Source organism: Narcine bancroftii, unplaced genomic scaffold, assembly GCF_036971445.1.
Source record: "Narcine bancroftii isolate sNarBan1 unplaced genomic scaffold, sNarBan1.hap1 Scaffold_248, whole genome shotgun sequence".
Taxonomy (NCBI): Eukaryota; Metazoa; Chordata; class Chondrichthyes; order Torpediniformes; family Narcinidae; genus Narcine; species Narcine bancroftii.
The window spans coordinates 291,699-352,980 of NW_027211983.1; the positions used below are offsets into that span (position 1 = coordinate 291,699).

The 61,282-nt window shown below is 49.9% G+C and overlaps 2 protein-coding genes and 1 pseudogene across 2 annotated transcripts; 2 read left to right on the plus strand and 1 right to left on the minus strand.

Annotated features, from left to right (window-relative positions):
- Positions 1-947: 947 nt before the first annotated feature.
- Positions 948-7,911, plus strand: LOC138750740 (apoptosis-associated speck-like protein containing a CARD). Its single transcript, XM_069912850.1, has 2 exons — positions 948-1,319; positions 7,091-7,911. The coding sequence occupies exons 1-2, from the start codon at positions 1,007-1,009 to the stop codon at positions 7,345-7,347; spliced, it is 570 nt and encodes a 189-aa protein (XP_069768951.1). The 5' UTR covers positions 948-1,006; the 3' UTR covers positions 7,348-7,911.
- A 778-nt stretch (positions 7,912-8,689) lies between these two features.
- Positions 8,690-31,158, minus strand: LOC138750746 (uncharacterized). Its single transcript, XM_069912865.1, has 4 exons — positions 30,645-31,158; positions 30,441-30,561; positions 28,168-28,460; positions 8,690-11,888 (listed from the first exon to the last, which is right to left on the minus strand). The coding sequence occupies exons 1-4, from the start codon at positions 31,156-31,158 to the stop codon at positions 8,941-8,943; spliced, it is 3,876 nt and encodes a 1,291-aa protein (XP_069768966.1). The 3' UTR covers positions 8,690-8,940.
- Positions 31,159-50,794: 19,636 nt separating this feature from the next.
- Positions 50,795-60,454, plus strand: LOC138750747 (perforin-1-like; annotated as a pseudogene).
- Positions 60,455-61,282: the final 828 nt, after the last annotated feature.

Genomic DNA, 61,282 nt, shown 5'->3' on the forward strand with positions numbered 1-61,282 from the left:
TTCCCCTCACTCCCTCCCCTCCTTCTCCTCTCAACCTCTCCCCTTCCTCTCCTCTCGTCTCCCCCTTCCTCTCCCTCACCCCTCCCCTCCCCCACTCCCCTTCCTCCCCTCCCCTCTCACCTTTCTCTCCTTCCTCTCCTCTCACCCTCTCCTCTCCCCTTCTTTTCCTCTCATACTCTCCCCTTCCTCTCCCTCTCCCCTCACTCTTCCCCTCACCGTCCCACCTTCCTCTCCCTCTCTACCCTCCCCTCTTCCTCTCCTCTCAATCTCTCCCCTTCCTCTCCCCTCACCCCTTCCTCCCCCTCTCCTTCTCCCCTTCATCTCCCCTCACCCTTCTCCCCTTCCTCCTCTCCCCTGCCCTCTCTCCTTCTCCCCTCACCTTTCTTCCCTTCCTCTCCCGTTCCCTCTCTTCTCTCACATCCCTTCCCCTACCCCTTCTTCAGCCCTCTCACCATCGTCATCCCTCCCCTCTCCCTCCTCCCATTCCTCTCCCCCTCCCCTCACCTCTCTCCCTCCCCTCACCTCTCTCCCTCTCTATTCCTCCCTCTCCCTCAGCCCTCCCCTCACTTCCCTCCCTCCTCTCCCCTGTCCCCTCACTTCCCTCCCTCCTCTCCCCTGTCCCCTCACTTCCCTCCCTCCTCTCCCCTGTCCCCTCACTTCCCTCCCTCCTCTCCCCTCCCTTCCTTTCTCTCCACCCTCTTTCCTCCCCCTCCCCTCCCCCTTCCTTGTTCCCCTTCTCACCCTTCACTTCCCTCCATCCTTTCTCCCCACCCTCTCCTCACCACTCCCCTTCCTTGATCCCCTTCTCTCCCCTCCTTTCTCCCCACCCTCTTTCCTCCCCTCCCCTCAACCCCTCCCCTTCCTTGTTCCCATTCTCTCCCCTCACTTTTCCCTCTTTTCTCATCTTTTCTCCCTCCCCTCTTCCCTCCTTTCACCCCTCCCCTCTTCCCTCCTTCTCCCCTCCCCTCTCCCCTCCCCTCCCTTCTCCCGCCCTCTTCCCTCCACGATGTCCCGCTCCGTCCGCCGCTGCCTCTCCGACGCCCTGAGCCGCCTGGATGCCGCGCAGCTGCGGCGGTTGAAGGAGGATCTGTCCGACGGGCCGCCCGGTTCCGGGTCGACTATCCCACGGGCCCAGCTCGAGGGAGCCGACACGCTCGACCTGGCCCGCCTGCTGGTGGGGACGTACGGGGAAGCGGAGGCCGCTCAGGTCGCGGTCCGGGCGCTGGAGGAGCTGCCGGAGAGGCCGGTCGCCGAGTTCCTGCGGCGCTGCCTCGGCTCCGACGCTCCCGCGGAGGGTGCGAGGGGCCGGGACGGTGCAGGTGGGTAAAAGAGAGGGGGAGAGAGTGTGTGGGGCGTTGTGTGAAAGTCTCTGTGTAAGCATGTGTATATTATGTGTGAGGGTGGGGGGGGGGGTGGGTGTGTGAGAGTGAGTGTATGGGGCGTTGTGTGAGAGTCTCTGTAAGCATGTGTATATTATGTGTGAGGGTGTGTGTATGTGAGAGGGTGATTTGTGTGTGTGTGTGTGAGGGGGTGAGTGTGTGTGTGAGTGAAACAGGGCAGTGTTGAGGTGTGCAGGCAGCTGGGTCCCCCTGATCAGACAGGCCCTGTGCACTCCCTGGGCAAAGTTCACAGACTCCACTTCCTACAGCCCAGCAGGGCTTGGCGTCGGCGAACATCAACCACAGTGGCTCTCCTGTCTCCAGTCAACCCCCCTCATCTTTCCCCGTCTCCCCCCTTACCCTCCATCTCCTTTCACAGAGCCAAAAACACCCCCGCCCCGCCAACGTATTCTCGCCTTTCCTCTCTCGTCCTCTCCACCTCGTGTCCACCTTTTGGGTGTTCTTCTGTCCTCCTCCCTCCCATTCTTCCCCCTCCACTCCACACTCTCTTTATTCAGCCTCAAGCCCGAAGCATCCGTCATACCTCCCTCCAGACCTCGTCTGGACGCTGCGAGGCCGGCGAAGTTCCAATGTTTTTCCCAGTCACAGCATCGGCAAGCATTTGTGTTTCACAATCGTGGTGAAATCAGAGAGAGAGAGAGACAGTGGTAGTAAAGTCAGAGATAGATAGAGAGAGAGGGAGAGGGGGTGGAGAGAGGGGGTAGAGGAAAGGGAGAAGAGGGAGAGAGGAGGGGGAGAGAGGAGAGGGTAGAGAGAGGAGGGATTGGAGAGGGAGGGGAATAGAGAGAGGAGAGGGAGATGAGGTAGAGAGAGGGAGAGTAGAGAGAGGAGGGGGTAGAGAGGAGGGATTGGAGAAGGAGGGGGATTGAGAGAGGAAGGGAGGGGGTGGAGAGGTAGAGGGGTGGAGAGGTAGGGGAGGAGAGGGGAGTAAAGAGAGGGAGAGGGGATAGAGCAGAGAGGGAGAGGGGGTAGAGAGAGGAGGGGGTAGCAGAGAGAGGAGGGGGTAGCAGAGAGGGCAAAAGGGAGGGAGAGAGGAGGGAGAGGGGATAGAGAGAGGAGAGGGAATGAGGGTAGAGGGAGAGGGGGTAGAGAGAGGAGAGGTACAGTGGGTAGAGAGTGGAGTGGGAAAGGGTGGTAGAGAGGGAGAGGGTGTAAAGGAGAGGGCGGGAGAGGGCTAAAGGAGGGAGAGATGGGGTGAGGGAGGTAGAGAGAGGAAAAGGATGGGGAGAGGGGGTAGAGAGGGAAGAGGAGAGGGAGGAAGAGTGAGAGACAGAGAAATATGATTGTAAACTAATCTTTTTGTATTACAGGTGACATTAAATAAATCAGATAGAGGATAAGTGTGTATGAGAAAGAGAGTGTGTCTAAGACCAACAGGCAAAGGAGCAGAAATAGGCCAGTCAGCCATCAAGTCTGCCCCACCACTCGATTATAAGTGGATCCATTTCCCCACTCAGCCCCAATTTCCTCCCCCCCCCCCCCCCTTTCTTGCCATAACCTGTGATGCCCTAGCTAATCTATCAATCTTTGCCTTAAATACACTCACTGGCCCGGCCTCCACAATCACCTGTCGTAACAAATTCCACAGATTCACCACCATCCCGCTGAAGAAATTCCTCCGCGTCTCTGTTCTAAGCGGACGCCCTTCAACCTTGAAATTGTGCCCTCTTGTCCCAGACTCTCCCACCATGGGGAAACAGCCTTTCAATGTTCAAAATGTTTCAATGAGATCATCCCTCATTCTCCTAAATTCCAACAAATACAGGCGGAGAGGCATCAGCCCCTCCCCTCTGCATCTGGATCCCTGACTTTCTCATTGGACAACCACAGTCAGTTCGAATTGAAAACGTCTCCTCCTCACGGATCATCGTCACAGGCGCACCCCAAGGATGTGCGCTTAGCCCACTGCTCTACTCACTCTAAACCCATGACTGTGTGGCCAGGCACAATTCCAACCCTGTCTACAAATTTGCCGATGACGCCACAGTTGTCGGCAGAATCACAAACGGCAATGAGAGAGCGTCCAGGAGGGAGACGGATCAGCTCATTGAATGGGGTCACGACAACAACCTTGTGCTAAATGTCAGCAAAACTGAGATGATTGTGGACTTCAAGAAGGAGTCAGGGGAACATGATCCAGTCCTCATCAAGGGCTCAGTCACAGAGGGGGTCAAGAACTTCAAATTCCTGGGGGTCAACATCTCCGAGGATATGTCCTGGAGCCTCCAGGTTGATGTAATCACAGAGAAGGCTCGCCAGCAGCTATACTTTGTGAGGTGTCTGAGGAGACTTGTTCCATCACCGAAGACTCTCGTAAACCTCTACAGGTGGACCGTGGAGAACATTCTAGCTGGTTGCACCACTGCCTGGTACAGAGACACCAAATCTCAGGACAATAAACACCAGATGGTTGTTAACTCGGCTGCGACATCATAGGCACCTGACCTCACTCCATCGAGGACATTGACATGAGGCAGGATCTTAAAAAAGCGGCCTCTGTCCTCAAAGACCCCACCACCCCAGCCAGGCCCACTTCACTCTGCTACTATTGGGAAAAAGGTCCAGGAGCCTGAAGATGAGCTTCTCAGTGGCACAAGGACGGCTTCTTCCCCTCTGCCACCAGATTCCTGGATGGACAGTGAACCAAAGACACTGCCTGACTTTTCGTGCAGTTTTTATTTATGGTTGTAAGGTGGTTTATATGAACGCTTTCTCTATGATGCTGCCACAGAACAAATTTCCTGACTTGTTTCCGACAATAAATTTTGATTCTGTCACATACCTCTGAACACCTGCCACCTCTCTCCCCCACCCCCTCCCTCAGTATAGACATCTGGTGCAATGCCTTTCAGCTACTGTCCCACACAATGACACAACTGGACAGGATGCTCTCGATTGTGTTCCTGTCAGAAGTTCGTCAAGCTGGTTGATAATGTGGTAAATTGGATCAGCAAGTTTGCCTGATGAGATATTCCCTCTGACCTTGAGGGAGGCTGGTGTAGAAATTGCAGAGGCTCTGGCAGAAATATTTAAAATGTCCTGAGCCCTAGGTGAAGTCCCGGAGGATGGGAAGGAGCTCACGTTGTTTAAAATAGGCTCCAAAAGTAACCCTGGAAAGGATAGGCTGGTGAACCTGATGTCAGTCGTAGGTAAATTATTGGAAGGTGTGCTAAGAAATCAAATATACAATTACTTGGATACCAGGGACAGATTGGGGATATTCAACGTGGCTTTGTGCATGGTCGGTCATGTTGAACCAGTCTGATAGAGCTCTTCAAGGTTACCAGGAAAGTTGTCAAAGGAAAGGCTGTGGATATTGTCAACATGGACTTTAGTAAGACCTTTAACAAGTTCCCACATGGGAGGTTCGTCAGGAAGGTTCAGATGCCAGGTTTTCATAGTGAAGTACTGAACTAGATTTGAAAATGGCTGGACAGAAGTGTGAGGTGTTGCATTTTGGAAGGACAGACCAAGAAAGGACATCCACGGTGAACGGTCGGGCACTGAGAAGTGCGGTAGAACAGAGGGATCTGGGAATACAGATACATAATTCCCTGAAAGTGACGTCACAGGTGGACAGGATTGTAAAGAGAACTTTTGGCACATTGGCCTTCATAAATCAAAGTATTGAGTATAAGTGTGGGGATGTGATGGTAAAGACACTGGTGAGAACACATTTGGAGCATTGTGTGCAGTTTTGGTCACTGAACTACAGGAAAAATCTCAATAAGATAGAAAGATGCAGAGATTTACAAGGATGTGGCCCAGACTTCAGGGACTGAGTTACAAGGTTAAACAGGTTGGGACTTTATTCCCTGGAGCGTAGAAGAATGAGGGGAGATTTGATCGAGGGGGACAAAGTAAATGTAGGTTGGCTTTTTCCACTGAGGGTGGTTGAGATCCAAACCAGAGGATACGGGCTAAGGGTGTGTATGCACATATGTCTGTCTGTGTGTGCACATGCATTTGAGTGAATTGTGTCTGTTGGAATTACAAGTTACACAGAGACAGAAGGCCATTCAGCCCTTCTCTATGTCTTCTACCCCAGGGATATGAGAGGATGTAGAGGTAGGGGAGGGGAGATTGAGGAGGGGTTCAGAATGGGGGGATTGAACTTGATATTAATGATGCTCTCCCACTCTCAGTCGCTCCAAGACAGGGAATGGATCCCAGCAGGAACAGTGAGTCTGAAGGGGTGAGAGGGGGAATAAGAGTGGGGGAGAGAAGGGGGTGAGAGGAGGGGAGACAGAGTGAGAGAAATATGGTTGTAAGGGGAGTTTTGGGGACAGGTAGGGAGAGGTGTGATAGGGCCTGGCCGGCGGGTTCACTGCCTCCCGTGTTCCTGAGTCACTCGAAGTTCCCAAAATGGAGGTGAGACTGGCCCAGTGAAGGTTCCTCAGTGGAGAGATAGATTGCGCGCGTGTGTGTGTTGGCATTACAAGTTACACAGAGTCAGAAAGCCATTCAGTTCTTCTCTAAGACTCTACCCCAGGGGATATCAGAGGATGTGGAGGTGGGGAATGGGATTGAGGAGGGGACTGAGGTTGGGAGGGGGGGAATTGAGGAAAGTTCAAAGTGGGGGGGAATCAAACTGAATATTAATGACTTGCTCTCCCTCCCGCAGTAGCTCCGAGACAGGGAATGGATCCCAGCGGGAAAGGTATGGAGGTGGGGGGAGGAGGAGGAGAGCGGAAGAGGGAGAGAGAGTAAAAGGAGGTAGAGAGGGGGAGGGCGGAGTTGGGGAGAGAAAAGGGGAGAGATTAAGAAGGGGAGGGAGAGAGATGAGGGGGAAGAGAGGGGAGGAGGGGGGTAAAGGGGGTGAGAGAGGGGAACAATGCCCAGGGGACAGTAAGGGTTTCTTATCCACTCCTCCCGACACCTCCATCAAACTCAACCCCACCCACAAACTCGCCTTTCCCCATCTCTCCGCACAGACCACCAGGATTCCCCCCCCCCCCCACCCTGCCCTGTCTCTCTGCCCAGACCATCCAGTTCTCCATCTGTCCCCATTCACCATCCAGTTCTCCCTCCTCACCTGGCCCCATCTCTCCCACAGACCACCCAGATCACCCCTCTCACCCTGCCCCATCTCTCCCCACAGACCATTCAGATCTACACCTTCACCATGCTCCATCTCTCCCCACAAACCAGGCAGATCTGCCCCATCTCTCCACACAGACCACCCAGATCTTCCACCTCACCCTACCCCATCTCTCCACACAGACCTCCCTTCTCACTCTGCCCCATCTCTACCCAGACCACCCAGATCTCCCCCTGCCCCATCTCTACCCACAGACCACCCAGATCTCCCCCTCATGCTGTCCCATCTCTCCATATAGACCACCCAGTTTTCCTCTCACCTCCCCCATCTCTCCACACAGACCACCCAGTTCTCCCCTCTCACTTGCCCTGTCTCTACCCACGTAACATCTAGTTCTCCCCTCTAACATCCTGGCCTGTCTCTCCCCACAGACCACCAAGATCTCCCCCCTCACCCTGCCTCTCTCCAGAGTCCACCCAGTTCTCCCCCTTCAACTGGCCCATTTCTCCCCACAGAGCACACGGTTTCCACCCTCCTCCCAGCCCTACTTTCTCTGCCAACCACTCGGTTTTTCCTTCCTCACCTTGCCCCATCTCTCCCCAAAGACCATCCAATTCTCCCCCCCCCTCACTGTCGTCTCTCTCCGCAGACCACCCGGTTCTCCGCTACCACCGGGACATCGTGCAGCGCCTGCACTCTGCCAATTGCCTCCTGGATGAGCTGCTAAGCTCGCACGTAGTGTCAGTGGAGCAGTATGAGGAGGTGAGGGCAAAGCCGACGCGGATGGAAAAGAACCGGGCGTTGCTGCGCATCGTGGCAGACAAGGGCAGCGAGGCAATGGACCGGCTATGGTTGGAGATGGTGAAGGCAGACCCGATGTTTGTCCACAGTCTGACCAGGGAGTGAGGCCCTTTCCTCCCTGGGTCTCCTTTCCCCAGGCCCTCTCCCTGGGAACCCCTCTTCTCTCTCAGACCAGCCAATTCCCTCTAACCCCCCAACTCTCCCCTGAACCTCCCTTCTCCTGTGTTTTAAATTGTGTAGTTTTTGCACTGCCATTTCGTGGTAATTCTGCCATGCCCACAATTAAAAGAATCTCAGGGTTGTTTGTGATGGTATGTATATAAACTGCCAATAAATCTGAAATCTGATCCCTCTTCTTGCCAGAACCCTTCCTCTCCCTGGGACACCCACCTCTCCCCTGAACACCTCCTCTCCCCGTGACTTACCCACTCCCCAGGACTCACTCCTCTCCCTGGGACCCCCTCTCTCCCTGGGACCCCCTCTCTCCCTGGGACCCCCTCTCTCCCTGGGACCCCCTCTCTCCCTGGGTCACCCCCCCTCACAGGATCCCCATCTCTTCCCATGACCCCCTCCTCTCCCTGGGACGCCCCTCATTCGGGATCCCCATCTCTCCCAGGACCCCCTGTTGGCCTCGGATTTATTCTTTTAATACAATTTTTAAAAAAATGACTGGTGTATGGATTATTTGAGGGAGAATGAATGGTGCGTCTGAGCCCCCGGGGGGGGGGGTTGGAACAGTGCGTCTGAGCCCCTGGGGAGAGAGGAAGGAAATGTCTGAGCCCCCTAGGGGGAAGGAGTGTCTGACCTTCTGCAGGGGCGGGGAGACCGAGGTAGAGGGGACAGAGTGGGAGGGAAACATAGCAGGGTATGGTACAGAGGAGACAGAGAAGGGAGAGAAAGTGAGAAGGAAGGAGGGGGGGGAGAGGAAGAATGGGAGAGAGGGAGAGGAAGAGAAGAAGATGGAGAATGGGGAGAGGGAGGAGAAGGGGAGAGGGAGGAGAAGGGGAGAGGGAGGAGAAGGGGAGAGGGAGGAGGGGGGAAGGGGAGAGAAGTAGAATGAGGGAGGAAAGAGAGAGAGGGGAAGAGGAGAGTGGGGAGAGGGAGGAGAAGGGGAGAGTGAGGAGAGGGAGAAAGGGGTAGAAGGAGAAAGGGGGAGAGGGAACAGTTTGACCGCATTTGGGGAGAGGAGGGGAGGGGGGTAAGGGTGGAGGGGAGAGGGGCAGTCTGACTCCTCTCAGAGTGGGAGGAGGGGGGAAAGGGGGAGAAGGAGGAGGGGAGAGGGGACAATTTGACCCCACTTGGAGAGGGGGGAAAGGAAGGAGGGGAGAGGGGACAATTTGACCCCATTCGGAGGAGAGTGTGTGAGCCCCTCGGAGTGGGGGAGGGGAGGTTCTGTGCAACCTCTCCCCTGACAACATTCGAGCAGTAAACACGCAGGCACACAGAGTGAGTTGGGAACTCATCGTGTTCAATGTTGACGGGACCGTTCCGTTAACGTACAGAGCGCAGGAACAATACAAACACATCCCCCTCCACATCAAACCCACTGCCACACCCCAATGCCCCGCACTGTAAACCCACACTCTCTGGGATCCAACCGAGCAGAGAGAGGGAGCGGGAATGAGGGGATGGCAGGAGAAGGCAACAGAGGGTAAGAGAGAGGGTGGGAGAGGAAAAGCATGGAAAAGCTCCCCACCATCATTCCCCAGCCCCCAGAGAGTCCGTTTCCACTGACAGGACCCCAGCCTCAGGCCTGGCTCTAGCAGGGTCCTGTCGCACAGTGAGAGTCCACGACTCAGCAGGGTCCTGTCCTGTGGAGAGGGCCCCAGCCTCAAATCGAGCCCTTGGAGGGCCCTGTTCCGCAGAGAGGGTCCCGGAAGGGACCTTCCCTAGAGAGAGGGCCACAGCAGGGTCCTGTCCCACAGAGAGGACCCTGGAAGGGACCTTCACTACAGAGATGGCCTCAGAGGAAACCTTCCCCTCAGAGAGGGCCACAGCAGTGTCTTGCCCCACAGAGAGGGCCACAGAAGGGTCCTTCCCCACAGAGAAGGCTCCAGTAGGGAGCTTCCCCACAGATAGGGCCCCAGCAGGGTCCTGTTTCGTAGAGAGGGCCACAGAAGAGTCCCCCACAGAGAGGGCCCCAGCAGAGAGGGCCACAGAAGGGTCCTGTTCTGCAGAGAAGGCCACAGAAGAGACCCCCACAGAGAGTGCCCCAGAAGCATCCTGACCCGCAGAGAGGGCCACAGAAGGGTCCTGTCCTGTAGAGAAGGCCCCAGCAGGGTCCTGTCCTACTGTCAGCTCCCTATCCCTGGCTCCTACTGCCCCCTGCCCCACCAGGAAGCCCCCAGCGTCAGAGCCATGCAGCCGGTGGTGCCTGCGCAGGTTTGCCTGCCGGGTGAAGTCCTTGCCGCACAGCAGGCAGGGGTAACGCCAGGCCTGGGGTGGTGAGGAGGTGGAGGGGCTAGAATAGGGCAGGGGGAAGGTTGGGTGGAGGCGAAGGTGGCGTCTCAGGGCGGCCCGCCCCTCCAGCACAGCTGGGCACAGGCCACAGCGCTCCTGGGCATGGGAGCGCTCATGCTTGCGCAGGCCGGAGCTGAGAGCAAAGGCCTTACCGCAGCGCTGGCAGCGGTAGGGCCTCTCGCCAGTGTGCGTCCGCCGGTGCTTGGTGAGGCTGGCTCGCTCGGTGAAGGCCTTGCCACAGTCAGGACAAGGGTGGGGCCGCTCACCGCTGTGCGTCAGCCGGTGGCGCTTGAGGTCCCAGGAGGCGGCAAAGGCCTTGCCACAGTCCGGACATGGGTGGGGCCGCTCACCGGTGTGAGTGCGCCGGTGGAGGGCCAGATCAGCTGGCTGCCGAAAGCGCTTTGCACACTGGTCACAGGGGTACGGCCGAAGGCCGGCGTGGCCACGCTGGTGCCGGCTGAAGGAGGAGGGATCAGCGAAGAGGAGGCCACAGGCAGCACACAGGAAGGGGCGCTCACCCGAGTGAGTGCGCCGGTGACTGCGCCAGGATGAGCGCTGGGTGAAGGCCTTGCCACACTCTGGGCAGCGGTAGGGCTTGGCAGCCGCGTGGATGCGCTGGTGGCAGGTGAGGGAGGACAGGCGGGAGTAGGCCTTACCGCAGGATGGGCAGAGGTAGGGGCGCTCGCCAGTGTGCTGCCGCACGTGGTTGCGCAGATCTTTCAGCTCCACATAAGTCTTGCCACAGGTTGGGCAGGCATGTGGCCGGCGGCCAGAGTGCACCCGCCGGTGCTTGCGGCAGACGGATGGATCAGCGAAGGTCTTATCGCAGTCGGTGCAGATGTATGGCCGCTCGCCAGTGTGGCTGCGTTCATGGACCCGCAGCCGGGCAGCGCTGGAGCAGGCCTTGCCGCAACGGGGGCAGGCGAAGGGGCGGCCGGCGCCATGGGCCCGCAGGGCATGGGCGCGTAAGCAGACGGGTCGGGCAAACGCACGGCCGCACTCAGGACAGACATAGGGCTTCTCACCAGTGTGCGAGCGGTGGTGGGCCCGCAGCTCACCCGCTGTGCGGTAAGCCTTGGGACAGAGGGGGCATGGGAAGCGGCGGGGGGCGCGGGAGCGACGGGATGGAGCAGAATCGGCTAGTAGGCTGTCCGTCATATTGCCGCCCACTTCTTCCCCTGTGGTGGCCATTTTGAGTTCGCCCTCAGCGGCCATTTTGAGGGCACCAACAGCCATCTTGAATTCATCCTCTGCGGCCATCTTGAGGGCACCCTCAACAGCCATTTTGAATTCATCTTCTGCAGCCATCTTGAGTTTACCGTCAACAGCCTCCTTGACTTCATCCTTTACAGCCATCTTGAATTTATCATTATCAGCCATCTTTAATTCATCATCAACGGCCATCTTGAATTCATCCTCTGCAGCCATCTTGACGGCACCCGCATCAGCCATTTTATTGCTCCCAGTCACCACCGCATACCCCTCATCAGTTGACTTGAGCTCATCTTCGACCACTACCACCTCGACGTCCCCCCAACCCATATTTTCAAGCTCACTGGCCGTCTCACAGAATCCATCAGCTGTGCTCACCCTGGGAGCCATGTCATTGGTCCCATCAGCCACTGTGCCACTTCCAGCCATCGTGTCAGCCCCGGAAGCCGCCTGGATATTGCCACCAGAGGCCACTTTGTTGATCCGGGTGGGATTCTTGCATTCACCCCTGGCACCCCTCTTGGGTGCACCCCGAAAGGCCATCTTCTTGGCCTCAGTGGCCATCTTTTCATCCCTGGTGGCCATCTTGATTTCACCCCCTGCCCTCTTGAGTGAACCACGGGTAGCCATTTTGTTGGTCCTGGTGGCCATCTTGAGCTCACTCCCAGAAGCCATCTTTCTGGCCCCCGCTACATCCTCCCCACTCACTGTCCTTCCGGGTCCTGCGGCCCCACTGCTGCCACTGTCAGCCTCCGCCGGGGTCCCTGAACTGCCCCCAGCGACCGGCCTGCCCTGGGTCTGGGTCGAGTGCCGAACCGGCCACCTGCCTCCTCCTCTGCTGCTGTGCCCAGGGGGGTGGGTCCCCCAGGCATGTCGGCGGTGGGGGCTGGAGGTGCATCGGGCTCGATTGGGTGGGTCGGTTGCCTCTCTTCCCCGCAAGGCCATGGGCGCCGGGTGGAGAGTCCTCCGCAATCCTGTGGGCGAAAGACGGAGGGTTAGCAATGGGGAGAGAGGGAGAGGGGTCACATCCTGAGTCAAAGGGTCAAGTCTTGGGTTGTAGGGTCACATCCTGGGTCAAAGGATCTCACAGGTCACATCCTTGGTGATAGGGTGACAATGGGGGTCACATCTTGGATCACCGGGTCACATCTAGGTCATAGGGGTTCACCAGGTCACATCTCGGGTCACAGGATCACATTGGGGACTCCAGGTCACTTTATGGATCAAAGGGTCACATCCTGGGTCATAGGGTCACATTGAGGTTACCAGGTCACATCTAGAGTCACAGCCCATGACAAAGTGTCACATTTACAAGTAGATGAAGTGTATAAGGAGCAAAATTGGTTCCTGAGAGGATCAGAGTGGTCAACGATGTGTGGAGCTTCACGAAATGAGGGGAAGATCTTACACAATTTTATGCATCAGTATTTACTCAGGAATCTGGCCTCATGGATAAGGAAGGAAGGGAAACAAACAGAAGGGCCATGGAGCAGATGGAGATTAAGGAGGAAGAGACGAAGCTGCCTTACAGTGAATAAAGGTAGAAAAATCCCTGGGCCGGATACACTGGACCTTGAGGGAGACGAGTGTAGAAATTCTCGGGGCCCTGGATGATCTATTAGCCATGGGTGAGGTTCCAGAGGATTGGAGGGCAGCTTGTGTTGTTCCGTTGTTTAAGAAAGGCTCCACAAATAAACCAGGAAATTATAGGCCAGTTAGCCTGATGCCAGTGGTGGGTAAATTATTAGGAGTTCTGAGAGATTGGATATAGAGATGGTTGGACAGCCAAGGGCTGATTAAGGACAGTCAGCATGGCTTTGTACTTGATAGGTTGTGTTTAACAAATCTTGTAGAGTTTTTCGAGGAGGTTACCAAGAAGGTAGATGATGGAAAGGCCTTGGATGATGTCTACATGTACTTTAGTAAAACCTTCGACAAGGTCCCACATGGGAGGCTAGTTCAGAGATTCAGACACTGGGTATCCGCGGAGAGGTTATAAACTGGATTTGAAATTGGCTGTGTGGGAGAAGCCAGAGAACAGTAGTGGATGATGCTTCTCAGACTCCTTCAGGGATCGGTGCTGGGACCATCGTTGTTTGTCATCGATATCAATGATCTGGATGATCATGTGATGAATCGGATCAGCAAGTTTGCAGATGACACTGAGAATGGAGGTGTTGTGGACAGAGAGGAAAGTTTTCAAACGTGCAGGGGGATCTGGACCAGCTGGGAGAATGGGCCAGTAAATGACAGATGGAGTTTAGTGCAGACAAGAGGTGATGCATTTTGGAAGGACAGACCAAGGTAGGAGATACACAGTAAATGGTTGGGCACTGAGGAGTGCGGAGGAGCAGAGGGATCTGGGAATATAGGTACATAATTCCCTGAAAGTGGCATCACAGATGGACAGGGTTGTAAAAAGAGCTTTTGGAACATTGGCCTTCATAAATCAAAGTATTGAGTACAGGAGCTGGGATGTGATGGTAAAGTTGTATAAAACACTGGTGAGGCCAAATTTGGAGTATTGAGTGCAGTTCTGGGTGCCTAACTACATGAAAGATATTAATAAGATGGAAAGAGTGCAGAGATTTACTCGGATGTTGCCTGGATTTCAGGGACTGAGTTACAGGGGAAGGTTAAACAGTTTCAGGACTTTATTCCCTGGAGCATAGAAGCATGAGGGAAGATTTGATCGAGGTTTACAAGATTATGAGGGGTGTACACAGAGTGGATGCGAGTAGGGTTTTCCCACTTAGATTGGGAAGATAAATACGAGATGTCATAGTTTTAAGATGAAGGGGAAAAGGTTTGGGGGAACATGAGGGGGGAAATTCTTCACTCAGAGTGTTGGTGGGAGGGTATCTGACATGGTGTACATGGGCTCGATCATGTGTTTTAAGAATAAATTAGATCGAAACATGGATGGGAGAGGCCTGGAGGGTTATGGAATGGGAGCAGGTCAGTGGGACTAGCGAGATGATGGTCGGCACAGACTAGAAGGGCCAAATGACCTGCTTTCTATGCTGTCTCATTCTATGGTTCTATCTGGGGCCACATCCAGTTCACCAAGTCAAACATTTACCCAGGGTCTCATTTGAGGTCACCAGGTCACATTCCGGGGCACAGGGTCACATCCTTAGTCATAAGGTCAAGTTCCGGGTCACAGATGAACTCCAGACCATTCAGGAGGCCTAGAAGGCAATAGACAGGGATGCTATCACACCGAGAAGGCAGGTGGAAGGTCACTGGGCATCAGGAGATTGGTACAGGCACGCAGCGCCAGGTACCCCTGTGGCCATTCCCCTCAACAACACGTATACCATACCCCCTCCCCCCCACGCCCTGCCATGCATACTGGTAAGGGGGATGTCCCTGACAGCAGCAAGACCAATAGCGCTGTGGTCAGCCCGGAACCTCAGAAGAGAAGGGTTAAGTCTGGTGGAGGAATATTCACAGGGGATTTGATAGTCTGGAGAATATACAGCTGCAAGAGACTCCAGGATAATGTGTTACCTCCTGTGATCTCTCAGATTCAATAGAGAATAGGTGCAGGAGTAGGCCATTCGGCCCTTCGAATTAGCACAGCCATTCACTGTGATTGTGGCTGATCGTCCATGGTCAGTACCCCGTCCAGCCTTCTCCCCCGATCCCTGGACTCTGTTCTCTTTAAGAGCTCTATCTAACTCTTTCTTGAAAGCCTCCCCTGCCTTCTGAGGCAGAACATTCCACAGATCCACTGCTCTCTGAGTGAAAAATTTCTCCCTCCACCCCATTCCCAATGGCCTATCCCTTGTTCTTAATCTGTGGCCTCTGGTTCTGGACTCCCCCCACATCAGGAACATGTTTCCTTTCTCTAGCACAGTGGTTCTCAACCTTTTTCTTTTCACCCACATCCCACTTTAAGTATTCCCTAAACCATCAGTGCTCTGTGATTAGCAAGGGATTGCGTAAGATGGTCTGTAGGTGGAAAGAAAATGTTTGAAACCCACTGTTTTAATTGTACTTCATTGACTCGTTATGTGCACAGTTTCATAACTCCAAAGGAAATGGGCCAATTACATTTTTTCTCAAACAAAATATTTCAGTAACAATTGGGTCAAGAGCAGTGATTCTCAACCTTCCCTTCCCACTCACAGACCACCTTAAGCGATCCTTTACTAATCACAGAGCACGATGGCATAGTGGTCTGTGAGTGGAAAGCAAAAGGTTGAGAACCACTGCTCCAGTGTGTCCAATCCTTTCATAATCTGATATGTTTCAATCAGATCCCCTCTCATCCTTTTAAATTTTAATGTATACAAGGCCAGTCATTCCAATCTTTCAACATCGGAAAGTCCCGCCATCCCGGGAATTAACCTCGTGAACTCCCTCAACAGCAAGAAAGTCCTTTCTCAGAGCTGGAGACCAGAATTGCATGCAATACTCCAGGTGCGGTCTCCCCAGGGTCCTGTCCAACTGCAGGAGGACCTTGCTGCTCCTATACACCATTCCCCTTGTTATGAAGGCCAATGTGCCATTAGCTTTCTCCACTGCCTGCTGTCCCTGCATGCTTACTTTCAGTGACTGAAGAATAAGGAACCCAGATCTTGTCGTCTTTCCCCCTTTCCTGTTGACACTCTTCAGATCGTAATCTACCTTCCTGTTCTTGCCACCAAAGTGGATCTCCTCACCTTCATGCCCATTAAACTGGATCAGCCCACTCACCCAATCCCTGCATTCTCATAGCGACCTCCTCGCATTTCACACTGCCACCCAGCTTTGTGTCATTTGCAAATTTGTTAAAATGTTACCTTTAATCCCTTCATCTAAATCATTACTGGATATTGTAAATAGCCGAGGCCCAGCTCTGAGCCTGCCATTCGGAAAGGGACCCGTTAATCCCTACTCTTTGCTTCCTGTCTGCCAACCAATTTTCTCTCTATGTCAATACCCTGCCCCCAAAACCATGTGCTCTCAATTTGCCCACTAATCTCCTATGTGGGACCTTATCAAAGGCTTTCTGAAAGTCCAGGTTCTCTACATCCACTGGCTCTCCCTTGTCCATTTTCATAGTTACATCCTCAAAATATTTCAGAAGATTTCCCCTTCGTAAATCCATGCTGACTCCAGCATATTTCCCACCACTGACGTCAGGATAACTGGTCGATACGATAATTCCCAGTTTTCTCTCTCCCTCCTCCCTTAAAAAGTGGGACATGAGCTACCGTCCAATCCGCAGGATCTGATCCTGAATCTAGAGAACATTGGACAAAGATTACCAATGCATCCACGATTTCTAGAGCCATCTGCTTAAGTATCCTGGGATACAGACCATCAGGCCCTGGGGATTTATCAGCCTCAGTCCCATCGGTCTACCCAACACCGTTTTCTGCCTAATGTGAATTTCTTTCAGTTCCTCCATTACCCTTGGACCTCTGTCCACTATTACATCTGGGAAATTGTTTGTGTCTTCCATACTGAAGCAAAGAATTTGTTCAACTGGTCATAATGCTCACAGAACACTACATCACAGTGCAGGCCCTTCAGCCCTTGATGTTGTGCTGACCCATATATTCCTACCAAAAACAAAATCTAAACCCTCCCTACCCCGTAACCCTGTATTTTTCCTCCATCCATGTGTCTGTCTAAGAGTCTCCTAAATGCCTCCAATGTTCCAGCCTCCACCACCATCCCAGACAAGGCATTCCAGGCCCCCACAACTCTGTAAAAAACTTCCCCCTGTCGTCTCCCCTAAACATCCCTTCCTCCACTTTGTACACACATCCTCTGGTGTTTGCTGATCCTGCCCTGGGAAACAGGTGCTGACTGTCCACCCTATCGATGCCTCTCAGAATCTTGTCGACCTCTTTCAAGTCTCCTCTCATCCTTCTGTATTCCAAAGAGAAAAGTCTCAGCTCTGTTGCCTCATAAGACTCGTTTCCCAATCTAGGCAATGTCCTGGTGAATCTCCTCTGCCCCCTCTCCATAGCTTCCACATCCTTCCTGTAATGAGGTGACCAGAACTGAACAAAATTCTCCAAGTGTGGTCTCACCAGAGATTTGTAGAGTTGTAATGTGACTCCTGAACTCAATCCCTTGACTAATGAATCCCAGCGACCCACAGGCCTTCTTAATGATCCTATCAACCTGCGCAGCGACCTTGAGGGATGTAGGGATCTGGACACCAAGATCCCTCTGTTCATCCACACTCCAGAGTAACCAACCATGAACCCTGGGCTCAGGCTCCTGGTTTGTCCTTCCAAAGTACATCGTCTCACACTCGTCCGGATTGAACTCCATCTGCCACTTTCCTGCTCAACTCTGTCTCCTGTCGATATCCTCTCGTAACCTTCGACAACCTTCAGCTCCATCACACAACTCCTCCAACCTTCGTGTCATCTACAAAATCACTGACCCATCCATCTGCCTCTTCACCTGGGTCATTTATAAGAATCACAGGTGGGGGGGGAGGGGTCCCAGAACAGATCCCTGCAACCCCTCCACTAGTCTCTGACTTCCAGGCAGAGAACTTTCTTTCTACCTCTACTCTCTGCTTTCTTCCTACAAGCCAATTTTTTTATACACATGGCCAAGGTTCCACTGATTCCACGCCTCATGATTTTCTGAGTGAGTCTCTCGTGGGAGACCTTATCAAATGCCTCACGAAAATCCATGTAGACCACACCTCAATCATTCAGATCATCACGAACAGGTCATGAAATTATTTGTTTTGCATCATCACAGTGCAAACATTTCTATAAACCACCTTACAACAATAAACCACCAGGTGTACAGAGATGCAGTTACTAAGGGAGCGAATTAGGGACATGGAGTTGCAGATTGATGACCTGCGGCTTGTAAGGGAGAGTGAGGAGTTAATCGACTCAACTTTCAGGGCGATAAATACTCCAGAACCCGTGTCAGGTAAGTGGGAAACCGTTAGGGTGGGGGGGGGGGGGGGGGGGGAAGAAGAAAGCGAGAAAAACGGAGAGCACACCACTGACTATCCCACTGAGCAACAGTTATGTTGTGTTGGATTCTGTTGAGGGAGATGACCAGTCAGAAAATGGCCACGGGCACCAGGTCAATGGCAATGAGCCTGGCAGAGTGGTGCAAAAGAAAAGGAAAAGGAGAAATGCAGTAGTTATTGGGGACTCCATTGTCAGGGGAACAGACAGGTACCAGATAAGTATACCCGCATGGTGTGCTGCCTCCCTGGTGCAAGGGTATGAGATATCACAAATCGGGTCCAAAATATTCTGAGAGGAGAGGGAGAGCAGCCTGATGTCTTGGTACATGTGGGTACAAACGACAATGACAAGAAAAGGGAGGAGGTAATGAAAAGGGATTACAGTGAGCTGGGACGAAAGCTGAAAGACAGGAACGCTAGGGTGGTGATCTCGGGATTACTACCTGTTCCAAATGCAAGTGATGAAAAGAGTGTAAGGATAAGGAAAATGAACGTGTAGCTGAGGTGCTGGTGTACAGGGCAAGGATTTGGCTTCTTGGATCATTGGGATCTCTTTTGGGGAAGGCATGATCTTTACAAGAGGGACGGGTTGCACCTAAATCCAAAAGATGTCAACATTTTGGCAAGTATGTTTGGTACAGAAGTGGGGCAAGGTTTAAACTAATTTGGCAGAGGTATGGGAACAAGAGTGATAGGGAAAAGGGTAGGGAAGATCAAGTAATGGCCAGGAAAAGTAAAATAGGAAAAGTAATGTTGGGAGGAGAAAGTAAAAAATCAGATGGTGCAGTGAGTTTTAGGGTCAAAGATAGTCTTAAGAAAATTACAAAGAAAAATAGTGGGCAGAAAAATCAAAAGAAAAGGTTACAGAAGTCACTAGATATTAAAAGGACAAAGAGCATAAGGGCACTATATCTGAATGCCCGCAGAATTAGAAATAAGGTTAGTGAACTTGAGGCGCAAATCGGTACCCATGCCTATGATTTGGTAGCCATCACAGAAACATGGCTAGAAGGTGACCCTAAATGGGAATTAAACTTTCAAGGATATGGTGCAAAGAGATAGACAGGATGGTAAGGGAGGTGGAGTTGCACTTTTAATCAAAGAGGAGCTCCAGGCAGTAGTGAGGGATGATATAAGATCTAAAGAGCATAATGTTGAGTCCATTTGGGTAGAGATAAAGAATAACAAAGGGAAAAAATTATTGGTGGGTGTTATCTATCGCCCACCAAATAACAATAGTTTAGTGGCACAGGAAATAAATAGAAAGATAAGTGAGGCATGTAATAATGATACGGCAGTAGTCATGGGGGACTTTAACTTCCACATAGATCAGTTGGTTGTGGGAGTCTGGAAGAGGACTTCATAGAATGCATCCGCGATAGCTTTCTTGAGCAGCATGTTAAGGAACCAACAAGAGAAAATGCTCTCCTGGATCTAGTGCTGTGCATTGAGATAGGTAGAGTAAATGATGTAATAGTGAAAGACCATCTGGGAAATAGCGATCATAGTATGATTGAATTTCTCATTCAGATGGAAGGGGAAATAGTTAGATCTAAAACTAATATATTATGCTTAAACAGGGGTGACTACCATAGGATGAAGGAGGAATTGGGCAGAGTGGACTGGGAGCACAGGCTAATTGATGAAACAGTTGAGGAACAGTGGAAGATTTTCAAAGAAATATTTTGTATTGCTCAACAAAAATATATTCCGGTCAGGAAAAAGGGCAGCAAGGGAGGAAAAAATCAACCGTGGTTAACAAAGGAAACAAAGGAGAGTATAAAATTGAAGGCACAGGTGTACAAAGCTGCAAAGAGCAGTGGGAAACTGGAAGATTGGGATAACTTTAAGAGACAACAAGGGGTTACAAAGCGGGTAATAAGAAATGGGAAAAAGGATTATGAAAGTAAATTGGTACAAAATATAAAAACAGAAAGCAAAAAATTTTATAAATATATAAAACGGCCAGAGTTAACATAGGACCCTTGGAGGATGAGAAAAGAGAACTGGTAGCAAAAAATGATGAAATGGCCGAGGCATTGAACAAATATTTTGTGTCAGTCTTCACAGTGGAAGACACGTCCAGCATGCCCAAGTGCGGAGTTAAGGATTCGAATGTTGGGGAGGGCCTTGATAAAAGAGTTGTTACAAAGGAAGTAGTGATGGAGAAACTAATGGGACTAAAGCCAGACAAATCACCTGGTCCTGATGATATGCATCCAAGCGTTCTGAAGGAAATGGCAGAAGTTATAGTTGATGCATTGGTGGTCATATACAAAAATTCCTTGGATTCTGGAAATTATCGGCCAATTAGCTTGACGTCTGTAGTTGGAAAAATGCTTGAAGCCGTCATTAAATATGAAATAGTGAACCTTTTGGAACGTAAGGGTTCAATCAGGCAGACGCAGCATGGTTTTAGAAAGGGAAGATTTTGTTTGACAAACTTGTTAGGATTCATTGAGGATATAATGGGTGCAGTGGATAGAGGGGAACAGGTTGATGTTGTATATTTAGATTTCCAGAAAGCGTTTGATAAGGTGCCTCACAAGAGGCTTATCAGTAAGTTACAGGAAAGTGGAGTCCGGGGAAGTATATTGGACTGGATTGAAAATTGGTTGTCTGACAGGAGGCAGAGAGTCGGGATAAATGGGAGTTTTTCAGGTTGGCAGAGAGTGGTAAGTGGGGTGCCGCAGGGGTCAGTGTTAGGCCCACAACTGTTCATCATTTACATTGATGACTTGGAGGAGGGGACAAAATGTGGTGCAGCCAAATTTGCGAATGACACCAAATTGAGTGGAAGAGCAAATTGTAATGAGGATGCGGAGAGTCTGCAGAGGGATATAGTTAAGCTGGATGAGTGGGCAAAGGTCTGGCAGATGGAGTACAATGTTAGTAAGTGTGAGGTTATCCACTTTGGCAAGAAAAATAAAAAAGCTGAATATTATTTAAAGGGTGAAAAACTACAGCATGCTGTTGTGCAGAGGGACTTGGGAGTGCTTGTGCATGAATCGCAAAAAGTTAGGTTGTAGGTGCAGCAGGTTATTAAGAAGGCAAATGGAATGTTGGCCTTCATCGCTAGAGGAATTGAATTCAGGAGTAGGGAGGTCATGTTGCAACTGGAGTACTGGACACAGTTCTGGTCTCCATATTTGAGGAAGGATATACTGGCTTTGGAGACGGTCCAGAGGAGGTTTACTAGGTTGATCCCTGGGATGAAGGGGTTGACTTATGATGAAAGATTAAATCGTCTAGGATTGTATTCGCTCAAGTTCAGAAGAATAAGGAGATCTTATAGAAACATATAGAATTATGAAGGGTATGGATAGGATAGATGTAGGAAGATTTTTTGAGCTGGCCGGGGAAACTAAAATGAGAGGACACAGTCTCAAGATTCGGGGGAGTAGATTTAGGACAGAGATGAGGAAAAATAGTTTTTCCCAGAGAGTAGTGAATGTTTTGAATTCTCTAACCAGGGAAGTGGTTGAGGCTGCATCATTAAACATATTTAAAATTCGGTTAGATAAATTTTTACATGATAGAGGAATTAGGGGATATGGGGAGAAGGCAGGTAGGTGGAGTTAGGTCATAAATTAGATCAGCCATGATCGTATTGAATGGCGGAGCAGGCTCGATGGGCCATTTTCGGCCTACTCCTGTTCCTACTTCCTATGTTCCTAAATAGATTTGGGGAGGGTGAGCAGCCAGAGGTCGTGGTACATATTGGTACCAATGACACAGGCATTGAGGTAGAGGTCCTGCAAAGGAAATTTAGGGAGTTCGGAAGGGCCTCCAAGGTGGGAATTTCTGGATTGCTCCCAGCGCCACGAGCTGGGGAAGGTCAGAACAGGAAGATGGTGCAGACAATCGTGAGGCTAAGGAGATGGCGCAGGGCTTCATGTTCTTGGATTATTGGAACCATTCCTGGTGGGAAGGGATAATCTGCACAAGTGGAACAGGTTGCACCTGAACTGGAGGGGAACCGATATCCCAGCAGGGAGGTTGGCTAATGCTGTTGGAATGGAGGAGGGTAGGGGTTTAACCTAGATTGGATGGGGGGGGTGGGAACCAAAGTGAAGAGGTGGTTGGTGCACAAATAGTGACAGCTGGTAGAGTTTGTGCAGGACAGGCAGCAGGCCAAAGTCACAGCCATGAGTTGCAATGCCACAAGGACACAGAGTCTAATGCCATGGTTTTCAAACCTCTTTCTTTCCACTCACATCCCACTTTGTAATCCCTCTGCCATCGGTGCTGTGATTAGTAAGGGATCACTTAAGGTGGTCTGTGGGTGGGATTGACGATTGAGAATCACTGCTCTAGACCCAATGGTTAGTGAAATATTTCGCTTGAGAAAAATTGTCATTGGCCCATTTCCTTTTGAATTATGAAACCGTGCACATAATGAGTCAATTAGGTACGATTAAAACAGTGGTTTTCAAACCTTCCCTTCCAACTCACAGACCACGTTCAGCAACCCCTTACTAATCACAGAGCACCAATGGCATCAGGATTACTTAAAGTGGTCTGTGAATGGAAGGGAAAAGGTTGAGAATGAATGGGCTAAAAGTTTTGCATTTAAATGGACACAGTGGATGGCCTTGTAGTACTGCTACAGATGTGGGCATCACCGAGTTGTGGCTAAAGGATGGATGTCTCTGAGAGATGAATGTCCCGGGATGCAGTGTATCAAAGGGATAGGCGGGTAAGCCAAGCAGGATTGTGGCTCTTTTGGCAAGGATCAACATTAAATCGTTAGAAAGAGGGGATGCAGGACCAGAAGATATTGTGGGTGAGACTCAGAAGGCTGCAGATGCTGTGATTATCATAAAACCGCACAGAAATGCTGGAGGAACTCAGCCCGTCTTTTCAGTGTCTGTTGGAGACAGATATATTACTGATGCTTCACAGCCAGAAGCAGGAAATCTCAGAGTTCAGGCAGTGTCAGGCAGGGGAGGAATCCAGACCAACACACGGTGTTAATTGGATAGGATAAGGGGAGAGGTGAAAATTTACCCCCCCCCTCACCTTCCCCCAGCTCTGTATCCCCACCCCCTCACCTTCCCCCAGCTCTGTTTCCCTCCCTGCCCTGTCTCCTTTGGCAGACATGATAAATTCTCATATGCCCCCTTATCAAATTCTTGGGGGTCGACATTTCCGAGTATCTGTCCTGGAGCCTCCAAGTCGATGCCATCATGAAGGTTTGCCAGCGGCTATACTTTGTGAGGTGTCTGAGGAGATTCAGTCCGTCACTGAAGACTCTCGTAAACCTCTACAGGTGGACCGTGGAGAGCATTCTGGCCGGTTGCATCACTGCCTGGTCTGGAGGTGCCAACTCTCAGGACAAGAATAAACTCCAGAGGGTTGTGAACTCAGCTGCGACATCACGGGCACCAGACTTCACTCCATCGAGGACGTCTACATGAGGCGGGGTCTTAAAAAAGCAGCCTCTCCCCTCCCCCAGACCAGACCCTCTTCACTCTGCTACCATCGGGGGAAATGTCCAGGAGCCTGAAGATGAGCTCCTCAGCGGCACAAGGACGGCTTCTTCCCCTCTGCCACCAGATTCTTGGATGATCGATGAACGACAGACACTGCCTGACTTTTATTTTTTAGAGTAATGTTGTAAGCTAGTTACAATATGAAAGTTGGCCCCGTTTTGTTGCTGCTGCAAACACCGAGTTTCATGGCTTGTTCATGACAATAAATCCTGATTCTGATCACATCCAATGTGCACCTTTCCTTGGTCTGAATTCCTGCCTCAGCCGGCACTGTCTGAACTCCCATTTCTGCTCATTCTGCTTTATTCCCTGAAGGGCTCAGGCCACAAAACGTCACCCTTGTCTCCCATGGATGCTGAAAGACCGGCTGAATACCTCCAGCATTTCCGTGTGTGCTGAGAAAATATTGTGGGCTAAGAAATGGCAAGGAGGAAAGAAAAATGCACTGTTGGCTGTGAAGATACCAGCCTCCAAACAGTAGCTGGGATGTGGAGAACAATTCGCATCAGTAGACAGAAAAGGCATGTGAGAAGGGCAATGTTGTGGGGAATTTTAACATGCAACCAGGATGGGTCTGGATCTCAGGAGAGAGATTTTGTCGAAAGCTGACGACAGTGGTTTTCAAACTCTCCCTCCCACCAATCTCACATTCCACCTTGAGCAATCCTGATGCCATCGGTGCTCTGATTAGTAAAGGATTGTAGTGGTGTGACAGGTATATTATATATTAGATCTCATTTGAAATGCAAGAGGACACTCAGGCACTGGTGATTTTGCAAAAACAATGAAATTCTTTGCTAAAGAATTTTAAAAAGCAGGTGCAAATGGAGAAGTCGGGTGGGGGGGGGGGTGCGCTCAGGTGCTGACAAGATCTTTTAAAGACTGAGCCTGGAGCCTTAAGAGGGGGTTCACGTGCTTTTGCAAACAGAGAGAGAGAGAAACATGGGATTCTTTGGAGAGAGAGAATTCAGCACCAGCTGGGACTGGAACATGACAAACTGGCAGCTTATTGCAAATCCCATTTTGAAGACGGGTTGTGAGTTCTGAGCTCAGGGTGAAAACCCTTGTCATCCTTACAAGAGGAAATGGCTGGCTAGAGTGTTTCTCCTGACATAAGGAAAACAAGAGGAACTCTGGGTGACCTGGAAGAAGAGGTTATTCTGATGGGGCAAGTTTCTTCAGCAAGACACCGAAGTGACTGATGGAAGTAAATCAGTGTGTGTGTGTCCCCAACGAGCAACAAATCTCTCTCTGAATCCTACAAGAGCAGTAACCATTTAACTTTAAGCACCAACGTCTGGTGAAAATGCATAAATGTTGAATTCTGTGCACAGTATGAGAATTGCCTGATACCAGTGAACTTGGCAGAGTGAGAAGTGAGATTGGACTGTGAATCAAAGAACTTTCCTGAACTTACACACATTACATACACGTGCACTTAGAATTAGAAGGGGGCTGTTAATAGTAATAAGTTAAAGTTTGATCTTGTTTTTATGTTTAGAGAAAATTAAAAGTAACTTTTGTTTAAGTAGTCAGTTGTCTTGGTGAATTTCTATTGCTGCTGGGTTTTGGGGTCCTCTGGGCCCATCACAATTGGAAGAAAAAAGTTTGAAAACCACTGCTTTAATCATATCTGATTGACTCATTATGTGCACAGTTTCAGAGCTCTAAAGGAAATGGGCCAATGACAAGTGTCCTCAAGCAAAATATTTCACTAACAATTGGGTCTAGAGCAGCAGGTCTCAACCTTCCCTTCCTGCTCACATCCCACCTTGAGCAATCCCTTACTAACCACCAATGGCATAGGGATTGCTTAAGGTGGAATGTAAGTTTAGGAGGGCAGTTTGAAAAGCAACGGCCTGTGCGCTGCTTTTTAGAGCAACTTGTTGATGAGGCCAAGAGGGGAGCGGCTGCACTGGATTGGATGTTGCATTAATGGACCCAGGGATGAGTAGAGTTTAAGAGCAACGGAAGCATGGGAGGGGGCAGGGCAGTGATCACAATAGGATTGAGTTCAATTTGAGATTTCACACAGAGAAACAAAAGACAGATGTGTCGGTTTTTCAGTGAAGCAGAGGGAATTAGAGTGGCATGAGAGAGGAACTGGCCAGTGGATTGGAGGTGGGGGGGCCTGGTAGGGAGGATGGCAGAGCAGCAATGGATGGAGTTTCTGCAAGAAATAGGAAAGGTACAGGATAAATACAGGCCAAAAAAGGAGATATTCAAATGGAAAAAATGTCCCCACTGTGAGTGGCAAGGAAAGTCAAAGCCAGCGTGAAAGGGCAGACTAGGAAGCAGAAATTAGTGGGGAGATCGAGGACTGGGAAATTTTTAAGAACTTGTGGAAGGTAGCTGAAAGCTCAGAAGGGAACAAGTGGAGTATGAAAGTAGGCACAAACAATATCAAAGCAGATTCATAAAGCTTCTTTAAGTATAACATTTTAGATTCAGTCGAACAGTAAAGAGGCCCCTTTCGGCCCACGAGCCCATGCTACCCAATTTTCACCCCAATCACGAGATCGAGGAACCAAAACAGGCCATTAGGCCTATTGAATTGCTCCACCACTCCACCCTGAGCTAAACCATTCTCACCTTTAGTTCCAAGTTCCAGCCTTTTCCCCATATCCCTTGATCCCCTGACTCATTAGATTCAAATCAATCTCCCCCAATGATCCGACATCCAGAACCGTATGTAGCAATGAATTCCACAAATCCATGACCCTCCACCTAAAGAAATTTCTCCTCGTCTCTGTTTTAAACTTGTCCCTTCTCATTCTAAGACCATGGCCTCTTGTCCTGGATTCACCTACCAAGGGAAACATCGACTCTGTCCAATCCTTTCAGCACTCGAAATGTTTCTCTGATATCCCCTCTCGTTCTTCTCGACTCCAATGAATACAGTCCAAGAGCTGCTAAACCAGTGGTTCTCAACCTTTTTCTTTCCACTCACTTTAAGTATTCTCTATGCCCCAAGTGCTCTGTGTAAGGGATTGCTTCAGATGGCCTGTGGGTGGGAAGGGAAGGTTTGGAATCACTGCTCTACATCCAAGTACTTGGAGGCACATGACAGGATCGGACAAAGCCAGCACGGTTCCCTGAAAGCAAAATCTTGACTGACAAACCTAATGGAAGATACGGTGGATGTTATGTATTTGGATTTTCTCAAGGCCTTTGTCGAGGTGCCGCACGAGTCAACTTAACAAGGTCAGAGCTCCTGGTATAACAGGAAACGTACTAGCGTGGGGAGAGCACTGGCTGATTGGCAGGAAGCAGAGAGTCAGAATACAGGAATCCTATTCTGGTCGGCCGCCAGTTGCTAGTGGTGTTCCCCAGGGGTCAGGGCCGGGGCCGCTCCTTTTTATGTGATTTGTGGTCAAGTTTGCAGATGATATGAAGGCAGGTGGAGGAGCAGGCAGTGGCGAGGAAATAGGCAGGGCTGCAAAGGACTTGGATTAGAAGAATGGGCAGAGAAATGGTCAATGAGATCCCATGTCAGAAAGTGTACGGTCACTCACTCTGGTAGAAGGAATCATTGCCAGACTATTTTCTAAACGAAGAGAAAACTGAAAGTCCACAGTCGCAAATGGACCTGGGAGTACTCGTGCAGGAGTCTGAAGGTAAACTTGCAGGGGGAGTCAGGGGTGAAGAAGGCAAATGCAATATTGGCGTTCATTTCGAGAATAGAATACAGGAGCAGGAATGTGATGTCGAGGGTTTATACGGGGCTGGAGGGGCCTCACCTGGAGAACGGGGAACAGTTCTGGGCTTCTCGTGGAAGGATGTGCTGGCATTGGACAGGGTTCAGAGGAGGTTCACAAGTATGATTCCGGGAATGAAAGGGTTATCATATGTGGAGCGTTTGACAGCTCTCGGCCTATACTTATTGGAATTGAGGAGCATGGGGGGGGGGGGGTCCTCATTGAAACATTTTGAACTTTGAAAGGCGTGGATAGAGTAGATGTAGAAAGGTTGTTTCCCCACACTGGGAGAGTATCTAACAAGAGGGCACAACCTCAGGATTGAAGGGCGTCTATTTAAATCAGAGATGCGGAGGAATTTCTTCAGCCAGAGGATGGTGAATCTGTGGAATTTCTTGTGGAGGCCGGGCCATTGGGGATATTTAAAGCAGGGATTGATGGGTTCTTGATAAGCCAGGGCATAAAAGGTTATGGGGAAAAGGTCAGGCAGTGGGGCTGAGTGGGAAAATGGATCAGCTCATGATTAAGTGGTGGGTCAGACTGGATGGGCTGAATGAAAATTCCTGCTCCTGTCTTTAGGTCTTATCCAGGTTCATAGGGTCACCCCTGGGGTCAGTCCGGGATTCCTCCACCCATCCCCATTGCCTCCTCTCCCCATTGCCCCAACCTCCCTCATTCTCTTTTCCCCTCCCTTCTCTCCCTAACCCCTATCCCTCCCCCTCCCCACTCTCCCCCACCTATCAACTCCCCCCTACCCATCTCTTCTCTTCCCCCTCTCCTCCTCACCCCTCCTCTCACTCTCCTCTCTACCCCTCCCCTCCATTAGCTCCATCTCTCCCCTTCTACCCCTCTCCCATATACTCTCTCCCCTCTCTCTGCTCCTCACCCCTCCATTCCCCCTCACCCTCCCACCCCTCTATCTCTCTCCCTTCCACCCCTCTCCCATCTCCTCCCTCCCCCTTTTTCTCTGCCTCCCGCCACCGCATCCCCTCCCTCGCCTTCTCTCCTCGTATCTCCTCCGATTGCTTGCTCTCTCTCTCTCTCTCTCACACCCCGCCATCCCATCTACTCCTCGCTCTTTCACCCCCATCCAATTCGACCCCTCTCTCACCGCCGCTCTCCGAGGCTGGCCACCGGAAGTGGAGACGCGGTCCCCGCCACCCTGACTTCCGGCGGAGGAACCAGCCACGGAGAAAGGTTCCGGATCGGCGGGGTGGGGGGTGGATTTGGATTTCGGAGGATAAACCCCGCCCCGGGATTGGAGATAAACCCCCCCCGTGATTGGGGATACCCCCGGGATTGGAGATAAACCCCCCCCCCGTGATTGGGGATACCCCCGGGATTGGAGATAAACCCCCCCCCCCGTGATTGGGGATAAACCCCCCCGGGATTGGGGATACCCCCCTGGATTGGAGATTTAAAAAACCCTGGGATTGGGGATATCCCTCAGGATTGAGGATAACCACCCCCCCTCCATGATTGGAGAAACCCCCCTCAGGGATTGGGGATTAAAAAAAACAGGATTTGGGATAAAAAATCCCTGGGATTCGGGATAAACCCCACCCCCTTCCCCACAGATTGGGAATAACCCCCCTGGGATTCAAGATTACCCCCCCCCCCAGGATTAGGGATTAAACCCTCCCGGAATGGGGATTAAAGCCTTTTTTCAGGCTGAGGTCAAAGAGGTTGGAAGGGTGAGGGGTGTACAATGCTATAGGTCCGAGGGTGATCGGCTACATGCTCAGGGTTGGGGGGGGGGGGAGCTAAGTGGTGGGAACAGGGAGAGGGTTCAGAGGACAGTTGTCGGGGAGATCGTGGGGCGGGGGGCAGCAGGGAGTTCAGAGACCATGGAGGTTGAGAGGTGGAGATGAGTAACCCCCAAGGACTGTCATGGAAAAGTCAAGGTTCTGGGCCCAGCACTGACTCACTGACGTGTGAAACCTCAGAGTCCATTCCTAGCAACCATTTCCTGGAAGAGCAGAGTCAGAGACTCGTATCTGGAACCTCAAACCCAGCCACAAATAACAGACACAAGACTGGCCCCCAGAATTTGATACATCCTCTCAATACATCCCCGGTAGAGAGTGGGGGAGAGAGAGAGAATGGAGAGAGAGGGGTGGGTGGAGGAGGGGAGAGGGGGGGTGACGGGGGGGAGAGGGGGGAGAAAAGGAGGGGAGAGGGGAAGGGGAGAGAGGGGGAGATGGTAGAGAGGATGGAGAGAGGGGGGAAGTTGGAGAAGGTGAGAGGAGGGAGAGAGGGAGGGGAGAGAGGGAGAAGGTATAGAGGTTGGAGAGAGAGGGGAAGTTGGAGGAGGGGAGAGAAAGGGGATAGTGAGGGTGAGAGAGAGAGAGGGGAGAGAAAGGGTGGAGAGAAAGATAGAGAGAGTGTGGGAGAGAGAGGGTAGAGAGAGGGGGAGAGAGAGGAGACAGATGGGGAAAGTGGGTAGGGAAAGAGAGAGAGGGAGAGTAGGGGAGAGGAAAGAGAAAGGGGTGAGAGAGGGGAGACAAGGGGAGAGGGGAGAGACAAAAGAGATAAAGGAGGAGAGGGGAAGAGTAAGAGGGAAGAGAGAGAGAGGGAAGCAAGGAGAAAGGGGGAGAGAGAGGGGACAAAAAGGGGGAGAGACAAGGAAAGAGAGGGAGGGGAGGGAGAGAAGGAGGAGACAGAGTGGGAGAGAGAGGGAGAAAGAAGGGAGAGGAGATCAAAGTTCTCTCTCTCATCCCATCACACACCCCCAGGGTGGGACACAGAGTGAAGCTCCCTCTTCCCTCATCCCGTCACACACTCCCGGGATTGGACAGAGTGAAGCTCCCTCCTCCACCACCACCCCCCCCCCACAATCCCATCACACATTCCCAGGATTGGACACAGAGTGAAGCTCCCTCTCCCCCCATTCCGTCTCACACTCCTGGGGTGGGACACAGAGTGACATTCCCTCTCCTCCCGATATGCTCTATCAATAACTCCAACAACAGTGAGTGAGGCTCTAATACATTTTAGATGGTAATTGGCCTGATTCCATGTGCTCGAATGAAGGACAGGGGGAGGGTGATCGACCTTTATGGCCAGGTCACAAGGAGAGGAGTTAGTAGGGAGTGAGTTATCGGTGGGCGGACCAGCTACCCATACACAGTCATACATACATATTACCACATTCACCCCCTCTTTTAAAACAAAACCCCACCGGGTCAAAATTCTAGAGGGTCAGCCAGTCAGGTGGTCTCCTCTGTCTCTGTGACCTGCGCACTTCTGCCAGTGGTGTCCTGGTCGGTTCTGATGCCGATTGTGTGTCCTGAGGCTGGGGAGGTAGGGGGCAGTCGTGGTGATTGGACCAGCTGGAAGGGGGTCCGGGGTGTGTGGCATGGTGGCTTAGGGTGTGTCACTAACCTGATAGGGGCTGAGTTCACGTTGGGACAGGGGATGGCAAACGGGAATCTGGAGAACTCATCGATGACGTTGAGGAAATAGACGTTCCTGTTGGTCGAGGGCGGGGTCCTCGAAATCGACACTGAGTCGTTCAAAGCGGTGTGTGGCCTTGATGGGATGAGCCTTGTCGGGCCTGAAGAACTGTGGTTTACATTCCCCACAGACCCGACAGTGTCTGGTCAGGGACCTGACGTTCTCGATGCAGTATGGGAGGTTCGGGCTTTTTCACCCTCGTGACCCCAGGGTGGCAGAGGCCATCGTGGAGGGACTGGAGGTGGTCGATGCGCAGTGGCACACCTCCCCTGGGATAGGCCATCTGGGGGATTGTTGAGTTTGCCTGGATATCGTAGTTATAGGTGGAGAGGTCGATTCTCCACCTCGGGATTTTATCATTCTTGATTTTACCCCTCAGTTTTATGTTGAACATGAAGATGATGGCCCATCGGTCCATCAGCAGGGTAAATCTTTTTCCGGCCAGGTAGTGACGCCAGTGGCGCATGGCCTCAACATTCACCTGTGCCTCCTTCTCAACTGAGGGTGCCGTGTCTTGAGGCCATGAAGGGTGCAGGAAAAAAATGCTACTGGCCTGCCCACCTGCTTGATAGTGGCGGCCAGTGCGAAGTTGGAGGCATCGTGCTCCACCTGGACACAACAGGATGGATTCGTCCAAAGCATGCATCGTGGCTTTAGAAATGTCTCCTTTGATTTGGTCGAATGCTGCCCGGGCTTCTGCTGATAAGGTGAAGTTTGTGGACCTTACTAAGTGGTAGGCTTAGTAAGAACCTGCCATCCACGTCAAATGCGGTAAACGAGGAGTCACGTGATGGAGTAGTGGCCGATCGGGGAACTCCAGCCCTCTCCGGAAAAGTTTTAAAAAAACACAGAAAACACAAAGGCACAAACACAAAAATTAAAATAAAGTGAAAGTAAAGGTGGGAAGAAAATGGCAGCAAAGAAAGAAAAGTCGAAAGCAACGGGAAGAAGAGAAGAAGAAAAGACATCGGAAGAAGAAGGTGAAGGCCTTACCTGTCCGAGGAGGCCCGCAGCGGAGAGAGAAGGCCGTTCCCTCAGGTCAGTCGAAGTCCCGAGCTCGGGACTACGAAAATGGCTTGCAGAGCCAAGCAAAAGTGCGCAACCGCGCATGCGCGATTCCTTGCGCATGCACGATGCGCAAGACAAAAAAAACACTGACGGGAGGGGGGACCAGCTGAGGAGTCGATCTCCATAGCTGAAATTGACAGCCACAACACAGCAGCAAGAGGAGAACATAGAAAACAATGAGAACAAGAAAGAAGAGAGTAAAAAGAAATCAAGGAAACAACAGATGACCAACCCAGAAGAAGAAGAAGAAGAACATAGAGAAATGGAAGAAGAAGGGAAGGGCAAGACAATGGATATATTTCTTTTTAAAGAATATATGGAATCAGTAAAAGAATGACAATCACAATAATTTAGTGAAATAAAAAGAAGAATTAAAAGTACAGAAGAAAAAATGAATAGATTAGAGATGGTCATGTCAGATATAGGAAAAAGAGTGGACAAGGTGGAAGAACGAGAAACAGCCATAGAAATGGAAGTAGAGAACTTAAAAAAGAAATGAGACAGAGACACAAGAGAAATGAGAAAGAGACACAAGAGCTGTTAGCTCAGAAGATAGATATAATGGAAAATTATAATAGAAGAAATAATATAAAGATAGTGGGCCTTAAGGAAGATGAAGAAGGCAAGAATATGAGAGAATTTATAAAAGATTGGATCCCCAGGGTCCTAGGAAGACCAGAATTACATGAAGAACTGGAAATAGAAAGGGCACATAGAGCATTAGCCCCTAAACCACAGCCACAACAAAAACCAAGATCCATTTTAGTAAAATTCCTAAGATATACAACAAGAGAAAATATATTGGAGAAAGCAATGAAGAAAATAAGAGAAGACAAAAAGCCACTGGAATACAAAGGTCAAAATTTTTTTTTCTATCCAGACATAAGTTTTGAACTCCTGAAAAAGAGAAAGGAGTTTAATACAGCAAAAGCGATCCTATGGAAAAAAGGATATAAATTTATGCTAAAGTACCCAGCGGTACTTAAAATAGTTATTCCAGGACAGCAAAACAGACTATTCTCGGATCCGGAGGAAGCACGAAAATTTGAGAACAACTACAAAACAGACAGAGAGATGAAGCCATGTAACGAAAGCAAAAATGACCACGAACTATATGTATGTGTGTATATGGGTGTATATATATATATCCCCATGGTTCGTGTGCCATGGCCAAGCAAGCTGGGACGTGGCAGCGAGGTCCTTGGGTTGTAGGTTTTATATCGGAGTGGCCTTCTCCTTTGCAGGTTTCTTACCCGGGCTGGAGGGGTCTGCCTCCCCTCTTAGGTCGGTCCATACTGCCCGGACCGGGCCCTCAGACAGCTCCAAGAAAAGTGCAGAGAACAAAACAAAGGACTCTACATCACCTTTGTTGACCTCACCAAAGCCTTTGACACCGTGAGCAGGAAAGGGCTTTGGCAAATACTAGAGCGCATCGGATGCCCCCCAAAGTTCCTCAACATGATTATCCAACTGCACGAAAACCAACAAGGTCGGGTCAGATACAGCAATGAGTTCTCTGAACCCTTCTCCATTAACAATGGCGTGAAGCAAGGCTGTGTTCTCGCACCAACCCTCTTTTCAATCTTCTTCAGCATGATGCTGAACCAAGCCATGAAAGACCACAACAATGAAGACGCTGTTTACATCCGGTACCGCACGGATGGCAGTCTCTTCAATCTGAGGCGCCTGCAAGCTCACACCAAGACACAAGAGAAACTTGTCCGTGAACTACTCTTTGCAGACGATGCCACTTTAGTTGCCCATTCAGAGCCAGCTCTTCAGCGCTTGACGTCCTGTTTTGCGGAAACTGCCAAAATGTTTGGCCTGGAAGTCAGCCTGAAGAAAACTGAGGTCCTCCATCAGCCAGCTCCCCACCATGACTACCAGCCCCCCCACATCTCCATCAGGCATACAAAACTCAAAACGGTCAACCAGTTTACCTATCTCGGCTGCACCATTTCATCAGATGCAAGGATCGACAATGAGATAGACAACAGACTCGCCAAGGCATATAGCGCCTTTGGAAGACTACACAAAAGAGTCTGGAAAAACAACCAACTGAAAAACCTCACAAAGATAAGCGTATACAGAGCTGTTGTCATACCCACACTCCTGTTCGGCTCCGAATCATGGGTCCTCTACCGGCATCACCTACGGCTCCTAGAACGCTGCCACCAGCGTTGTCTCTGCTCCATCCTCAACATTCATTGGAGCACTTTCATCCCTAACGTCGAAGTACTCGAGATGGCAGAGGTCGACAGCATCGAGTCCATGCTGCTGAAGGTCCAGCTGCGCTGGGTGGGTCACATCTCCAGAATGGAGGACCATCGCCTTCCCAAGATCGTGTTATATGGCGAGCTCTCCACTGGCCACCGTGACAGAGGTGCACAAAAGAAAAGGTACAAGGACTGCCTAAAGAAATCTCTTGGTGCCTGCCACATGGACCACCGCCAGTGGGCTGATATCGCCTCAAACCGTGCATCTTGGCGCCTCACAGTTTGGCGGGCAGCAACCTCCTTTGAAGAAGACCGCAGAGCCCACCTCACTGACAAAAGGCAAAGGAGATAAAACCCAACACCCAACCACAACCAACTAATTTTCCCCTGCAACCGTTGCAACCATGTCTGCCTGTCCCGCATCGGACTTGTCAGCCACCAAAGAGCCTGCAGCTGACGTGGACATTTTACCCCCTCCATAAATCTTCGTCCCAAAGAAAGAAAAGAATATATATATATATATATATATATATATATATGTGTGTGTGTGTGTGTGTGTGTGTGTGTGTGTGTGTATGTATATATGTGTGTACATGAGTGTATGTGTATTTAAAAGAAAATATATAGAGTATAGATAAGAATTAATAAGGGAAAGAAAGAGAAGAGAGGAAGTAAGGAGGGAATTAAGAAAGAGACCTTTGTTATATATGAAAATTAAAATCTTTTCTGGGGGGGCTGGGTGGGGAGGAGTTACGGTCACTGCAAAATCAGTTGACGCTTGCGAGTGAATTCGCAAATCCAAATGGAGAGGGGAGATGTGGTTGCCCGACAAGGGATGAAGGGCAACTCAGGAAGGGGAGGGGATAGTGGGGTTAAATAAATTTTAGATAGGGGAATAAGGGAAATGTTTGATGTTTTAGAAATGTTGTCTAATAAAGTGTGCAAAACAAGAAAGCAGAAATGGATAAGAAGGAAAGGTGATGATGAGGAAACGGAAAGGAAAGATAAACAAAGTAAGAAAGGGCTATGTTGAACTATATGACTTTAAATATTAACGGAATACATAACCAAATCAAAAGGCAGAAACTGCTAAATTTACTGAAAAAGAAAAAAATTGATATAGCATTCGTGCAAGAAACACACTTAACTGAAATGGAGCACAAGAAATTAAAGAGAGATTGGATAGGACATGTAACATCAGCGTCATATAATTCAAAAGCTAGAGAAGTAGCTATATTAATCAGTAAAAATGTACCAATTAAAATAGAAGAGGAAATAATAGATCCAGCAGGGAGATATGTAATGATAAAATGTCAGATATATTCAGAGTTTTGGAATTTACTCAATGTATATACACCTAATGAAGAAGATCAAAAATTTATGCAAGATATTTTTTTGAAGATAGCAGACACGCAAGGGAACATACTAATAGGAGGGGATTTCAACCTTGATTTGGATTCAAACATGGATAAAACTGGGGAAAAAAATTAACAAAAAGAACAAAGTAACCAAATTTATAATTAAATCGATGCAAGAAATGCAACTTTTGGATATATGGAGGAAACAACACCCAAAGGAAAAGGAATATTCATATTATTCGGGTAGACATAAAACATACTCAAGAATAGACCTATTTCTGTTATCAGCTCGTATGCAAGATAGAGTAAGAAGAACAGAATATAAAGCTAGAATATTATCGGACCATTCACCCTTAAAATTGACAATAAAGTTAGAGGACATCCCTCCAAGAATGTATAGATGGAGATTAAACTCCATGCTACGTAAAAGGCAGGATTTTAGAGAATTCATTGAAAGACAAATTAAAATGTACTTTGAAATAAATACGGAATCAGTGAAAGATAAGTTTATACTATGGGACGCAATGAAAGCGTTCATCAGAGGGCAAATAATAAGTTATGTAACCAAGATGAAGAAGGACTACAATCAGGAAACAGAGCAGTTGGAAAGGGAAATAGCAAATATAGAAAAAGAATTAGCAATGAAGGAAGACATAACTAAAAGAAGAGAATTGGCAGATAAAAAAATAAAATATGAAACACTACAAACATATAAGGTGGAGAAGAACATAATGAAGACAAAACAGAAATATTATGAACTAGGAGAAAAAACGCACAAAATTCTAGCATGGCAGCTGAAGACAGAACAATCTAAGAGAATGGTATTGGCTTCAAGGAAGAAAGACAAACAAATCATATATAATCCAACGGAGATTAATGAAAACTTCAGAGAATTCTACGAACAATTATGCCAAACTGAAAACGAAGGGAAAGAAGACAAAATAGATGAATTTTTAACTAAAATTGAACTACCAAAATTACAAATAGAGGAACAAAATAAATTAACAGATCCATTTGAAATAGTAGAAATACAAGAGATAATAAAAAAACTACCGAATAATAAAACACCAGGAGAGGATGGATTCCCAATAGAATTCTATAAAACATTTAAAGATTTATTAATTCCTCCCCTCCTGGAAGTAATCAACCAGATTGATAAAACACAAAGCTTACCAGATTCATGCAAAACAGGAATAATTACAGTAATACCAAAAACACGGAAAGATCCACTCGCACCAGCGTCATATAGACCAATATCTTTACTTAACACACATTATAAGATAATAGCTAAACTATTAGCAAACAGATTAGCCGACTATGTACCAAAAATAGTAAATCGAGACCAAACTGGATTTATTAAAAAAGATGAACAACGGACAATATTTGCAAATTTATTAACTTAATTCATGCAGTAGAAAGAAATAAAGCTCCAACAGTAGCAGTTGCTTTAGACGCAGAGAAGGCCTTTGACAGAATGGAACTATTTATTCAAAGTACTACAAAAATTCAGTTTACCAGAGAAATATATTAATTGGATTAAAGCATTATATAAGGGCCCATTGGCGAAAGTGACAGTAAATGGATAAAAATCAAAACAATTTAACTTAAGCAGATCAACAAAGCAGGGATGCCCACTATCGCCCTTATTGTTCGCGTTAGCTATAGAACCACTAGCATAACTGATAAGAACAGAAAATAAAATAAAAGGGATAAAAATAAAAGACAAGGAATATAAAATCAGTTTATTTGCAAATGAGGTTATGTATACTTAACAGAACCAGAAATATCAATAAAAGAATTACATAAGAAATTGAAGGAATATGGAGAAGTGTCAGGATACAAGATTAACGCAAACAAAAGTGAAGCAGTGCCAATGAAAAATGCGGATTTCTCAAAATTTAAGAAAGAATCACCATTCAGATGGCAAATGCAAGCAATATGATACCTAGGTATACAAATAAATAAAAACCTCGCCCATCTATATAAACTCAATTATTATCCACTGATGAAAAAAGTTACAGGACGACTTAGAGCATCGGAAAGACTTACCACTAACACTGATAGGAAGGATAAACTGTATTAAAATGAACATTTTCCCAAGGATACAATACCTATTTCAGGCATTGCCAATACACTTGACGGAGAAATTCTTCAAGGAGTTAAAGAAAATAATAAGGAAATTTTTATGGAAAGTGGGGAAACCGAGGATAGCACTAGATAAATTAACAGAATGGTATAAACAAGGAGGCTTACAACTGCCAAACTTTCAAAATTATTATAGAGCCGCACAATTAAGATACCTATCAGATTTTTATCAAACAAGGGAAAAACCAGATTGGACTAGATTAGAACTAGATAAAATAGGGGAGAAGATACCCAAACATATATTATATAAATGGGATGAAAAATTGGTACAACATAGAAGTTCTCCAGTATTACATCATCTACTCAATATTTGGAAGAAGGTTCATGTAGAAAGAAATAAAACAAATTACCAACTACCAAAACTAATCCTGAAGCCAAATCAGCTAATCCCTTTTACAATAGATAACCTTTCCTTTAGAGAATGGGAGAAAAAAGGGATCAAAAGAATAGAAAATTGCTTTTCAGGAAATAAATTATTATCCTTTGAACAAATGAAGGATAAATATAATATAACTCACGATACAGTGTTGGCATACTACCAACTGAAATCCTACTTGAAGGACAAATTGGGAAGCAGTCTGAGGTTACCAGAGGGAAGTAATTTTGAATATGTGATTACAGACACAATGATAATCAAAACATTTATAACATACATGTATATTAAACTACAAGGAAAGGAGAATGAGGAAACAAATGGTAAAACTAAACAAAAATGGGAACAAGATCTAAACATAAAGATAAAGAAGGAAACATGGGAGAAGTTATGCTCAGGAACTATGAGAAATACAATAAATATGAGGTTACGTATGATACAATATAACTGGATACACAGGCTATATATTACACCTCAAAAGTTAAATAAATGGGACCCAACAGTATCTGACAGATGTTTTCGCTGTAAAAAGGAAATGGGAACAACAATTCATGCAATCTGAATATGTGAGAAAGTGAAAAAATTTTGGGATGATCTAAACCAGATATTAAATAAAATCACAAAAAGCAATATACCAAAAAACCCAGAGATTTCCTCCTAAGTAATATAAAAAACAAAGAATTTGGATTTGATTTGGATGGTGCACAAAAAAGATTTGTTAGGATAGCCCTAGCTGTAGCAAAAAATGTATTATGTCAGCCTGGAAATTAGAAGATAACTTGAGAATACAACAATGGTATATAGAAATGAATAAATGTATTCCATTAGAAAAAATAACATATAATTTAAGAAATAATATTACAATATTTGAACAAATATGGGAGCCATACATGAAAAACAATAGAGAAAACCTACCGGGGACATCTACCACCTAAATTGACAGAAGGAGAAGGGAATAAAAAGAATTGACTCAGTGGAATTTCTTGTTTATTTTTATTGAGTGACAACATTGTTTGGCAAGTTTAATGTATCTTACATTCTGAACTTTAAATGAATGGGAGGGGAGGTAGGGAGGGTGGGATGGGAAGGGGGGGAGAAAACAATACTGTATATATTTGAAAAGGAAAATGTATGTATCTTGATCAATGTGGTTTATAGTGGCAGGTATTTTTTGACATTTTTCACAGGTTTCAGGGCAAATTTATTCCAAAGTGGAGGAAAGGCTCTAGGAGATGCAAATGGCAGCCGTGGCTAACTAATGAAATCAAATGTAATATCAAATCCAAAGGGAGTAAGTATAGGATAGCGAAGCGGAGTAGGAAGTTAGAGGATTGGGAAACCTTCAAAGAGCATCAGAGGGTAACTAAGAAAGTCATAAGAGAGGGGAAAATTAAGTACGAGAGGAAATTAGCAAATAATATAATGGAGGATAGCAAAAGCTTTTTTAAATATGTGAAGAGGAAGAAATTGGTTCGGTCCAAAATTGGTCCATTAAGAATGGAAAAGGGTGAAATTATTACCGGAAACAAGGAGATGGCTGAGTAATTTAACAAATACTTTGCAACTGTCTTCACCAAGGAGGATATTGGTTATGGTCAGTTAGGGGGTAATGGTCATGCGGTGTCAAGAGACTTGGGGAACTTTCCTGGGGAAGTAGGGGATCTAATGGATATCCGGATCCAGAAACAGGAGGTTGTGAGTAAATTGTTGGGACTGAGGGCTGATAAATCCCCAGGGCCTGATGGGCTGCATCCCAGGGTGCTTAAAGAAGTTGCTATGGAAATTGTGGAAGCACTGGTCGACATTTTCCAAAGTTCCATCGATTCGGGGGAGGTCCCTGAGGATTGGAGAGTGGCGGATGTGGTGCCGATTTTTAAGAAGGGAGGGAGGGAGAAAACGGGAAATTATAGACCGGTCAGCCTGACGTCGGTGGTGGAGAAGATATTGAAGTCTATCATAAAAGGAGTAATAGCAGAACACTTAGGCAGAAATAATAGTATAAGGGCTAGTCAGCATGGATTCCTTAAGGGTAAGTCATGCTTGACTAACCTTCTGGAATTTTTCGAGGATGTGACAAAGAGAGTGGACTTGGGAGAGCCTGTGGATGTGGTGTATTTGGACTTCCAGAAGGCCTTTGATAAGGTACCGCACGGGAGACTAGTAGGCAAGATGAGGGAGCATGGTATTGGAGGTAAGGTGCTGACATGGATAGGAAATTGGTTAAGAAATAGGAAACAAAGGGTTGGGGTAAGCGGGTCTTTTTCAGGATGGCAGGATGTGACGAGCGGAGTGCCGCAGGGATCGGTATTGGGTCCTCAGTTGTTTGTAATTTATGTAAATGATTTGGATGAGGGGATTATTAATAATTTGAGCAAATTTGCAGATGACACGAAACTGGGTGGCGGTGTGGGGTGTGAGGAGGATGTCAGGAAATTGCAGAGGGACTTGGACAGGTTGGGGGAGTGGGCTGCTGAATGGAAGATGATGTTCAATGTAAGCAAATGTGAGGTTATCCATTTTGGGGGCAATAATAGGAAAGCTGAGTATTATTTAAATGGAGACAAGCTAGGGAGTGGGGAGGAGCAAATGGATCTGGGAGTACTTGTTCACCGGTCACTGAAGACTAGCATGCAGGTTCAGAAAGCTGTGAAGAAGGCTAATAGCATGTTGGCTTTCATAAAGAGGGGATTGGAGTATAGGAACAGAGACGCCCTTCTGCAGTTGTACAGGGCCCTGGTGAGACCCCACCTGGAGTATTGCGTCCAGTTCTGGTCTCAAATTTTGAGGAAGGACATACTAGCTATAGAGGGTGTGCAGCGCAGATTTACAAGGTTAGTTCCAGGGATGGCGGGGTTGACATATGCTGAAAGGCTAGAAAAACTGGACGTATCCGATGGAGTTTAGAAGGATGAGGGGGGACTTGATTGAGGTATACAAAATTATCAGGGGGATAGACAGGGTGAAGTCGGATTACTTGTTCCCAATGATGGGGGAGACGAGGACTAGAGGGCATAGTTTAAGAATACAGGGTAGGCCCTTTAGGACGGAGTTGAGAAAACATTTTTTTACCCAGAGAAGTGTGAATCTGTGGAATGCTCTGCCACAGAGGGTGGTAGAGGCAGATTCGCTGATTATGTTCAAAAGAGAGTTAGATAAGACTCTAGTGGGCAAAGGAGTTAAGGGTTATGGGGATAAGGCTGGAAAGGGGTACTGATGGTAGTGATCAGCCATGATCTGTAAAATGGCGGTGCTGGGTCGACAGGCTGAAGGGCCGACTCCAGCTCCTATTGTCTAATATGAATTAGGAGGTCTGCAACTTGCTAATTTTCAAAATTATTTTGTTGCAGCACAATTGAAATTTATTAACAGGATGTTTGAAGGAAATAAATGTTTGATATGGGCTAATATTGAATTATGTCAGATTGACGAGAAGAAGATGGATCAGTTTATTGATAGATGGAATTCTAAGTTATTGAGTAGTTATAATTTACCTGTTTTGAAGCACTTAATGGATTTATAGAATTAAAAAAATGAGGCCATAGGTACTCAAGACAAGATTTCAGGTAAAACTCCATTGTATCAAAATAAGCTTTTCCCTTTACACTGAATAATCAACATTTGAAGTTATGGGATCAAAAGGGTATTAAAATGGTGCAAGATTGTTATGAAGCAGGATATTTTATTTATTTTCAAAGAATGAAAGAGAAATATGATATATCTTCAAATACTTTTTTTCGTATCAAATTATAGCTTTATTGTTGGATAATTTTGGGCATACTTTACAGTTGCCTCGACACTCTAAGTTTGAAATTTTACTTACTGAGGGTGGTAAGAAGGGATTTATATCTGAGATGTATGCTTCATTACAGAATAAAATGTCATAATTCTAGATTGAGGTAGGAGAAAGATTTAGGAATACTTATTTCTCAGGATGACTGGATGAATTGTGTAGGGATAGAACGACTAAAATTGTAAATGTAAGGTATCGATTAGATCATTATAATTTTATTAATCAATTATATTTAACTCCAGAAAAATTAAGAAGATATAATTTTATTTCTTCAGATTTATGTTTTAGGCGTCATAAGGACATAGGTTTTTTTTTTACATTCTATTTGGTCACGTGAAAGTGAAACCTTCTTGGAATAAAATTAAGAAATTTTTAGAAGTTATTTTGAAAGTGAAATTTTCATTAGATCCTTGAGAATTCTTGGGTGATTAAGAGGATTCGTTTAGAATTAAAATTCAATAGATTTCAAATTGCTTTTTTGAGATTGGCTTCAGCTGTGGCTAGAAAATGTTTGGAAATTACTTGGAATGAGACTGATTTGAGTATTCGGAGATGGCTTATGGAATTGAGGTCTTGATTTCCATTGGAAAAAGTAACATTTAATTTACGTGATAATTATCTTTTTTTATCGTAATACTTGGAGCCCATCTTTGGATTATATGGGGAGGAATTATAAATCCCCTCGCCGCACAGTAGTGGTGTTGTTCCGAACCGAGGTAATTAACTGATGATGTCATGTGATCTCCTTTTTTCTTTTGGGGTAGGTTAGAGTGGGGTGGGTTGGGGTGAGTGGGTTAGGGAAGGGGGGAGGGGGTTTATAAGGGATTAGTTTTAAAATGTCATGTATTTATTTTGGGAATAGTTTTTTAAGTTTTATTCATTAATTGTATGTTTCAAAAAAAGCATCATTAATAAATAAAATTTATTAAAAACACACTCCCGGGGTGCGACACAGAGTGAAACCCCTTCTCCCCCTGCCACGCACTCCCGGGGTGGGACACAGAGTGAAACCCCCTCTCTCCCTGCCAAACACTCCCGGGGTGCCACACAGAGTGAAACCCCTTCTCCCCCTGCCACGCACTCCCGGGGTGGGACACAGAGTGAAACCCCCTCTCTCCCTGCCAAACACTCCCGGGGTGCGACACAGAGTGAAACCCCCTCTCCCCCTGTCATACACTCCCGGGGTGGGACACAGAGTGAAACCCCCTCACTCCCTGCCACACACTCCCAGGGTGAGACACAGAGTGAAGATCCCTCTCCCCCATCCCATCACACACTCCCGGGGTGGGACACAGAGTTAAGCTTCCTTTCCCATGTCCCGTCCCACACTCCCGGGGTGGGACACAGAGTGAAGCTTCCTCTCCCATGTCCTGTCACACACTCCCGGGGTGGGACACAGAGTGAAGCTTCCTCTCCCCTGTCCCGTCACACACTCCCTGGGTGGGATACAGAGTGAAGCTCCCTCTTCCCCATCCCATCACACACTCCCGGGGTGGGATACAGAGTGAATCTCCCTCTTCCCCATCCCATCACACACTCCCAGGGTGGGATACAGAGAGAAGCTTCCTGTCCCCCATCCCATCACACACTCCCGGGGTGAGACACAGAGTGAAGCTCCCTCTCCCCTGTCCCGTCTCACACTCCCGGGGTGGGATACAGAGTGAAGCTCCCTCTCCCCCCATCCCATCACGCACTCCCGGGGTGGGATACAAAGTGAAGCTCCCTCTCCTTCATCCCATCACACACTCCCAGGGTGACACTGAATGAAGCTACCTCTCCCCCATCCCATCACACGCTCCAGGGTGGGACACAGAGTGAAGCTTCCTCTCCCATGTCCCATCACACACTCCCAGGTGGGACACAGAGTGAAGCTTCCTCTTCCCTGTCCCGTCACACATTCCATGCGTGGGATACAGAGTGAAGGTCCTTCTCCCCCATCCCATCACACACTCCCGGGGTGGATTAGAGAGTGAAGCTCCCTCTCCCCCATCCCATCACACACTCCTGGGGTGGGACACAGAGTGAAGCTCCCTCTCACCCATCCCAGCACACACTCCCGGGGTGGGATACAGTCTGAAGCTCCCTCTCCCGCATCTCATCACACACTCCCAGGGTGGGACACAGAGTGAAGCTCCCTCTCCGCCATCCCATCACACACTCCCGGGATGGGACACAGAGTGAGGCTTCCTCTCCCATGTCCCATCACACACTCCCGGGGTGGGACACAGAGTGAAGCTTCCTCTCCCCTGTCCCGTCACACATTCCCTGGGTGGGATACAGAGTGAAGGTCCTTCTCCCCCATCCCATCACACACTCCCGGGGTGGAATAGAGAGTGAAGCTCCCTCTCCCCCGTCCCATCACACACTCCCGGGGTGGGACACAGAGTGAGGCTTCCTCTCCCATGTCCCATCACACACTCCCAGGTGGGACACAGAGTGAAGCTTCCTCTCCCCTGTCCCGTCACACATTCCCTGGGTGGGATACAGAGTGAAGGTCCTTCTCCCCCATCCCATCACACACTCCCGGGGTGGAATAGAGAGTGAAGCTCCCTCTCACCCATCCCAGCACACACTCCCGGGGTGGGATACAGTCTGAAGCTCCCTCTCCCGCATCTCATCACACACTCCCGGGGTGGGACACAGAGTGAAGCTCCCTCTCCGCCATCCCATCACACACTCCCGGGGTGGGACACAGAGTGAGGCTTCCTCTCCCATGTCCCATCATACACTCCCAGGGTGGGACGCAGAGTGAAGTTTCCTCTCCCATGTCCCGTCATACACTCCCTGGGTGGGATACAGAGTGAAGCTCCTTCTCCCCCATCCTATCACACACTCCCGGGGTGGAATACAGAGTCAAGCTCCCTCTCTCATGTCCCATCACACACTCCCGGGGTGAGACACAGAGTGAAGCTTCCTCTCCCCTGTCCCGTCACACACTCCTGGGGTGGGACGCAGAGTGAAACCCCCTCTCACCCTGTCATACACTCCCAGGGTGGGACACAGAGTGAAACCTCCTCTCTCCCTGCCACACACTCCCGGCGTGCGACACAGAGTGAAACCCCCTCTCACCCTGTCATATACTCCCAGGGTGGGACAAAGAGTGAAACCCGCTCTCTCCCTGCCACACACTCCCGGATGGGACACAGAGTAAAGCTTCCTCTCCCCCATCCCATCACATGCTCCCAGGTTGGGACACAGAGTGAAGCTCCCTCTCCCCCATCTCATCAAACACTCCCGGGGTGGGATACAGAGTGAAGCTCCCTCTCACCCATCCCATCATACTGTCCCGGGGTGGGATACAGAGTAAAGCTCCCTCTCGTTCATCCCATCACACACTTCCAGGGTGACACAGAAAGAAGCTCCCTCTCCCCCATCCCATCACATGCTCCCAGGTTGGGATACAGAGTGAAGCTCCCTCTCCCCTGTCCCATCACACGCTCCTGGGGTGGGACACAAAGTGAAGCCAAGTTTATTGTCATCTGATTGTAAAAGTACAGCCTGACGTGTACTGACAATAACCACACCAGCAGTGCGAGTATAAGACAGCTTTAATAAACTAATAAGTACACTAAGAGGTCTTGTCTCTCTGCAAGACGAACCCGGAAGGCTAGCCTGTAGCTCTGGACTGTGGGGCGGGCGTACTCAGGGTCCTGATTTCCGGGGTGGGTGGTATAGACCTCTGGGGTGGCTCGATGGACGACTATTCTAGTGATTGCTGCTGCGCTCCTTGTGGATCCGTAGACATCTGTGTTTCCTCCGTGTTGTTCACCGATCTGGCTGGTGTGAGATCCCTGGTGGCCACCGAGTCTTCTCTTCCATCTGGGAATGTGACAAAGGCGTACTGAGGGTTCGCATGCCTCAACTCCACTTGATCCACCAGCGGGTCCGCTTTGTGGGGTCTGCAGTGCTTCCAGAGGAGAACAGGTCCCGGTGTCATCATCCATTTAGGCAGCCCGTCGTGGCTTTCCTTGTGAAAGAAAAGATACGGTCGTGTGGGGTCAAGGTAGGGCTTGTGGCAACACTTCTTGCCATCTAGTAACAGGCAGGTCTTTTGCTTTTAAAGTCAAGAGGACCGTTTTCCAGATAGTGGCATTTTCCCTTTTGACTTGTCCATTCCCCCTGGGATTGTAACTTGTAGTGCGGCTGGTAGCAATCCCTCTCTTGTGCAGGTACTGCTGTTCTTCTGCGCTCATGAATGCAGCACCCCTGTCTGTGTGTATGTAGTTTGTGTACCCAAATGGGTTGGAGGCATTTTATAACAGTGGCTGCTGATACATCAGAACACGGGATTGTGAAGGGGAAATGGGAATATTCATCGATTATGTTTAGGAAATAGACATTTCTATTATTGGATGGGAGTGGGCCTTTAAAATCGAGGCTGAGGTGCTCAAAAGGTTTGATAGCTTTTATCAGGGTGGCTTTGTCTGGACGTAAAATTGCAGTTTGCATTCCACACAGATGGGGCAGCTCTTGTTCACTGACCTCACTTCCTCTACCAAAAATGGGAGGTTTTGGGTTTTAATGAAGTGAAACAGTCTACCGACCCCCAGGTAGCCCAGATCATTGTGCAAGTTCTGCAACTGGGACGTGTGGTTAAGGATGTACAAGTGCCTCTGGACAGCGCATCCAGGGGCTCATTGAGTCTCCCGGGGCGGTATAGAATGTTGTAGTTAAATGTAGACAATTCTATCTGCTAGCGCAGAATTTTGTCATTCTTAATTCTCCCCCTGTTCTGGTTATCGAGCATAAAAGCCACAGACCATTGGTCCGTGACGAGGGTGAAGTGTTTTTGCATGCCAGATAATGTTGCCAGTGCCTTACAACTTCCACAATGGCTAGGGCCTCCTTCTATACTGCTGAGTATCTTACCTCTGACCCCTGTAGGGCTCATGAGAAAAAGGCTACTGGTCATCTGTCTTGGTTTAGGGTGGCTGCCAGAGCCACACTGGATGCATCCGTTTCTACTTGAAACAGGATCGACTCATCTATGGACCACATGGTAGCTTTAGCGATATGGTCCCTAATGTCCCTGAAAGCTCTGGTGGCTGCTGGGCACAGTGGGAAAACTGGGGCTTTTATAAGTGGGCGGGCCCTATCGGCATAGTTGGGGACCCATTGGGTGTAGTAAGTGAACAGTCCCAAACACCTTTTTAGTTCTTTCAGTGTGTGTGGAACTGGGAGGTTTAGGAGAGGGCATATACAGGCTGGGTCTGGGCTGATTTCCCCATTCTGCACTATGTAGCCCAAGATTGGCAACTTCCTGGTGCTAAAGACGCATTTGTCCCTGTTGTATGTTAGGTTCCTTTCCTCGGCTACCTGGAAGAAGTGTTTTAAATTCATGTCATGATCCTCCTGAGTGTGGCCACAGATTGTCACGTTCTCTAAGTACGGGAACACTGCTTTCAGTTGTAACTCATTTACTATTCAATCCATTTCTCTCTGAAACAGGGACACTCCATTGGTGACACCGAAGGGGAGTCACAGAAATTGATACAGCCTGCTGTCTGCCTCAAATGCCGTGCAAATGTGATCGCTGTTTCTAATGGGCAGTTGGTGGTATGCTGCCTTCAGGTCTATGGTGGAGAACACCTTATACTGCGCAATGTTGTTGACCATGTCTGCTATGCGTGGCAGGGGGTAGGCATCTAGTTGTGTAAATTTGTTGATTGTCTGGCTGCAATCCGCTACCATGCGCAGTTTTTCTCTTGACTTTACTACAACCACCTGGGTTCTCCAGGGGCTGGTGCTCTGCTCTATGATGCCCTCCTGTAGTAGCCTGCAGACCTCTGTCCTAATGAAGGCTCTGTCCCTCGAGCTGTACCTCCTGCTCTTTGTGGCTATTATATTCGTTTATTAAATTGTACTGACAATAACCACACCAGCAGTGCGAGTATAAGATAGTTTTAATAAACTAATATGTACACTAAGAGGTCTTGTCTCTCTGCAAGATGAACCTGGAAGGCTAGACTGTAGCTCGGGACTGCTTTATATACAAGGTCACCGGGATGACCCCTGGTAACCTAGTGGTGTAATTACATATCACCACATAACAAAACAGCGTTCTCTAGTCCTCAATGCAAAACACACAGACACACACCCAAACATAACACACATACAGATGAACAATACATATGCAGGACAAATATTCACAGAGACAAATAAAGTAATATTGCTTCGTGAATACAAGAGTCTCAGTAGTCAGTGTGAGCAGTTCCTTTGGTTGTTCATCATTCTCACTGCCCCATGGAGAGAAGCTGTTCACCAGTCTGGTGGTGCTGGCTCTGATCCTCCTGCATCTCTTCCCCAACTGGAGCAGCTGGAAGATGCCATGTGCAGGGTGGAAGGGTCCTCAGTGATTTTGTATGTCTTCTTCGGATGACGATCCTGGTAGATCACATCAATGGGGGAGACGTCTGATCCATTTCTCTGCAGTAACCATATCTGCAGCTGGCCAGGACTCCTGTACATGGGAGCCAGGAAGGAGCTAAAGAAAAGACTGAGGAGAACTCGAAGGGGGCCTCAGAAGGCCTTGGCCTGTCGGATTAAGGAGAAGCCATAGGCGTACTATGCATATGTGAAGAACAGGGGAATGATGAGAATGACGGTGGGGCCATTAAAGGGTAAAGGATGCAGCATGTGACTGGAGGTGGAGGAGGTCCTAAATGAGTACTTTGGGTCAGTATTCAGAAAGGGGTCTGGATCAGGGTAAGGTTGGAATTGAACAGGCCTGTGTGCTGGACAATGTGGAGATTAAGGAAGAAGAAGGGTTGGATCTTCTTACAAACATCAAGATCATTAGGTCCCCAGGGCTGGACGTGATATACCCCAGGCTGCTGTGGGAAGGGAGGGAAGAGATTGCTGTGGCAGTAGTGATTATCTTTGTCCTCTTTGGCTGCAGAGGAGGATTGGAGAATGGAAAATGTAGTCTCCTTGTTTAAAAAAGGTAATGGTGAGAATCCTGGAAATTATAGACCGGGGTGAGTCTTACATCAGTGGTGGGCAAATGAATGTAGAAGATTCTTAAGGATAGGATCTATGAGCATTTGGAGATGTCCAGTCTACTCAAGAACAGTCAGACTGGGTTTGTGGAGGGAAGATCATGCTTCACGAGCCTAATTGAGTTCTTTGAGGAGTAACAAAATAAATTGAAGAGGGTTGGGTGGTAGATGGGGTCTACGTGGATTTTCACAAGGAATTTGACAAAGTCCCCATGAGAAACTCATCCATAAAGTCACGGGTCACGGGATAGGGGGAACCTTGACCCATGTGGATAAAACATTGGCTTGTAGGAAGAAAGCAGAGAGTAGTAGTGGAAGGAAAGTTTTCTGCCTGGAGGTCAGTGACTAGTGGAGGGGCCACAGGGATCTGTTCTGGGATCCCTGCTCTCTGTGATTTTTATAAATGACTGGCATGAAGAGGTGGAAGGATGGGTCAGTGAGTTTGCAGATGAGACAAAGGTTGGAGGAGGTGTGGATGGAGCTGAAGGCTGTCGAAGGTTACAAGAGGATAGTGACAGGAGGCAGAGTTTGGCAGGAAAGCAGCAGATGGATTCAATCTGGATAAGGGTGAGGTGATGGACAAACCAAGAGCCTGAGGCTGGGGTTAATGGTCAATTACTTCAGAGTGTGAATAAACAGAGGGACCTTGGTGTCCAGATACCTATATTGCACTACAATGTGAATAAATATGAGGTTATCCACTTTGGTAATACAAACCGAAGGACAGATTACTATTTGAATGGCAATAGATTGGGAGATGGGGAAGTGCAGAGAGACCTAGGGTTTCTTGTGCACCAGTCACTGAAGGCAAGCATGCAGGTACAGCAGGCGGTTAAAAAGGCAAATAATATGTTAGCCTTCATATCAAGAGGGTTTGAGTATAGGAATAAGGATACCTTACTGCAGCTGTACAGAGCCTTGGTGAGACCCCACCTGGAGTATTGTGTGCAGTTTTGGTCGCCTTATCTGAGGAAGGATGTTCTTGCAATGGAGGGAGTGCAAAGGCTATTCACCAGGCTGATACCTGGAATGGCAGGAATAACCTATAAGGAAAGATTGCGCAATTTGGGATTGTACTCGCTGGAGTTTAGAAGATTGAGAGGGGATCTCATAGAGACATATAAAATTCTGGCAGGACTGGACAGAATGGATGCGGAAGGGATGTTTCCAATGGTGGGGGAGTCCAGAACCCGGGGCCATGGTTTGAGGATAATAGGCAAACCATTTAGAACCAAGATGAGAAGGAATTTCTTTACCCAGAGGGTGGTGAATCTGTGGAATTCATTGCCACAGAGAGCAGTAGAGGCAGGTTCATTGAATATATTTAAGAGGGAATTAGATATATTTCTTCAGTATAAGGGAATTAGGGGTTACGGAGAGAAGGTGGGGACGGGGTACTGAACTTTAAGATCAGCCATGATCTCTTGAATGGCAGAGCAGGCTCAAAGGGCCGAATGACCTACTCCTGCTCCCATCTTCTATGTTTCTATCCCTCAAGGTCACAATGCAGGTTGATAGGATCATTAAGAAGGCCTGTGGGACACTGGGGTTCAGGGGATTGAGTTCAGGAGTTGAGAGGTCACATTACATCTCTACAAATCTCTGGTGAGCCCCCACTTGGAGAATTGTGTTCAGTTCTGGTCACTTCATTACAGGAAGGATGTGGAAGTTACAGAGAAGTGGCAAAGGAGATTCACCAGGACGTTGCCTGGAATGGGAAACAAGTCTTTATGAGGCAAGGTTTGCAGAGCTGGGACTTTTCTCTTTGGAGTGTAGAAGGATGAGAATAGACTTGATAGATTCTGAGAGGCATCAATAGGGTGGACAGTCAAGGCCTTTTTCCCAGGGCAGGATCAGCAAACACCAGAGGATGTGTGTACAAAGTGGAGGGAGGGAAGTTTAGGGGGGGGACATCAGGTGTAGGCTTTTTACACAGAGAGTTGTGGGGGCCTGGAATGCCCTGTTAGGGATGGTGGTGGAGGCTGGAACAGTGGGGGAAATTAAGAGACTCTTAGACAAGTGCACGCATGATTGAAAAATAGAGGGTTATGAGATAGGGAGGGTTTAGTGTCTATTTTTAAGGAATATATGGGTCAGCACAACATGGCGGGCCAAAGAGCCTGGACTGTGCCAGTTCCACATAGAAGGTTGACATTATGGTGACCAGTAGCCTTGCCCTCCTCAGAGGGTGTCTTGAGCCAAAGGCAGGTGACTAGGCAGGTATGTTAGTCAGAGAGAAGAGTGGGCCAGCAGGGAGGGGAGATGACGAAAGCCCTCAAACTGTTTGTGGACTGCCTGTTCACCACAAGGACAGGAAGTGCAGAGGCAGGAAATCACACCTTCATGTTCTCATCGAGATGTGAGATGATGGGTTGGGGGGGTGTGGGGCTGTTGGTGAAGCCTGTTCCCAAGCTCGGACACACCACTGCCAATTTCGAAGGTGAGTGGTCCTCAGGACGCGTTCCTCTGAATCCTCACAGTGATGTGGGAGGAAAGGGTGTATGGGGAGGGAGGGGAGAGGGGGAGAGAAAGAGAGGAGAGAAAAGAGGGAGAGGACAGAGAGAGGGGAGAGAGACAAATGAGAGGGGAGAGGTGGAAGGAGAGAGAAGAGGGAGAGTGGGGAGGTGAGGTGAGGGGTAGAGAAAGGGGGAGAGAATGAGGGGGGGGAGAGAGGAAGCAGAGATGAGAGGAGAGAGAGAAAGGGGAGAGATGAGTAGAGGGAGGAGAAAGAGGGGAGAGAGCAGTGAGAGAAGGGACAGAGAGATAAGGGGAGAGGGGAAAAGATGGGGAGGGAATAGGGAAAAAAGGGGAGGGCAAAGAGAGGGGGAGAGGGAAGGGAGAGAGGGAGGAAAGAGAGGATGGGAATGAGGGATGAGAGGGTGGAGAGATGGAGGGGAGGATTGGGGGAGTGAGCCAGTAAAGAGAGAGGGAGAATAATGGGGCTGAGAGAGGGGAGAGAAAGGGAAGGGAGGGAGGGCAGAGGGAGAAAGAAATAAAGGGGAGAGAGTGGACATGAGGAGAGAGAAAAGGGCAGAGGGAGAGGAGAGGTTATAAAGGGTGGAGGGTTGTTGAGGAGAGGGGAATATTTGAGGTGAGGTGAGGGTGAGATATGAGAAAAGGGGTAGGTAATGGGTTGGGAGGGGGAGAGAAGGGAGGAAAGGAGAGAGGATGTGAGGTGGGAGCTCAGTCCACTAAGATCTCACAGTATTGTCAGTAGTTTTGGTCACTCAGCTGTTAATAAGGAGGTACAGATCCCCGGGAGTGGGTCACAGGCTGGGGTCTGATCCAGGAGTTTATATGTAAAATAACAGATCCCCGGGAGTGGGTCATAGGCTGGGATCTGATCCAGGGGTTCAGTGGGGTTTATATATAAAATAACAGATCCCTGGGTGTGGGTCACATGCTGTGGGCTGATCCAGGGGTCCATGGGCTTTAAGTATAGAATAACAGATCCCAGGTTCAGATGCTGGGTATTCATGGTGACGTTGTGAACTGGATTCAACAACAGCTGGATGGGAGAAGCCAGAGTGCCGTGGTGGATGATGCTTCTCAGATTGGAGGCCTGTGACCAGTGGGGTTCCTCAGGGATTGGTGCTGGGACCGATGTTGTTTGTCATTGATATCAATGATCTGGATGATAATGGTGAATTGGATCAGCAAATTTGCAGATGACACTGAGATTGGAGGCATTGTGGACAGAGAGGAAAGTTTTCAAAACTTGTGAATAGCCTGAGTATGTTTCATCATCAAAATCAATCCAATGAACTGTCAGTGGAGATGAGATTGAATTGAATAAGTTTTGGAATGAAGAATTAGGTTTATTTTACAAGGAAAGATGGAACCTTACCATCCTGATTGGATGCTGCGAGGATATTCCTTTGCGAGAGGCTTATCAAACTAATGTATTGAAGGGCAATACAGTTCAGACACAAACAAGAAATTGATAAACATTTTAGACAGAAAGAGGATATTGCAGTGGAATTATTCTGAATTGTCATAATAAAGCAACAATAGGTTAAAAGGCTAGTTTCTATGCTGCAGGCAAAGATGGAAATGTAACCTATCAGTATTCAATGCTAAATTGGTCCTGAACTAAGTGAGGAACCCAGACCAGCTGGAAAAATGGCCGATGGAAATTAATGCAGACAAGTGTGAGGTGCTGCATTTTGGAAGGACAAACCAAGGTTGGACATCCATGGTGAACGGTCAGTTACTTCAGAGTGTAGATGAACAGTGTTTCGTCCCCAGCAGCAATTGAGAGACACATAAATGAATGGATTAAGTTTAACACAAAATTTAACTAACAATAATAGAATTAACCTGATAAAGGTAACACCCGAACACCAGCCTTCATGGCAACTCTATACGAACAGTGACATGGCGTATGGGGAAAAAAACCCAGACCATTACAGTCCGAGCTCAAATGCCCCCAAAAATCGCTCATTCCCAAAACAGTCAGTCACGTCAAGTCTGTCAGACAAGGAACAGCTCATGGCTTTGGTCTCCAGGCTAGGGATTATTTGTTTCCTTGCCCACTGGTCTTTTAGTTTATGGCAGTATCCAGATGACCATTGTCCCTATAGACTCACAACCCTGTCAGGGGAACATGAGACTGGCTTGAGTTTCGAATATGGCAACAACCACCTTTACTTTCTTCAACTGGCAATTTTCACTGTGACCTCCTGGTCACCACATGAGGTTCCTGCCTCCAAAGCCCTCTTCAGGGTTACCAAGTGACCTTCTGCCACACTGTTCCTTTGAACACCCTGAGTGGTCCCGTGACTCATGAAGTCCTCCTCTTGAAAGGGGAAGGGAAAGGCAATGGTCAGTCCCACACAAACTCTGGGTTCCCCAAACTGCTATCAGGACAGCAATGCTGGCACCCATGGGCAAAGCTGCTCAACGTGTGGCATGTTGAAGGTGCCAGGTGAGCACGCACAACCAGTCGGACTGTCTGCAGTCCAAACCACCAATTAACCTCTCACAACCAGCTCGCTGGGCTTTTTAAACTGCCCAGCGCGTGCCTCCAGCTCTCCCCATTGGTGGAGAGAGGTTAACAGCCACAGGCTTGTTCTCTTGCGAGCCCATGGACATCCAGCGCGTGGTTCCCGTGCTTTGACAGCTGTCAAAGTTCCATAGTGGTAGCCCAGCGCTAAGACAGCACCTAGCAGCTGTCAAATCCACCACAGTAGGTTCAGTCCTGTCCTCAGTCAAAAATAAAATTGTCCAAGGTCCATAACAAGAGGGACCTTGGGTCCAAAATCCCTACATCCCTCAAGGTCGCCATGCAGGTTGATAGGATAGTTAAGAAAGCCTGTGGGACGCTGGGATTTATTAGGCGGGGGGTTGAGTTCAGGAGTCGAGAGGTCATGTTGCAACTCTACAAATCTCTGGTGAGCCCACATTTGGAGAATTATGTTCAGTTCTGGTCACCTCATTGCAGGAAGTATCTGGAAAATATGGAGAGGGGGCAGAAGAAATTCATCAGGACGTTGCCTGGATTGGGAAATGAGTCTTATGAGCAAGGTTCACAGAGCTGGGACTTTTCAATTTGGAGTGTAGAAGGATGAGAGGAGACTTGAAAGAGGTCGACAAGATTCTAAAAGACATCGATAGAGTGGACTGTCAGCGCCTGTTTCCCAGGGTGGGATCAGCAAACACCAGAGAACTTGTGTGCAAAGTGAAGGGAGGGAAGTTTAGGGGAGAAGTCAGGGGGATGTTTTTTTTACACAGAGCTGTGGGGGCCTGGAATGCCTTGTCAGGGATGGTGGCGGAGGCGGGAACATTGGAGGTGATTAATAGATTTTTAGACACACATGTGGTAGAAAAATAGAGGGTTCTAGGGGTAGGGAGGGTTTAGTACTTTTATTTAGGAAGGAATATATGAGTCGGCACAACATTGAGGGCTGAGGGCCTGGACTGTTCTATGTAATCTGATCTTTGCTGTAGAAAGTAAACTGTTTGACCTGATGAGTTTCTCCAGCATTGTATTTACAATAAATCCGCAGGACTGGGTCACAGGCTGGGGTCTGATTCAGGGGTTCAAGGAGTGTGGATGTATGTTTTTAAAGAATTTTCTCAGACCTATCCGCTCCCAATGGGTGTCAGAATCCCCTTTCCCCGCCCTATGGGACCCACTGCTCTCTCTCCCAATAAGGACCTGCACTCACTGCTCTCTACCACCCTCCCCTCATGGGATCTGGACCCACTGCTCTCCCCTCCCCCCATTGGACCAACACCCTCTCTCTTCTGCTCCCCACCCATTTCTTTCTTCTCCCTCTCTCCACCCATGGGACCTACACCCTCTGCTCTTCCCCCTTTCTCCATCCATGGGTCCTGCACTCACTGCTCCCGCCCCCTCTCTTCCCAGGGACCTGCCCCCACTACTCTCTCAACCTAAGGGACCTATACCCACTGCTCTTTCCCCCTCCACCCATGGGACCTGCATCCATTGCTCCCTCCACCTCTCCCCAGGGACCTGCACCCATTGCTCTCTCTGCCCTCTCCACAGGGACCTTCACCCACTGCTCATCACACATGGGACCTGCACCCATTGCTCTCTCCACCCATGGGATCTGTACCCACCCCTCTCTCCCCAGGGACCTGCACCCATTGATCTCTCCCCCCCCCCGGGACCTGCACCCATTGATCTCTACCCCCCCAGGGACCTGCACCCATTGATCTCTCCACCCATGGGACCTGCACCCATTGATCTCTCCACCCATGGGATCTGTACCCACCCCTCTCTCCCCAGGCTCCTGCACCCATTGCTCTCTCCCCATGGGACCTGCACCTATTGCTCTCCCTCCATGGGAACTGCACCCACTGCTCTCTCCACCCATGGGACCTGCACCCACCCCCTCTCTCTCCAGGGACCTGTGCCCACTGCTCATCACCCATGGGACCTGTACCCACCCTCTCTCCATAGGGACCTGCACCCATTGCTCTCTCCACCCACGGGACCTTCACCCACCCCTCTCTCCCCAAGAACCTGCACCCATTGCTCTCTCCACCCACCCCTCTCCCCACCTATGGGACCTGCACCCACTGCTCATCACCCATGGGACCTGCACCCATTGCTCTCTCCACCCATGGGACCTTTACCCACCCTCTCTCCGCAGGGACCTACACCCATTGCCCTCTCCACCCACGGGACCTTCACCCACCCCTCTCTCCCAAGAACCTCCACCCATTGAACCTTCACCCACTGCTCTCTCCACTTAAGGGATCTGCACCCACCCCTCTCTCCCCAGGGACCTGCACCCACTGCTCTCTCTCTCTACCCCCTCCAGGTCTTTCACCAGGATGATTCTCCTCCTCCTCCTCCTCTGGCTGCCAGCAGCCAGGTCTTCAGGCTGTCACGTGGGCACCAAGAACGAGTGCCGCCAGGCGCCGTCCGTGCCAGGCATGGAGGCGATGGGCGAGGGTTTCGACGTGGTGCGGCTGCACGGCACCGGCGCCTGGGTGGTGGACACACAGCGCTGGCAGAGGCCGGGCGCGGCTGCACGCTGTGCCGCAACGGCCACCAGGGGGGGCAGGAGCAGAGGCTGCCGGCCGAGCTGCAGCACTGGCGCACCATCAGTCACTGTCAGAGGCGGCTCTCTAGCGCCCTCTACCGCTCGGCGGAGGAGCTGACCGCGTCGCAGCTCGACGCGGTGGACGCCTCGTGGGACGCCAGCCTGGAGCTGCACCCGAAGCCCGGCGCCAGCGTGGCGGCCGCAGCGGCCGGCTCCCACTCCAAACTGGCGGACTTCGGGCGGCGCCGGGCGGCCTCCGACCGCATCTCCTTCGCCAGCCAGGAGGTGCACTGCCAGCTGTACAGGGCGGTTTGGGGCCGTCACCCCGGCTCACGCCACACTTCCTCGGCCTCCTACGAGACCTGCCGCTCAAAACCGACCAGCCCAGCGCCGCCTTCCTCTACCGCCGATTCGTCCGCACCTTCGGCACCCACTACGTCCGCGGCGTGAAGCTAGGAGGCCTGGCCCGTGACGTCACCGCACTGCAGACGTGCCGCGTGACGTCGGAGGGGCGGAGCGTGGAGGAGGTGAGGAAGGGTGAGAGGTAGAGGGGAGGGGAGGGGGAGGAGGGGAGGGGAGGGGGAGGGGAGGGAGGGGGGAGGGGAGGGGAGGGGAGGGAGGAGGGAGGGGAGGGGAGGGAGGGGAGGGGGGGGGGAGGGGGGGGGAGGGGGGGAGGGGGGGAGGGGGGGGGAGGGGGAGGGGGGGGGGAGGGGGGGGGGAGGGGGGGGAGGGGGGGGGGAGGGGGGAGGGGGGGGGGAGGGGGGGGGAGGGGGAGGGGGGGGAGGGGGAGGGGGGGAGGGGGGGAGGGGGGGAGGGGGGGAGGGGGGGGGGAGGGGGAGGGGGAGGGGGGGGGAGGGGGGGGGAGGGGGAGGGGGGGGGAGGGGGGGGGGGAGGGGGGGGGAGGGGGGGGGAGGGGGGGGGGAGGGGGGGGGGAGGGGGGGGGGAGGGGGGAGGGGGGGGGGGAGGGGGGAGGGGGGGGGAGGGGGAGGGGGGGGGAGGGGGAGGGGGGGGAGGGGGAGGGGGGGGGAGGGGTCGGTGGGGGAGGATGGGAAAGGGGGAGGGGAAGGGAGAGGGGAGTGGTGGGGAGTGGGAGGGGAAGGGAGAGGGGAGTGGTTGGGTGTGGGAGGGGAAGAGAGGGGGAGTGGGTGGGAAGAAGGGAGGTGAGTGGGAGGGGATGAGGGAAGGGGTGGGGTGCAGCCGGAGGAGGAGGGTGAGGAGGGAGGGGGAGATACAGTAGGGTCATCAGGGAGGGAAAGGAAGGGGGTGTGAGAGGTGAGAACTAGAGGGGTATGGACAAGGAGGTGAAGGAGATGGGAAAAGGGGAGGGAGGGTGCAAAGGAAGGCGGCTGGGAGTGATCAGGGGGATGGGAGGGCGAGGGAGGCTCTGAACCTTGACCCTCTGAACCTTGACCCTCTGAACTTTGACCTTGTAATCTGAACGTTGACCCTGGATTCTGAACCTTGACCCTCTATGAACTTTGACCCTGGATTCTGAGCACTGATCCTCACAATGAACCATGACCCTAAATTCTGAACTTTGCCCCCACTCTGTACCTTGACCATGCATTCTGAATATTGATCCTCTCTGAATTTTGACCCTGTATTCTGAACCTGACCCTCACTCCAAACCTTGACCCCCACTCTGAACCTTGACCTTCTACTCTGAACATTAATCCTCTCTCTGAACTTAAAAATATTTTATTTAAAATTTCCAAGCATGTAATTATACAGATTATAAAAACAATACTTAACCAAGTTACACTACAGTCATTACATGGTATTTAAACCCCTCTCCCCTCATCCCCTCACACTGTAGAATATTTAATACAGTAATAATATAATGTAAATAATAAAAAATACACAAAAAAATAGTGTTGTTCCAGATCACACAAAGGGTTTGCTCACTCACTGGTATCTTACAGTGTTCATGTGTATGTGACTTTTGGAGAAGATTTATACAGGACTTAGAAGGCCTAAAATCTACACAAAGAGTGAATATTTTGTAAATTATATGAAATTTTCTCCAAAGGAAATACAACTCTGCCTTTCTGAGTGCCATATTTCCACACCTTGCTACACATCTGATTTCCAGGTTTCTGCCTTGCTAAAGTGAATTTAACTAACTTAGCCTGATGAAATAATAAATTTAAGTAGGTCTTGTTTCTTCAATGTTCCCCAGTAAAAAATAAATCGGGATTTTGTGAGAAAAATTTCCCCAGATCCTCCCCAAAAATTCTATACTTGGAACATGACCAATTCGAGGTAAGAAAGCACCTCGCTCATCACCACATTTAAAACATGGATCTGACAAATCCAATGTCATTTTATGCAATTTCCGAGATGTAAGGGACTGTTGATGTAGGTAATTATATCGAACTAAGCTCTATCTTACATTTGTAATATTGGTCATACAGCCATGACAAGGTTCTGCCCATCTTTTCTCAGCTATGCAACATTTAGAACAATTTCTCTCTTGATTTGTGAGCTCCCTTTGTAATAAGGGGTACCTTCCAGCCCCACTGCATTCCACTAACATTGTTGCCCCACATTTTTCCAGTAGCCTCACCAATAATGACCTCTGACCCCAACGCCGATTCTACTCACTGAACCTTGACATCTGACCCCAACGACAATTCTACTCGCTGAACCTTGACCTTGGCCTGACATTTGACCTCCGACCCAACGCTGTCCCCCAGCCTTTGCCAATGACCCTTGACCCCAGGCACCCACGCTGCCCCCGGCTCCCCTCCCTACCAGCACCCCGAGACTCTTAGACGGAAAACCTCACGCAATGCTTCCTCCTGTCCCTTCCTTCCTTCTGTCCCTTCCTCCTCCCCCTCATCTTGCCCCCTTCTCACTCCCCCCTCACTTCCCCTTCTCTCCTCCCCTCCCCCTCTCTTGGAGCTGACTAACCTCCCTCTCCCCCCCCCCCCCCCCCCCCGGCAGGTCAAGGACTGCCTGAACATCGAGGCGGAGGTCCAGCTCGGTTCGAAGGTGTCATCTCAGACCCATTTTCAGCACTGCCAGGAGGCCGAGCAGGAGGAGAAGAGCCGGCAGTCCTTCCATCAGCAGTACAGCGACCGACTGAGCGAGGTGGTGGGCGGGGGGGGGCGCCGAGGCGGGGACTGACCCCCTCCTCTCTGCCGAGGCTTTCTCCGCCTGGTTCCACTCCCTGCCCTCCTTCCCCGGGGCCGTGCACCGCTCGCTGGAGCCCCTGCACCTGCTGCTGCCCCGCAACGACCCGCGGCGGGAGCTGCTGAGGCAGGCCGTGAGCCGGCACGTACTGGAGGGGGGCCGGGGGTGGGAGAACGCCTCACTACCGTGCCCGTGGGGTCCCTGCGGGGCGCAAGGGGCTCCTGCAGCTGCCCGTCAGGGCCCTGGGTGAATGAGCAGTGCTGTCCCCGGAAGAGGGGCTGGGGCAAGCTGACGGTGGTGGTGCGGGGAGCACGGGGACTGTGGGGCGACTACGTGACGGGGACGGACGCCTTCGTGAGGCTGCGGTGCGGCGCTGGTGTGTACGCCGCCACCCCCGTGGTCTGGAACAACAACAACCCACGCTGGGACAGCACCTTCGACCTGGGCGACGTGCGGCTGGACGGCCAGACCTTCCAGCTGGAGGTGTGGGACCGGGACAACGGCTACGACGATGACCTGCTGGGCTCCTGCCAGCGGCCTCTCCGCTCCGGCAGCCACCCCGGCGTCTGCTACCTGAAGCACGGCAGCCTGACCTTCAGCGTCACCGCCCACTGTGGGCCCCACCTGGGCGGCGACGTCTGTCAGGAGTACCAGGCCTTGAGGGGGTGAGGAGCCCAGGACCCTGCTCCCCAATCCAAGAACTCTACACCCTGCTCCTCAATCCCTGACCTCACAACCTCTAGCCAAACCTTCCCCTACTCCCCAATCCATCCGCCCTGACCCCTGCTCTTCACCCTGAGCTTTGCTCCCCGATCCCTGACCCCTATTCCCTGAACCTCAATCCCCCTGAAACCTACTCCCTGCTCCCATCCTCCACGATCCTTGCTCCCCGATCAATGATCCCCAACCCGTGACCTCTCATCCATGATCTGTCCTCCCTGACCTCTCCCCCTGGGGCAGGATCTCTGCACCCTGTTCCATTCTTCTTAAACTGTGCTCTCTGACCCCTGCTCTTCCACCTCTGCTCCCTGACCCGTCCTTATGATCCCTGCCCAGGGCACCCTTGAACCCTGCTCCACTCAACCCTTCTCCCCAATTTCACCCATCCCTCCCCCTCCTTTCCCTTCCCCCAATCCACCCATCCCTCCCCTCCTTTCCCTTCCCTCAAACCACCCATCCCTCCCCTCCTTTCTCTTCCCCCAATCCACCCATCCCTCCCCTCCTTTCCCTTCCCTCAAACCACCCATCCCTCCCCACTATAGGACGTTTATTTATGACCACCAGCCCCAGCTGATCTGCAAACTCTCAGAATGTCAGCAAATAAAATGTCACAAAGCTGAAAGACTTGGAGTTGTGTTGTTTGGAAGCGTCGGGAGGACGGGAGCTCCGGGACCCGGGGAGAATATCCGGTTCCGGGAAGAGGGGTCCCGGGTGGGGGAGCTCCGGGCTCCAGGGAGAGGGGTCCCGGGGTTGGGGTCATGGGGAGAGGGGACCCGGGGAGGAGGGGGGGGGAGATAGGGGTCCTGGGGGAGCTCCGGGTCCCTAGGAGAGGTCCCAGAGGATGGGGGAATCTACGAGTCCTGGGGTGAGGGGTCTTAGGGATAAGGGTCCCGGTGGAGAGTGGTCGGGGACGGGAGTTCTGGGTCCTGGGGAGATGGGTGCCGGGTTGGGGGGAAGATCCGGGTCCTGGGGAGAGGGGTTCCGGTGAGAGGGGAGCGGGTCCCGGCGAGAGGGGTCCTCGTCGGGGGGGGGGGGGTGGTGGGGGGAAGAAGCTCTGGGATCCCGGGGGGAGGGGTCTCGGTGGTTGGGGTTCCGGGGAGAGGAGACCAGGGGGGTGGGGGAGCTCCGGCTCCCGCCGGGAAAGGGTTAATCAACCCGTCTTACTTTCACTTTGGGAACTCATGCGCACTCGCTCCTTCCCGACCCGCCGCTTCCCCGGGATTCTCCGCCCCGCCACCGGCCCCGACCTCACCCACGATTCCGACTCTCCCTGCGACCGACCCACCGTCCGGCGGCCGGAATGCGTGACCGCACCCGGGAACTACGGAAGGTGGGGGTGGGGGAAGAGGGTGGGGTTTGGGAGAGGAGGGGGGGGTTGGGGGGAGAGGAGGGGGGGGTTGTTGGGGGGAGAGGGAGGGGGGTTGTTGGGGGGAGAGGGAGGGGGGTTGTA

Bases quoted from the DNA above. Each gene is read 5' to 3' on its own strand.
- LOC138750746 (XM_069912865.1), bottom strand. From the start codon at position 31,158: ATGCATGCTTTGGACGAATCCATCCTGTTGTGTCCAGGTGGAGCACGA. The intron at 30,562-30,644 runs GTCTGTGGGGAA...TGAACGACTCAG, and splicing joins CCCTGACCAGACACTGTCGG to TGTCGATTTCGAGGACCCCG. The intron at 11,889-28,167 runs GTGAGAGAGGGG...TTTCGCCCACAG, and splicing joins GCCAGCCTCGGAGAGCGGCG to GATTGCGGAGGACTCTCCAC.
- LOC138750740 (XM_069912850.1), top strand. From the start codon at position 1,007: ATGTCCCGCTCCGTCCGCCGCTGCCTCTCCGACGCCCTGAGCCGCCTG. The intron at 1,320-7,090 runs GTGGGTAAAAGA...CTCTCTCCGCAG, and splicing joins GAGGGGCCGGGACGGTGCAG to ACCACCCGGTTCTCCGCTAC.